The sequence below is a fragment of the Bos indicus x Bos taurus genome, chromosome 1, assembly GCF_003369695.1.
Source record: "Bos indicus x Bos taurus breed Angus x Brahman F1 hybrid chromosome 1, Bos_hybrid_MaternalHap_v2.0, whole genome shotgun sequence".
Lineage (NCBI taxonomy): Eukaryota > Metazoa > Chordata > Mammalia > Artiodactyla > Bovidae > Bos > Bos indicus x Bos taurus.
In genome coordinates, this window is record NC_040076.1 from 7,029,037 (window position 1) to 7,101,125 (window position 72,089).

General features: G+C 40.2%; 1 protein-coding gene across 3 annotated transcripts; it reads right to left on the reverse strand.

The window, feature by feature from the left end:
* Window positions 1-14,540: 14,540 nt before the first annotated feature.
* On the reverse strand, window positions 14,541-37,058 carry N6AMT1 (N-6 adenine-specific DNA methyltransferase 1). 3 transcript variants are annotated; one of them, XM_027542864.1, is made up of 6 exons: window positions 36,888-37,058; window positions 33,644-33,730; window positions 32,828-32,918; window positions 29,112-29,195; window positions 25,241-25,382; window positions 14,541-14,822 (listed from the first exon to the last, which is right to left on the reverse strand). In XM_027542864.1, the coding sequence occupies exons 1-6, from the start codon at window positions 37,019-37,021 to the stop codon at window positions 14,782-14,784; spliced, it is 579 nt and encodes a 192-aa protein (XP_027398665.1). In that variant the 5' UTR covers window positions 37,022-37,058; the 3' UTR covers window positions 14,541-14,781. The 3 variants fall into 3 exon arrangements, with proteins under 3 accessions (XP_027398665.1, XP_027398496.1, XP_027398580.1); XM_027542695.1 differs by lacking the exon at window positions 14,541-14,822 and adding an exon at window positions 23,258-24,156 and having other exon boundaries at window positions 36,888-37,057; XM_027542779.1 differs by lacking the exon at window positions 14,541-14,822 and adding an exon at window positions 24,192-24,625.
* Between the last annotated feature and the right edge of the window lie 35,031 nt (window positions 37,059-72,089).

A 72,089-nucleotide genomic window follows, 5' to 3' on the forward strand; every position in this document is an offset into this window, starting at 1 on the left:
CTGAAGATACTTCAACTAATTAATCTAGGCTGCAGTTTCTTGGTGCAAGAGAAAATAAGCTGGTGGCTCAAAGGATGGGCTGTAGGAGACAACAGATTTTTTATTTTTGTCATGCTCTTGAAAAACCATTAGAGCAGAAATTCTCAGCCTCACTACTGTTAGCATTTTGGGCTGCAGAATTCTTTGTTTTGGGGACTGTCCTGGGCATTGTAGGATGTTTATCTGCATCCCTGGCCGCTATATTTGTTCAATGCCAGAGCACCATCCTTGTGAGAACCAAAAATGTCCAGGCATTGCTAAATGCTTTCCAGGTGGGAAAATTGTCCCTCGGTGTCATTGCCTTACAACATGGACTAAGCAGGCATCATTCGATAGAAGTACAGTGTGAGCCACATATGCTATTTTCAGTTCTCTTGTAGCCTAAAATTTAAGAATAGGTGAAATTTTAAAAACACATTTTGTTTAACTTGCTATCTATAGTACTATTTCAATATTTAATCAATAAGAATTAGGTACTTTATATTCTTTTCTCACATTGTCTTTGAAATTCAATGTATTTTAAATTTATAGCACATTCCAATTTAGATAGGAAATTTTCATCAGAAATACTTTATTTGATTTCAGAAAATTTACTGTTAAAAAATAAATTCATGTGCCCAAGTTTTTCCCAAATGCACTTGAAGGTCTTCCAATAACTGGATCTGGTGTCCCTTTTGAAATTTTCGTTAATTAAATAAAAATTTGAAATTTTGTTTTTCAATCACATTTGCCACATTTCAAGAGATCACTAACCACATGTTGCTAGTGGCTATTGCATTGGACAGTACAGGCTTAAGCTTACATGTCTGCACAAAAAGAACAGCTTATGATACTCTAGAAAGAATCAGCCTAGACCCTTAAATTCACCTCCAAATACTTTACCTGTATCTTGAGAGCCTTTTGCCCATAAAATTTTGGGATTGTAGCTTATCCTTTGGTTAATTTTTGAATCATGCATAGTGTAGTTGTGTGTCAAAATCAGCTATACTTTGGTCATACGTAGCATTTTCCAGAATTTTGAAAATTCTGTGGTAAATTTTACGTGGCAGTTTCATTTATGAAATAAAACCTTACCTATTAAATTGTTGTATCATGAGGAAAGTACTAAATTCTGATAATGGTCCCAAAATAATCATTAAAGATTGTTGGGCATTTCCACTATTGAGTGGTTTTAGTACTCCGAGGGATCTGATGTTCTGTGGTTCTAGAATTATTAGTATGTAAAGTTACCCATATCTGTATATTGTTGTTGATCTATATTTAAAAGGCCAGGGCCCTGGAGAAGGGAATGGCAACCCACTCCAGTATTCTTGCCTGAAGAATTCCATGGACAGAGGAGCCTGGTGGGCTACAGTCCATGGGGTTGCAAAGAATCGGACACGACTGAGCGATTAACACTAACTAATGTTTCCTGGAGTAAGTTACTGGGGAGATTTTGGCTAGTTGTCCTGTTTTTTAGTCATTACAGGACGTGAATTCTTCCCCTGGCCTTCCTGCTTATGGTATTATTAACACAGCTGCCCATTTCTCATAGAACAGAGAACCTTTTGGTCTTATTTTTGTTTTGTATATCATCTGCTTTATCTTGAAGGGCAGAAGTTTGTTTTGATTTCTAGATTTTTGAAATGTTAGTGACATGTTGAAGATCATCTCAGTTGGTACTTCTGGAGTCCATTTTCAAAAAATTAGGCAAGCCCGTCTTCACGTTTGCTTTTGAGGATACTCTAGAATGTTGTTTGAAATTTTTTCTGGATTTGTTTTGGAATCTACTACTTACTCACCTCATCTTTTTATGTTTGTTTGTTTATAGTTTTGATTTTCATTAAGACTTTTCCTAAAGGAAAGGCATCTGAAATGCCTTAATCATACATTTCCTGTGTGCTTTCTCCTTCCAGGTCATTCCTTGAATTATGAAGAGCTGAATATTTAAGCCATCTCCTAGCTTTTTGTGTTGTTTTTGTTGTCATTGTTTTTGCTGGTTTTGACTCTTTTGCCCTCATCTTAGGGGCTGGCTGATAATTAAGTGAACTGGCTGGTACAAACTTAGTAGTCCAGGACAATAAAAATTGTACAAAATCTGAACTCTGGATAAACCTGTCTTCCTAAGCTTAAGAAAAATCCTTGATGAAAGCTCTCAACTTGATTCTAGATCAAGGTTCAAAGATCAGTTTCTTTAAATCTGTACTCTGGTGTATTAGTTTTGAAGGGATATGTATAATGTAAATGATCTGTGTTGAGAAAAACTTACAGGAAATGATTACTTGTTTGGGAGGTAAAAGAAAGTGCAGAAGGAGAGAAGGGATTTTAGCAGATGGTAGAGATACAGCTGGGTAGAGAGGTGCAAGCAGGGTGGGTTTCAGGTTAAAATAGGAATTAACTGGTATTTCTTTCAGAGAGGCTTTCTAAGAGTCTTTGTTTCATTTTGAGGCCTCAGCAGTTGACTGTTGAATGCTTTAGCCATTTTCCCCCTGATTTTTCTAGAGCTCCTTTGAAATATATAAACTTTGACCTATCAGAAGTTCCCTATAATGGTTATTGTAATTCTAAGACAGTTTTAGCAAAAATCTCCCTTTATCAAGGTAAGCACAAGGGCTTGGATTATTGTGAGAATTCTGCCAGGAGAACGTCATGCCTTTGACATAGACTAATCAGTGACAACAAGGAAGAGGCACTATGTAAGTCAAGTGTGTTTGTTAATGACAGCGAAGTGTGTTTGCCAATTAACAGTGCTGTTAATTCAATGAAGCAGAGGATAGGAAGGAGCCACATGATTAGGGACCCCAGCAATTGGTCCTGAAATACAGAGTAAACAAAATGAACTTCTTTCACAAATTGCCAGGCCTTGCAGAGTACTCTTAAGGGGATCTCATCAGGGACTCAAAGCAAAGTTTGACCCAGTCATTTTAGCAGCCTGTTTTCATCCAACTAATGAACCATTAGTCTTTACGGCCAACTTGTGTTGACTTGGAGACCTAGCTTACGCCTCCATCTGTTCCCTCTGAAGCACTTCCTTATATGTTCAACGGACACAAGACAGTAAGGGACAAAATAAGAATATATAAGATAAGAATGTATGTAAATAGATCAACAAGAAAGTGAAACCAAACCAAGCAGTGGGTCTGGTCATCAGGAATTCATATCTAAACGTACTCAGTAACCTTATATGAAGATCTGTTATTTGTTTAGAACTCTTAGATAAATTCAGCAATTGGATCTCGAAGAACCTCGTCAAAGTTCAGATTGTTTTTGAGGGACTCACCTGGCAACAGATGTGAGAACTATTGGAGTTTGGGACTCAAGAGGCCACTGGTCTTCCTTGTTGGTCCAAGGGTCCCCTGGGATACTGTCAGTGAGGTCTTATAAAAAAATCTTGATTTGAGGGTTGTCCAAGGGAGAGATCAAGATTACCACTTGATATCTGAAACAAAATCTGTATTATTTAAGGGAAAGTTATGCTGGTTAGGCCTGTCATTTTGAGTAAATCCAACTGCTAATTTTACATAAGGTTTTTGATTTGGGTATTGTTTTCGTGTTATGTTGGTTATAGAGGTGGAGTGGGTTGACGTCACCCTTACAAACATGGTTATTCTGGCAAGACACATTGGCCAGCTGGCTGTCAGAAGATTTAGTGAAAAGTCTGTCGACTGGTTGGCCTTCAAAAGTGTGAGACTCACTGAATGATTGGCTTCCAGAGGCAAGGTTACTTTGATCAAGTTATTGTTGATTAAATAGATTATGAGTTGGTTCTAATTCACTTTTTACTGGCTGTAGAACAATCAGTCTTTTATCAGGACTGTGGAGAGAGGCTTTTTTATTCTTACTGGATTTGTTAGTTAAATAGCTTTTGCTGAATTTACTTCTTTTTTTAATAAAGCAAAATGCATGTAACATAAAATTAACTATTTTAAATGAACAATTTAGTAGCATTTGGTACATTAAACAAGTACTCCCCAACCTCTCACGCTGCCCCTGGTGACTACCAACCTGCTTTCTGTCTCTATGGATTTACCTATTCTGGGCATTTCATGTAAATGGCATTGTACAACATGTGACCTTTTATGCCCGTCTTCTTTGACTTAGCATGCTTTTGAGGTTGTACCATGTATCAGTACTTCATTTTTTTTATGGCTGAATAGCATTCCATGGCATGTCTATACCACAACTTGATTATCAGTCTTCTTTGATGGACACTTGGGTTGTTTCTACTTTTTCACTGTTGTGAATAGTGCTTCTTCTATGGACACTTGTGCTCAATTATTTTTATGATTACCTGTTTTCAGTTCTTTGGGGTATGTACATAGGAGTAGGAAAGTGAGGTAAAGTGTTTGTTGCTCAGTCATGTCTGACTCCTAGTGACCCCACGAACTATAGCCCGCCAGGCTCCTCTGTCCATGGGATTTTCCAGGCAAGAATACTGGAGTGGGTTGCCATTTCCTTCTCTAGGGGATCTTCCTGACCCAGGGATCGAGCCCAGGTCTCCTGCATTGTGGTCAGATTCTTTACCTCTGAGCCACCAGGGAAGTCCATACATAGAAGTAGAATTGCTGGTAATTCTGTATTTAACTTTTTAAGGAAATACCAAACGGTTTTCCACAGCAGCTGCCAAATTTTACATTCCGCTTCAGCAAGGTCATTGAGGGATCCACTCTCTTCACAGTCTCTCCAATACTTGTTATTTTGCATTTTTTAAAAATTATAGCCGTCCTAGTGGGTAAATAGTATTATCTCATGGTTTTGAATAGAATTTCTCTCGTGACTAATGATATTGAGCATCTTTTCATATACTTGTTGATTGTGTATCTTCTTTGGAGAAATATCTTATTCATTTTTATTTCATTTAAACCCTTGTCTAGCCTTTTTTCAAATTTATTCATTTTTGCCTGTCCTCGGTTGTGTCTTCGTTGCTGCACGCGGGCTTTCTGTAGTTGTGCACAGGGACGACTCTAGTTGCAGTGTGAGGGCTGCTTTTTGCAGTGGCTTCTCGTTGCAAAGCATGGGCTCTAGGGCGCAGGCTCAGCAGTCGTGGCGTGTGCGCTCACTGGTTGCAGCTCGCGGACTCTACAGAGTGCAGGCTCAGCAGTCGTGGCACACGGGCTTAGCCCTGTGGCATGTGGGATCTTCCCGGACCAGGGATCGAACCAGTGTCCCCTGCATTTCAAGGCGGATTCTTAACCACTGGACCACCAGGGAAGCCCTGCTGATTTTTAAATTGGGATAAAACTTTGTTGTCTCTGTTAACATTTTTTTTTAAATTATTTTCTGGATACTAGACAAGATCTAGTCTAGTATTAGAAGGATATTAATATTCCTCAGTTTTAGGAGAAGTTCTCGTGAATTCAGTATTAATTAGGTTTGGTTCTGTGTGACAAAAAATCCAAAATAAATGTGGTTTACACAAGAAAGAAGTTTCTCTCTTTTGTAAATGAAGTCTAGATATAAGCAGTTTGGGTCCTTAGGTTTCTTGTGTATGAAGATGGACCTAGGTTTCCTATGTATGTGTATCAGATCAGATCAGATCAGATCAGTCGCTCAGTCGTGTCTGACTCTTTGCAACCCCATGAATCGCAGCACGCCAGGCCTCCCTGTCCATCACCAACTCCCGGAGTTCACTCAGACTCACGTCCATCGAGTCAGTGATGCCATCCAGCCATCTCATCCTCTGTCGTCCCCTTCTCCTCCTGCCCCCAATCCCTCCCAGCATCAGAGTCTTTTTCAATGAGTCAACTCTTCGCATGAGGTGGCCAAAGTACTGGAGTTTCAGCTTCAGCATCATTCCTTCCAAAGAAATCCCAGGGCTGATCTCCTTCAGAATGGACTGATTGGATCTCCTTGCAGTCCGAGGGACTCGCAAGAGACTTCTCCAACACCACAGTTCAAAAGCATCAATTCTTCAGCGCTCAGCCTTCTTCACAGTCCAACTCTCACATCCATACATGACCACAGGAAAAACCGTAGCCTTGACTAGACGAACCTTTGTTGGCAAAGTAATGTCTCTGCTTTTGAATATGCTATCTAGGTTGGTCATAACTTTCCTTCCAAGGAGTAAGCGTCTTTTAATTTCATGGCTGCAGTCACCATCTGCAGTGATTTTGGAGCCCAGAAAAATAAAGTCTGACACTGTTTCCACTGTTTCCCCATCTATTTCCCATGAAGTGATGGGACCGGATGCCATGATCTTCGTTTTCTGAATGTTGAGCTTTAAGCCAACTTTTTCAGTCTCCACTTTCACTTTCATCAAGAGGCTTTTGAGTTCCTCTTCACTTTCTGCCATAAGGGTGGTGTCATCTGCATATCTGAGGTTATTGACATTTCTCCTGGCAATCTTGATTCCAGTTTGTGTTTCTTCCAGTCCAACGTTTCTCATGATGTACTCTGCATAGAAGTTAAAGACCTAGGTTTCTTATGTCCTTGCTCCACTATCCTCAATGTGTGACTCCACTCCATAGTCCAAGGTGCCTGCTCAGGCTCCAGCCATTTTGGGTACTTTACACTCAGCACCAAGTCTCCTTGCTTTGTGAGGGCTTTCTCTAGTTGCGGTGAGCCAGGGACAGCTCTTCATTGCCGTGCACGGGCTTCTCACTGCGGCGGCTTCTCTTGCTGCAGACCATGGGCTCCAGCACATGGGCTCAGTAGTTGTGGCACACAGGCTTTGTTGCTCTGTGGCATGTGGAATGTTCCTGGACCAGAGATTGAACCCATGTCCCCTGCTTTGGCAGAAGGATTCTTATCCTCTGTGCCACCAGGGAAGTCCAGAAAGGATTTACTTTTTGACCCCAGCAGCAGGTAGTTTGCATAAAAACAGATCCCTGGGAGAATTAACTGGTTCATGACTGATCTTCAGTCCTTTTGAGGGTTGGTATAGTTACATTTCATCCAGCGTTCTTTCACCTCAGCTGATCTTGAACTTCAGTTTTGGTTTATCCCCACACCTATAAGACTGCGTTCAACTCTATTTACCTTATCAACCTCTGGACTACCATTTTCTGCTCAGCTTTTCCCACCTTTAGCTTTTCAGTCTTCAGTTCCATTCAATTCAGTTGCTCAGTCATATCAGACTGTTTGAGACCTCATGGACTGCAGCATGCCAGGCTTCCCTGTCCATCACCAACTCCTGGAGCTTGCTCAAACTCAATGTCCATTGAGTCAGTGATACCATCCAACTGTCTCATCCTCTGTCATCCCCTTCTCCTCCTGCCTTCAATCTTTCCCAGCATCAGGGTCTTTTCCAATGAGTCAGTTCTTCGCATCTGGTGGCCAAAGTATTGGAGCTTCGGCTTCAACATCAGTCCTTCCAATGAACACTCAGAACTGATCTCCTTTAGGATGGACTGGTTGGGTCTTCTTGCAGTCCAAGGGACTCTCAAGAGTCTTCTCCAACACCACAATTCAAAAGCATCAACTCTTTGGTGCTCAACTTTCTTTATGGTTCAACTCTCACATCCATACATGACTACTGAAAAAACGATAGCTTTGACTAGACAGACCTTTGTTGGCAAAGTAATGTCTCTGCTTTTGAATATGCTGTCTAGGTTGGTCATAGCTTTTCTTCCAAGGAGCAAGCATCTTTTAATTTCATGGCACTAGTCACCATCTTCAGTGATTTTGGAGCCCAAGAAAATAAAGTCTGTCACTATTTCCATCATTTCCCCATCTATTTGCCATGAAGTGATGGGACCCAGTACCAATGATCTTAGTTTTCCGAATGTTGAGTTTTAAGCCAACTTTTTCACTCTCTACTTTCACTTTCATCAAGAGGCTCTTTAGTCTTCACTTTCTGCCATAAGGGCGGTGTCATCTGCATATCTGAGGTTACTGATATGTCTCCCGGCAATCTTGATTCCAGCTTGTGGTTCATCCAGCCCAGCGTTTCTCATGATGTACTCTGCATATAAGTTAAATAAGCAGACTGGCAATATGCTGCATTGACATACTCCTTTCCCAATTTGAAACCAGTACGTTGTTCCATGTCCAGTTCTAACTGTTGCTTCTTGACCTGCATACAGATATCTCAGGAGGCAGGTAAGGTAGTCTGGTATTCTCATCTCTTTCAGAATTTTCCACAGTTTATTGTGATCCACAGAGTCAAAGGCTTTGGCATAATCAATAAAGCAGAAATAGATGTTTTTCTGGAACTCTTTTACTGTTTCTGTGATCCAACAGATGTTGGCAATTGGAAGTCTGGTTCCTCTGCCTTTTCTTAATCCAGCTTGAACATCTGGAAGTTCACAGTTCACGTACTGTTGAAGCCTGGCTTGGAGAATTTTGACCATTACTTTGCTAGCGTGTGAGATGAGTGCAATCATGTAGTAGTTGGAACATTCTTTGGCATTGCCTTTCTTTGGAATTGGAATGAAAACTGACCCTTTCCAGTCCTGTGGCCACTGCTGAGTTTTCCAAGTTTACAGACATATTGAGTACAGCACTTTCACAGCATCATCTTTTAGGATTTGAAATACCTCAGCTGGAATTCTGTCATCTCCACTAGCTTTGTTTGTAGTGATGCTTCTTAAAGCTCACTTGACTTCGCACTTCAGGATGTCTGACTCTAGGTGAGTGATCACACCATCGTGGTTATTTGGGTCATTAAGATCTTTTTTGTATAGTTCTGTGTATTCTTGCCACCTCTTCCTAATATCTTCTGCTTCTGTTAGGTCCATACCATTTCTACCCTTTATTGTGCCCATCTTTGTATGAAATGTTCCCTTGGTACCTCTTATTTTCTTGAAGAGATCTCTAGTCTTTCCCATTCTATTGTTTTTCCTCTGTTTCTTTGCATTGATCACTTAGGAAGGCTTTCTTATTTTTCCTTGCTATTCTTTGGAACTCTGTATTCAGATGGGTATATCTTTCCTTTTCTCCTTTGCGTGTTGCTTCTCTTTTCTGAGCTATTTGTGAGGCCTCCTTAGACAACCATTTTGCCATTTTGCATTTCTTCTTCTTGGGAACGGTTTTGATCACCGCCTCTTGTACAGTGTTATGAACCTCTGTCCATAGTTCATCAGGCACTCTGCCTATCAGATCTAATCCCTTGAGTCTATTTCTCACTGCCACTGTATAATCGTAAGAGATTTGATTTAGGTCATACCTGAATGATCTAGTGGTTTTCCTTTCTTCAATTTAAGTCTGACTTTTGCAATAAGGAATTCATGGTCTGAGCCACAGTCAGCTCACAGTCTTGTTTTTGCTCACTGTATAGAGCTTCTCCATCTTTGGCTGCAAAGAATATAATCAGTTTGATTTTGGTGTTGACCATCTGGTGATGTCCATGTGTAGAGTCGTTCTTTATGTTGTTAGAAAAGAGTGTTTGGTATGACCAGTGTGTTCCTTGGCAAAACTGTTAGCCTTTGCCCTGCTTAATTTTGTACTCCAAGGCCAAATTTTTCTGTTACAAGAGGTTCCTCTTGACTTCCTACTTTTGCATTCCAGTCCCCTATGATGAAAAGGACATCTTTTTTGGGTGTTAGTTCTAGAAGGTCTTGTAGGTCTTCGTAGAACCGTTCAACTTCAGCTTTGTGGTTGGGGCATAGTATGATATTGAATGGTTTGCCTTGGAAATGAACAGAGATCATTCTGTTGCTTTTGAGATTGCATCCAAGCACCGCATTTTGGACTCTTTTGTTGACTATGAGGGCTACTCAATTTCCTCTAAGGGATTCTTGCCCACAGTAGCAGAAGTAATGGTCATCTGAATTAAATTCACCCATTCTAGTCCATTTTAATTCACTGATTCCTAAAATGTCTATATTCCCTCTTGCCATTTCCTATTTGACCTTCCAATTTACCTTGATTTACCTAAATTTACTTCCAATTTACCTTGATTTATGGACCTAACGTTCCAGGTTCCTATGCAGTATTGCTCTTTACAGCATCAGACTTTACTTCCATCACCTGTCACATCCACAACTGGGCGTTCTTTTCACTTTGGCTCAGAGCCCCTTCATTCTTTCTGGAGCCATTTCTGCACTCTTCTCCAGTAGCATATTGGGACCTACTGACCTGGGGAGTTCATCTTTCAGTGTCATATCTTTTTGCCTTTTCATACTTTTCAGTCTTGGGCCACTGCTTATGAATTGGCAGTTACCATAAGGGGAAAACAAATGCTAAATAGCCTCATTTCTGTACTTCCCTTCTGGACATGGTCTTGAGCCTTCAGTCCTTACTGCTTCGGTGGCCCTGGTCTTTTCAAGTAGACTATAAAGATCTCTCCATCTTTATATTGGTATCTATGGTGCTGGTTTAGTTGCTAAGTCATGTCCGACTCTTGCGACTGCATGGATTGTAGCTCGCCAGCCTCCTTTGTCCTTGGGATTTCCCCAGCAAGAATTCTGGAGTGAGTTGCCATTTCCTTCTCCAGGGGATCTTGCGAACCCAAGGACTGAAGCTGGGTCTCCTGCATTGCAGGTGGATTTTGTATCTATAACTACATCTAATATTTGGCCAGGGCAGTTGGCCTGATAAAATGTTAGTCTACAATAGCCAAAATCAGATGTCCTCACAATCTGTTGCATGACCAAAGCTCCCACTAGAGGAAAGCAGTTACCTAGATTATTCCTAGAATATCAGTTCTGTTCATTTTCTCCTCTCTTCTTTTAGAAACTTTATAACTTTCAAAGCAATACTATATACACATGTAACATTTTGGTATCTCTGCTTGAGCACTTTTCAGGACGCTTTATTGCTCTGTCATGTCTCGGTCTATGTAGAGCTTTCACACGCTTTCACCATCTCATGCTTGGATGGAGAGAGGCTGTGTGGTAGAAGCACTGGTGAAGCCAGCTATAGATCATACTGTCCCTTTTTATTTGATCTCAAACTAGAATCTGATCTGTCTTGGTTCAGGAACTTTCACTGTGTGTTTTAGTTTGAATTTAAGTTCGTCTTTTCATCTGGATACTTTGTAGATTCTGTGTCTACAAAGTGACTCACATTAAGAGACTATATAATATTCAGACTTTTGCAGGGTAAGAACACACACATATACCAAGTCAATCCTTGAGTTAAACCTTGTTTATTTCTTTTCTTCTCACAAATGCTCACCAGTGTGAAGGCTTTCTGAATGATAGGTGACTTTCACTGTCCACACTCTCCAACTCTCTTTCAGATAAATTCATCAATATAACTTTGGACAGTATGCAGAAGTGGCTGCATTTTAATTCATAAGCAGAGCCCCTCATTGATACTATATTTACTCCTAAATGTGAGACAGTAAATACCCTTCAGTTCAGTTCAGTCACTCAGTCGTGTCCGACTCTGTGCGACCCCATGAATCGCAGCACGCCAGGCCTCCCTGTCCATCACCAACTCCTGGAGTTCACTCAGACTCACGTCCATTGAGTCAGTGATGCTATCCAGCCATCTCATCCTCTGTTGTCCCCTTCTCCTCCTGCCCCCAATCCCTCCCCCCATCAGAGTCTTTTCCAATGAGTCAACTCTTCGCATAAGGTGGCCAAAGTACTGGAGTTTCAGCTTCAGCATCATTCCCTCCAAAGAAATCCCAGGGCTGATCTCCTTCAGAATGGACTGATTGGATCTCCTTGCAGTCCAAGGAACTCTCAGGAATCTTCTCCAACACCACAGTTCAAAAGCATCAATTCTTCAGCACTCAGCCTTCTTCACAGTCCAACTCTCACATCCATACATGACCACAGGAAAAACCATAGCCTTGACTAGATGGACATTTGTTGGCAAAGTAATGTCTCTACTTTTGAATATGCTATCTAGGTTGGTCATAACTTTTCTTCCAAGGAGTAAGCGTCTTTTAATTTCATGGCTGCAGTCACCATCTGCAGTGATTTTGGAGCCCAGAAAAATGAAGTCTGACAGTGTTTCCACTGTTTCCCCATCTATTTCCCATGAAGTGATGGGACCGGATGCCATGATCTTTGTTTTCTGAATGTTGAGCTTTAAGCCAACTTTTTCACTCTCCACTTTCACTTTCATCAAGAGGCTTTTGAGTTCCTCTTCACTTTCTGCCATAAGGGTGGTGTCATCTGCATATCTGAGGTTATTGATATTTCTCCCGGCAATCTTGATTCCAGCTTGTGTTTCTTCCAGTCCAGCATTTCTCATGATGTACTCTGCATATAAGTTAAATAATCAGGGTGACAATATACAGCCTTGACGTACTCCTTTTCCTATTTGGAACCAGTCTGTTGTTCCATGTCCAGTTCTAACTGTTGCTTCCTGACCTGCATACAGATTTCTCAAGAGGCAGGTCAGGTGGTCTGGTATTCCCATCCCTTTCAGAATTTTCCACAGTTTATTGTGATCCACACAATCAAAGGCTTTGGCATAGTCAATAGAGCAGAAATAGGTGTTTTTCTGGAACTCTCTTGCTTTTTCCATGATCCAATACCCTTATTTTACCTAAATCAGAGTTCAGCAAATAGAACACAAGACTTTTCAAGCGATGCTTGTTGTGCATGGAGAATTTTAAGTGAATCTGTTATTTTCTCAACTCCCATGTACTCTCCAAAAATCAATCTTCCTGTTAATATACTCGCCTCAGATTGGTTCTCTTTCCTACCGTCTCTTGCACATTTGTCGCTTTGTGTACAGAATTAAGACACGATTCTGGCTCATGTAGCTCTAATTTTACAGTGGCCATGGTGAGGAAAACAAAAAAGAAACCCTGGGAATCTAGAGAGGTAATTTGAAATATATTGAGAAAGACGGTTGTAATAGCTAACAAATACTTGTTTGCAACTCAGTGGTTTTCAGTTGCTTAAAAGCTTAGCAGAGGGACTTCCCTGGCAGTCCAGTGGTTAAGACTCCACACTTCCACTGCAGGGGGCACGGGTTCAATCCCTGGCCAGGGAACTAAGATCTCACATGCCACATGGCCAAAAAAAGGAAAGTCCTAATAGAGCTCTCAGGCAATAAATCATTAGAAACTATTTTATGTTTAGCATATTACTCAGAAAAATTTAGTGAATGTAGTGACATCAAGTAATAAGATTGAGTTACTATAAAACTCCATTATCTACATATTTACATGAAAAGTTTTTTCAGTGATTTCATCTACAAACAGGAAAAGTAGTAGAATTTATGTCAACTGCTGTCTTATTTTAGTTATATATAAATGTTATAGAAATAGTAATATATATATATAGTTATAAGTAATATATATTTATGAAACTATGAACTAAAAAAAAACTACATACTACTCTCAACACTCTAACAGATGAATTTTCAGTATGATTTAAAATATTTTATTCTTAATTACCTATATTTTTAATGTTTCTATCTTTAACATTCTTGTTCTAATTTTTATTTAGTAACAATCTAGAAAAGTATTTTTAATACCTACAGCTTATTCACAGGAAATTAATTAAAAAATTTTAAAACTTATATTCATATTTTTATTATACAGCAGTATTATAGGGCTTCCCTGGTGGTTCAGTGGTAAAGAATCTGCCTGCAATGCAAGAGATGCAAGAGACATGGGTTCGATCATTGGTCAGGAAGATCCCCTGGATGAGGAAAATTCTGGAGACACAGGAGCCTGGTAGGCTGTAGTCCATGGGGTCACAAAGAGTTGGATACAACTGAGTGACTTGGTGTGTACACACACACACACACACACACACACACACGCACACACATACATTGTAGGGGGAATAAAATAAGTTATTTTCAGCACCCCAAATATACTATAATTCTGTAAGGGAAATGGAGAAAAATACAGATCCAGGGAATGATGTTAAGTGTCTGACTATTGAACTTTCTTGTATTTTATTGATAATGGTGGGAATCAAATTGCTATAGTATTTAGGTTCTATTAGATATGTTTAAAAGAATGATGTAGCAATTTCTGTTTATAAAAATGTATTCACAGTATGTCCCTGAAAATTATCTTATTTACACTTTTTTATTCAAATATGCAAAGCAGTACACACTTACCTAAAATGTGGGAAATTGTTTTCTGACAAATGGTAAGTGAAAGGTTGGCAGCAAGTTACCATACAAGTTTGACAGAACCACACAAACAGCTTTTTGTTGAAAGTTTTAGAGAGTTAAAGGTGTTTCTTAACTTTAGATTTGGTGTTCGAGCATCTGTTACAAATAGCAGGTCACTTTATCTTCCAGGTGAGCCAGTCAAGTCATGGTGCTAGGAATGTTGAAGAAACTGCTGTATTGCTTGGGCCAGGTCTTCCAAAGGCCCTGTTGCTAGGATCCTAGTCATTGCCAGAAAAGAGAGAAGTTAAACAGAACTGTTTGTAGTCAAAGCCTGTGTGTGCTGGGCTAAGTCACTTCAGTTGTGTCTGAATCTTTACGACCCCATGGACTGTAGCCCGCCAGGCTCCTCTGTCCATGGGATTCTCCAGGCAAGAATTACTGGAGTGGGTTGCCATGCCCTCCTCCAGGGAATCTTCCCAACCTAGGGATCAAATCCCATCTCCTGTGGTTCCTACATTTCAGGTGAATTCTTTAGTGTGGAGCCACCAAGGAAGCCCTAATTCTTCCCTATTAGAATTGACAGCTCTGACAAAGTGAAAAGATTGTATTTTCCTTAAAACATTAATTTATTTTAAATGACAGTAAGAAATCCATCACCTGTTCATACAGAACTGGCTTATTTTTTATCTCAAACATTTATATTTTCCAAAATGTTTAGGGGGAAAGCAACATAGTTGATAATTTTGTAGATTTCTTTAATGTCTGACTTGATGGAAGACAGCTGGATTCTCACGTCTGCTTCTGCTTTCAGTTGCCTGCCATCTGTTGACTGAAGTATATTTTTTAAAAACTAGGCCCGCACAGGTATGTAGAGGTTACATTTTCTGTCAACAAAAGAATATACATTTTGACATGTGTTACTAGAAATGAGTTTTCAGTTGTCACAAGATTACAATTAAGTAGTTAGATTTTTTTTTTTTTTGGATAGCACTTCTCTTAATTTAAAACCCTTACATGGCTAGTAACTCAAGTTTTATCATAATCTGCTTGACAGTAGTTCTGGGAAAAGTTCTATATAGAATCTCACATCTTGTTTTCTTAAGGCCTGAATGGATGGTGAGTTTAAACAAATGCTTTTTCTACATCTAATTAAATGGCAAGGTTTTCTTTTTTCCTTCCCATTATCCTTGTGGTGATTTCCTAAATAGATTTTCTAATGTTGAACTATCCTGGCATGCTTGGTATTAATCCTACTTGGTCATGATCAATACTATTATTAATAATAGATTTGTGGATTTTAAAGATATTTTTTCGAAGTTTGAATCTTTGTTCACAAACCACCCTATGATAATATTTCTTGTACTGTATAGTCACAAGTGAGATTAACCTAAAATTTTCTTATATTGTTTCTGTTTTGTTTTGGTATCACTGATATACTAGCATATCAATGATATACTAATTCATATAAAAAAAGTTAGTATTCTTGAATGTTTGGTAAAACTCATTTGTAGAATCACATGTGTATTTGTCAGTTCAGTCGTGTCCGACTCTTTGTGACCCTGTGGACTATATAGCCCACCAGGCTCCTCTGCCCGTGGGGATTCTCCAGGCAAGATTACTGGAGTGAGTAGCCATTCCCTTCTCCAGGGAATCTTCTCGACCCAGGGATCAAATGCAGGTATCCTGCATTTCAGGCAGCTTCCTTACCATCTGAGCCATCTGGGAAGCTTGCTTTTATTATGTAAAATAGAATGGACAGACTATACTAACTCACTTTCTTTAATGGTCATAGACTCTTTAAGATTTTTTTTTTCACATGTTAGTTTTATTTTCTTAAGAAATTATTCATCAGTTTTCAAATGGTTTGGTGTAAAGTTGTGATATTTTCTTATGAATTTTAGTATCTGTACACTATTTGTAAGTATGATCTTTTCATCCCTAATATTTATTTCTCCTTTTTCTCAATCAACCTAACTAAAGATTTGTCTAATTAATCTTTGCAGGTTTTATTTTGCTTAACCATTCAGATTTCTTTTGTTTCATTACTTTTTTTTCTATTATTTCTTTATACTTGTAATGGTTTATTTTTTTGTAATGTACATTTTTCATTGACTTCCTATATTTTTTTGTTTTCTAGTAGATGTATTTGAGAGGTGTAGTTCTCTCTATTAGTTGAACCATTTTCCACAAGTACTGATATGTGGTACTTTTTCATTTCATAGTTTTAAATATGACTGATAATTTGATTTTGTTTAAAAAATACAGGAAGCATTTTGGCCTTTTTATTTTATAGTGAAAATAAAATAAATTTCTTCATTGTGGTTATTATTTCTACTTTGTTGTGGTTACTGTTTTTCTCTTTGCATACTCTGATCCTCAGAGGTGAATCACTAAGTCCGAATTACACCCAAGAGGTTGAAAAGTAGGCTCCATGTTTTGAAGGGAGGAGTTTCAAAGAATTTGTGGATGTACTTTAAAATCTGCACAGTGGAGATTTGGGTGGAGTACAGTATTGTGTTAGAAAAAAGTGTTCTAATTTAAGAAAGCTATGAAGCAGAAGTGAATTTGAATTTAATTATTTCATGGTGATTGCTCAAAAATAAAGGCTTTATTATAAGCTACTGCAAAAAGTGCATTTACGTATCACTCTGTGAAGCATGACTTCATTTTAAATCAAGTGATTTTTCTCAATTTCATTATTTTCTATTCCAATTTTAACTGCACACATGAAAAGCAAAACTATCATAATTGATGTGTTTCATTAGCAGAATATGTGTTAAGTTGCTTCAGTTGTGTCCAACTCTTTGTGACCCTATGGACTACAGCCCGCCAGGTTCCTCTGTCCATGGGATTTTCCAGACAAGAACACTGGAGTGGGTTGCCATTTCCTTCTCCAGGGGATCTTCCCAACCCAGGGATCGAACCTGCGTCTTTCATTTTGGCAGGCGGGTTCTTACCACTAGTGCCACGTGGGAAGCCCGTTGGCAGAACTTTGTAGTTAAATGTCAGTTCTTATACCCGTGTCATTAGACACATCAAAACAAATCAGTTAAATCAGTGCCAAAATTGATTAAAAATCTTTAAAATTCAATTCATGACAGTGAATGAACCTCTTGAATATTCATTCCATTGAAGATACAACCAACATCTGACAACAAAGTGCATGTTACAAATTAAGAAGCTCTTGAGTAGAAAGCCATTTGATGGTTTCATTAATTATTACTATGTGGCAAATCATCCCAAGCCTTCCATTTTAAAAAACATTTATTTTCTGATACATTTTCTTTATGGGTCAGGAATTTGAGGCTGGTCTAACTGGGTGGTTCTATTTTGGGTCTGTCATGAAGTTGAGGTTGAGATGTTGGTTGTGGCTGTTGTCATCATCTGACGACTTGATTGAAGTTGGAGAATATTCTTCCAAATGATTCACTGACATGGCTGTGGGCAGGAGACTGTGGCCCCTCACCACATGGATGTCTTCAAGGGGTTGAGTTTTCCAGCAAACATAGCATCTGGATTCCCCCAGAGTGAGTGATCCAAGACAGTAAGATCCTCCAGAGGATCTTCCTGATCCAGGGATTGAACCCAGGTCTCCCACATTGCAGGTGGATTCCTTACCATCTGAGCCACCAGGGAAGCCCAAGGGCCAGGTAGTAAATATTTTATGTTTTATAGGCAGCTATTCAACTCTGCCGGTGTATCACAGAATCAAATGAATGAAGAGCTGTGGTCCAATAAAACTTTATTCACCAAAACATGTAGTGGGCCAGATGCGGCCTGTGGGCTATGCTTTGCCAGCCCTTGAACTAGATCAACACAACATGAATAGCACTCCAAAGCTGTAGCAGAAGCCTCTGGTGGTGCCACCAAACTTTGGGTATCTCACTCATGTATTCTGAATTCTGGCAATGATAAATGGTTACATTTCCCTAGTTGTCACCTATTTGAAATCAGTTGGTTAGCATAGCCCAAGTTGTGGCAACTTGAATAGGATTGGGCCTGGAGGACCAAACCTTTCACCAGAATCTCTACCATCACCCTACTGAGGCAGTCATGCAGGGAAACCACCTCTCAGATGACCCAGGCTCTGAGACTCTTATCACATTACAGCTGTTACAGTCACTGCAGTGTCTCCGCAGAAGGCCCTGTGGACACGCAGTCACTGTTCCTAGTCCCTTGTCTCCCCTACTTGATTGAAGATTTGTGTTGGAAGATAATTCTTCAAGGGTCTCTTGGCTTTCTTCATGTCTTGAAATCAAGGCACTAACTTTCCTCTGCTCTGGATTACCTCTTCAAGAATACTTGTATAGTGACCGTCCTGTGGTCACTATACAAAGAGGGATAGTGTCTCTCAAAGCAGAGAGAAGACATTTTCCAACTAAAGAACAGGTACTCTTATCCTCCAGTCTGATAAACAGTGTGTCTCCACAGCAAAAGGAAGGCATGCTTGATGCCCGCAGAGAAGAATTGAGCTTTCCCAAGTCCAGGCTTTCTCTCCTATAATGCAACCCACTGTGTATGTAGGTACGCATCTGGGCCCCTCCATGGTGCTCCCATGGGGCTCAGGGGCACGAGGAAGCTGATGAAAATATGCTGACATTCATATTAATTGCTGTGCTGAGTAATGAAGTTCTTTGTCTCTGATCCAGGAAGCCTGCCTTCATCTGCCAACAGTGAAACTGTGTCAGGTTAACCTGTTAGGTTTCAAGTAGGGTAAACGTTCCAATCCTTCTACACTTCTGGGCAGTGCTGAGTCCTGCAATATTCCCTGCAGAACCTCCATTAGTGCTGGCTTACTGGAGCCAATGGGTCTTCAGCGATAGTCCACACCCCAAACGCTGTAGGGCCCATGTGCAAAAGTGTTTCTGTAGGACCCACCGCCAGGGGCTACAGGATGAAGCAAGTCTCCCTGGTGACCCACACTTCACACTGCTTTCCCACTCTTCCCTTAAATCGTGAGGTCCTTCCTGCCAATTCTATTGCCTATGCCGATGAGTTAAGCCAATGTATTTGGAGTTTAAAGATCTGTGAGAATGACAGTGAGACTCAGCCTCAATTGTTTTCATTTTGCTGTCTTAAGCAAAAATCAAATTCAGGGCCTACAGATGAAGTTAAAAGTATTACTAAAGGTAAACCTTCACTAAGAGCTCAGAAAGACCAAAAGGTGATGTCTTAGAGCATTAATTGAGGCTTTTGCTTTATAATTTGCTGTTTTCCTCTCCTGTTTCTACTATTTGGGTAGTTACCCTTGAACTTTGACCATGTTTTAGTCTCCCATGGCTGCTGGAACAAATTACCACAACCTTAGTGGCTTAGAACAGCAGGAATTTATTCTCTTGCAGCTCTGGTGGCCACAAGTCTGAAATGTGGTTTTCTGGACCAAAATCAAGCTGACAGCAGGGCTTCAAGCCCTTCAAAGGCTCTAGGAGAGAATCATTTGCTTTCCTTTTCTAGATTCCAGGGCTCGTCGCTTGTACTCCTTGGCTGACAGTCCCTTGTTCCATCTTCAAAGACAGCAGTGTCATCATAATACCATCTCTTTTGTAGTAAAATCTCCCTCTGCCTCTGTCTCATAATACACTTGTGATTACACTGAGAGGCAACCTGGAAAATCCAGGATCATCTTCCGATCTCAAAATTCTTAGTCGCTTCTGCCAAGTCCCTTTTGCCATATAAAGTAATATTTACAGAGTTCTAGGGATTAGACGGAGAAGGCAGTGGCACCCCACTCCAGTACTCTTGCCTGGAAAATCCCATGGGCGGAGGAGCCTGGTGGGCTGCAGTCCATGGGGTCGCTAAGAGTCGGACACAACTGAGCGACTTCACTTTCACTTTTCACTTTCATGCATTGGAGAAGGAAATGGCAACCCACTCCACTGTTCTTGCCTGGAGAATCCCAGGGACAGAGGAGCCTGGTGGGCTGCCGTCTCTGAGGTCACACAGAGTCGGACACGACTAAAGTGATGCAGCAGCAGCAGCAGGGATTAGAACATGGATATCTTTGGGGGCTATTATTCAGCTTACCACACAGACGTATTAAGTACTGTCTTTACCAATAACCTCAGATATGCAGATGACACCACCCTTATGGCAGAAAGTGAAGAAGAACTAAAGAGCCTCTTGTTGAAAGTGAAAAAGTTGGCTTAAAGCTCAACATTCAGAAAACTAAGATCATGGCATCCGGTCCCATCACTTCATGGCAAATAGATGGGGAAACAGTGGAAACAGTGGCTGACTTTATTTTTCTGGGCTAAAGATCACTGAAGATGGTGATCGCAGCCATGAAATTAAAAGACGCTTACTCCTTGGAAAGAAAGTTATGACCAACCTAAACAGCATATTAAAAAGCAGAGACATTACTTCGCCAACAAAGGTCCATCTAGTCAAGGCTATGGTTTTTCCAGTAGCTATGTATGGATGTTGAGAGTTGGACTATAAAGAAAGCTGAGTGCCAAAGACTTGATGCTTTTGAACTGTGGTGTTGGAGAAGACTCTTGAGAGTCCCTTGGACTGCAAGGAGATCAACCAGTCCATCCTAAAGCAGATCAGTCCTGGGTGCTCATTGGAAGGACTGATGTTGAAGCTGAAACTCCAATACTTTGGCCACCTGATGCAAACAGCTGACTCATTTGAAAAGACCCTAATGCTGGCAAAGATTGAGGGCAGGAGAAGAGGACGACAGGATGAGATAGTTGGATGGCATCACCAACTCAATGGACATGGGTTTGGGTAAACCCCGGGAGTTGGCGATGGACAGGGAAGCCTGGCGTACTGCGGTTCATGGGGTTGCAAAGAGTTCGACACGACTGAGCAACTTAACTAAACTGAAACGTCCTCGGGTGATTCTAAACGTAACCAAACTAAAAATAAATTCTAGATTCCTCTCACTCTGGTCCTACAGTCCTGCTAATTGACTTTCTTTCTTTTTTTTTTTTTTATCACAGCTGTATAAATTTATTTTTTCTATAAAGCAGGTACACATTGAGCCGTATTTCCTAGGGTGCAAATTCCTGAAACAGTGATTTTCCACTCTTCTCTGGTTGCAGGAAACCGAGCAACTTCCAAGTTTGCCTAACTCCAGTGAAACAATTTTGGAAATGAAAGAATCTTGCTTAACTTTTACTTTTGGACGAAAATTTTCAAATGCAGCAAAACTTGCCTCTACAACATAGACATATGCCTACTTATAGCACTGTCTGCGTGCCCTTATATAATATTTAAGGAATCATTTAAGAAAATAATAAAGGCCATGGGAGTCTATACTTATATTTCCATCAGAATGGCAGACTAGATACTCTGAAATGCCCTTTTGGCATAAAAATATGCAGATGTTGGATAAATTATAGCCATAAGTTTTTGAATGCATTACTGAGTTTACAAGAAGGGGGCGGAAATCCCCAAGGGCCTCCGTACCCTGCTTCTCCCGCAAAACTTTAAGCTGATATCAGAGTGGTAAATAAATGTGAAAACCGGGGCTCCCCTGAATACAAGGAACTTTGGCAGGAATAAAGAGCTTTAATGGAAATTGGACACTAGAACTTAGATCTGGCAGAGGAAAACCTAAATCTGAGGAAGCTATACAAATAGAGGATAATTCAAGTATAAGTTTTAAGCTGTGAACTGTCCTTTGGAAGTAAATAAAAACAATTCAGTAAACAGCTTATTTTTATAGGCTTCAGGTGAGAAAAAAAAAATGGTACTAATTTTTCTCTGAGAATTGCTAAACTTTTCTCAGGAGGGTCTGTGGTTTGAATTTACATTACTTGCACAATCAAGGAAATCTCAACTATAAAAATTAACCTAAAATTCTGGCAAATAGGTACACCTCCTGTCAAGAGTAAAGGAATATCTCTTTAATGAACATCATCCTCAGGCCAGGCCTTCAAAGTTCATAAGAATTAGGTTTGAACAAATAAAATTTGCCAGTTAAAATATAACAAATATACAAGTAATCAGAACCTATTAGATTTATATCACCAAGGACTTTATAGATTGAAATATTGAATGTCAATAAAAATCATTGACATTTATAACTCAATGGAAAAATTAAGTAGTAATTTAGATATACTTGAAAAGAGAATAAGAAAAGTTTTGAGAAAATTATATATGTATATATTTCCACTAAATAATTGATAAATATACCTTAAAGTACACATAAAACATTAAAACACTTGGCCAGACATTTTTTGAGTTCAAGTATAATAAGCAGCAAAGATTTTAAGGGTGCAGATGTTATCATTACTACTACTACTAAGTCACTTCAGTCGTGTCTGACTCTGTGCGACCCCATAGACTGCAGCTCACCAGGCTCCCCCGTCCCTGGGATTCTCCAGGCAAGAACACTGGAGGGGGTTGCCATTTCCTTCTCCAATGCATGAAAGTGAAAAGTGAAAGTGAAGTCTCTCAGTAATGTCCAACTCTTAGCGACCCCATGGACTGCAGCCCACCAGGCTCCTCCATCCATGGGATTTTCCAGGCAAGAGTACTGGAGTGGGGTGCCATTGCCTTCTCCGCTAATTGACTTTCATAAATACAGTTGACCCTTGAACAACACGGGTGTTAGGGCACTGATCCCTTCTGCACACCAATAATTCACATGTAACTTTATAGCCAGACCCTCCATGGCCTCCACGGATTCAACCAACCACAGATTGTGAAGTGCTGCAGTGTCTTTACTGAAACAAATCTGTGCACAAGCAAGTGGACCTGTACAGCTCAAACATGTTGTTCAAGGGTCAACTGCATATTTTAAATGGGGGTTTGGGGGGCAACTACAGAAGAGGTTCCTAAACTTAGTTAAGGTAATTTGACATTTCTTGAAAAATACATGAGGACTCTTTAAAAGAAAAAAACCTTTTAATCTATTAATTATTTACATGTTGGCGGCACTGGGTCTCTGGCGCAGTTCGTGGGCTTCTCCTGCTGCGGCAGGCACACTGGCAGCTTCTTGCGGCACACGGGCTTCTCGAGTTGTGGCCTGCAGGCTTCTTTTGCTGCAGTGCGTAGGCTTGGTTGCCCCATGACATGTGGGACCTTAACTCCCTGACCAGAGATCGAACCTGTGTCCCCTGCGCTGGAAGGCAGATTCTGGTCCACTAAGGAAGTCCCTAGGCTCTTAAATATGTGAATAATCTGAGTGTTGAGTTTATTTACAAACAACTCTCCCTGATCTAAGAAAAAAATTAGATCAGTTTGCAATATATAAGAAGAAAATAGAAATATATGATAGAGGATAAAAAGTGGGAGAAATGTGACTAGAGAGAAGAATGGAAGCAGAAGCCACTCTAAATAATAGAAGAGAATGGAGACAATAAGCATGTAAACTTGAAAATTTTTTATATAAAAAACTTCCATTATAGAATAGATTATCACTGTACAAATGCCAACACAAAAGGATGAAGGTTCCTCTCTTCCCACCTGTCATGCATTGGAGAAGGAAACGGCAACCCACTCCAGTGTTCTTGCCTGGAGAATCCCATGGACGGGGGAGCCTGGTGGGCTGCTGTCTATGGGGTTGCACAAGAGTCGCACACGACTGAAGCAACTTAGCAACAGCAGCAGCATGTACCTTTTGAGAATTTCTTATATACACATACACACAAACCTTCTTGGTTAGTTTTTAAAAAATATACATATAGGCTAACATTATTTTACAACTTGCTTTTTTTCACTGATCAGTAGTACATAACGAACCCCTTCTGGTTCAGTATATACAGACGTGACTCATGTTTAATGGCTGGAGATGTTTAGTAACATGAATATACTGTACTTTATCTTACCAATCCCTTTGCTGATGGACAGTTAACTTCATTGTTCTGCCGTTACAAGTAATGCTGAAATGAACATCCTCTTCATGTATAATTAAGTGTAACTTTTTCATTATATATTCTCCACATATAATACATATAAAAATGTGAAATTCAATATATATATATTTACTTGCATTTGTGCAAATATTCCTGTAGGTGACTGCTGGGTAAAAGGAAATGCCCTACCTGCCTGCCTTTTTCTAGATAACAAATTTCAGACAATTTTACTTGTTAACAGAGAAAAAACTTTCAGTTTCAAAATATGCCAAAAGCATTCAGCTTTAAGTAGCACACACTGTGGATCAGGACTTGGTGAACTTGAGGACTGAAAGCATTTCTTGGCCTGCTTGCCTGGAAAGGACAGTTGTCCCTTGTAGACCTTTTGTCTTCATTATTTTCAAAATTTCTTCTAAAATGAAAATTAAAAGATAAAATCCAATTAAATCATTTGGTGAAGTGTGTACAATCAGTACACAGTTTATTTAGTAACAGATTATTTACAAGCTCCAATCATCTGAGAGAACAGTGAACACCATGCAATTTCTATTAAAGTGAACTTGGACTTCAGATAGATGAGCGCACTCTGTATTTTCAGGGTGTTGCTGAGAACTTCTAGTCAAGACTGAATGACTACTGTGCGGTGGTAGCCTGCTCTGGACTCAACAGAAACAGGAGTTATACTTGCTATTACAATAAATGATTCATTTTTGAGTTGCCTGGCTCTAATCTCTGCCCTACGTTCCTCCTTCTGGATGAAAAACGCCAACAAGGGTATGGGCAAATCATACGGTGAAGTCGAAAAGTGGCAGTAAACGAAGTAGCTTCTTTTTTTCAGGAGTACTGAAAAAGTAAAACCTTCCCTTTGCTAATATTTAACACTACAAAGACAAAACAGGGAAACTGAAGTTACCAAAAACAAACAAACAAAAAAAAAACCACACACACACAACTCACCTCCCCCTCAAACCTACAACACTAGTAATTATGATGTGATCTGAGGGACTGAGAATATAACATACCACATAAAAACCAAACCTGAGATGTACAGAAAAGAGAAGAAAGATTACAGTCAATTTAGTTACCAACTAATCTGAAAGCCAGGATATAAAAATCAGTATCAGGAGATAGCTTTCATGATAAAACTTTAGATGAACTAAAGAATATACAGCAGAACTGCCAATGACATAAAGACTAGAAAATTCACAGTATTGAAGGTCAGGTGTTAGAAGAAGAAATTACAGACTCTGTATTTGGGTACTGGTTTATAAATTAGGGGAAAACCCCTCAAAAACACAATACTCTTTAAAATCAGAAAAATCTACCTCTTAAAAATCTCTCTCCTCTTTCAACATGAATGCTAATGCTGTGTCTGTATTAGCAGTTGTCAGCAACTACATTCATTAACATTCTGGGTTACTTAATTACAGTCTTTGACACAATTAACCTTGATTTCAGCTAAGGAAATGGTTAAAAGATAAAATGATCTGTATTACCTGGATTGTTTTCTTTAATGGTGACTAAATAGAACAATCCTCTTGGTGAAAGGAGATCTGGAGCCAGTGGTAAGAATCTGTCTATGACTTCACGACCGTTTCTGCCACCAGCCCAAGCTGCCTGTATCCCGCGACTCCCGACCTGTTAGAAAGACTGTTCTAAGTTACACACACAAAAACACAATCTTTTTGACAAGCTACGATGACCAAACAGGTATGTATTTTGTATTTTACGGCTGATGAGGAGGTGGCGGTAAAGTTGAATCTGTGACCCACTATTTCCTAGCATGTGTAACCTTATATATAAGTCTCTAATCTTGATGAACTAGTTTCCTTTCTCATCTGTAACATTAGGAAAGTAACACTTTTATCTGTACAGTTAGGAAAATGATCAAAAAACAATCTTTTTATCTATTAGGAACAAATGAGGAAGTATATTTAAAGTTTGAGAACAATGCCCTGCACTTAATGTGGCTTAGTAATAGCTGTTACCATCAACATGTTTAAATTCCTCTATTTAAAACAGAACAATCAGAAAGAAACTAGATGGGAGAACTGGTATTATGAGAGATCTACTTCACAGCAACAAAGCTTGACAACATCCCACAGCAGCCGGCTCTCTTAGATACTCAGAGTATCACAGCCCTTTCTTAGGAACCCATTTATTACATAAAGGTACAAGGAAGCACTTTTTCCTATAACAATCTTATTATAGAAACAAAACCTTGAGAGTTTATATAGCATTAAAAATCTTTAGAGCCTTACCACTGTATATTGTTTCTAAAACTAAGGAATATATTGAAGAAATCACTCAGAAACTACTTAAACTCTAATATAATTATTTTCTTTCTAATCCCTTTAATGGTTTTTGTTCATATTTCAGTTTAAATTATCTATATACAGCTGTACACTCTACTTTTATTCATTTGTCAAGGCATAAAAGTAGTTTCTTTATACTTATAACCATGTTCATGTATAATTAAAAGAAGTATGTTCATAAACCTTAAAAAAAAACAAAAAAACTGTACTTTTCCCCTTTTACTCTTTTGTTCATCTGCTCCCCTCCCATCTTCTATACACACACACACACACACACACACACACACACACACACACACACGTTTTTCTTTTTTGTCCATGTTCTACAAAGATAAGATTGTATCTACATTCTTACTTGTATCTTACTTTTCTCACTCAACAATACCTTATAGAAATCTCTTTGTGTGATCAGGTATAGTTCAATTTCCTTTGTAATGGCTACATAATATTTTATGGTATAAAAGTATCATCTCTTATTTAGCTGTTGCTGGACATTCAGCATGTCCATTTGCTTAATTTTTTTGTATTTATTCTCATATGTGTCATAAGCTTCTCCATATACTTTCCCACAAAGTTAATCACAGAAGGGCCTTTATCAGTTCCTCTGTTTTAATCAAGACTTTCCTCCTGGAGACTTCCTTTCCTAGCATTCCCAGCACTCCCTTTTTCTGGGGCTCATGTCTTCCTCCTCCTTGGCTTCCTCCCTTGTTTCGGAGGAGCCCACTCTCTGAATGTTTCACAGGGTACAGTGCTCTGTGGAAAGCGTGCATGGTGATGGCCCTGTTTAGCATGGACTAGGAGCCCTCGGTGCTGAACCCTCTCTACTTGCCTTCTGGGGATGCTCGGCCAGCTCTGTCTGCTTGCACTGGAGACAGCCCTTCAGGAGGATGGCCTGGCACCAACCACAATCTCACAGGCCACAGAGGGGTCATCTTCGGAAGGAGGGTCACCTTTGGTGGCCTGCTGACTGCCTGCTCCTAATCCTTGACAGGTCACAGGTTCAAACCACAATATCTAACCTCACATTTTTAGATGGAATAGTAAGTATAGACACAACTTTTTATATGCGCAAACTCCTGGTATTTGTATGTTACATCTCCTGGATCTAACCTCTAAGTTTCCTTACTTTTACCTTCATGATTTCATTCTTTTTATCTTCATAAGCCAAAATATTTTATTTGGTTTCCAGACCACTGATTCAGGTCATGACAGAGACTACAGTCTCTCAATTTGTTTCCTAATGTTTTACATTGTAAAACATGTTTTTAAGCTCCAGGAAATCTTTGTTATGCTGCCTTTTAACCCTGCTAACTGCTCTGCTAACGGAAGACACTAGCTTTCTCTGTTGGAACAGTGACAAAGCCCAAGACATTGCCCACACTCAATTATCTGTACAATTACACGCATAGCTTAGCAGTAGGAATGTGGCAGAAAGGAAGCCCAATCGTATTAGCATGTTCCCAGAATCTCCTCTTCATTCACTAGGCTTGCCAGTAGTTTGTGGGCCTGATAAACCATGATTTACTTGTTTCTTTCTGTTACATACTTAGGTTCATATTATTTGCCATCATATATAAAGCTGCAATAAACATATTTTTGTAAATTACAACTTTTATTCTGTTGTTAATGATTTTCCTAAATTACATCCAAAAGACTGAGATTACTGGACTAAACCATTTTTGTTACTCTCTTGATATTTATTTCCATAGTGCTTTCCTGAGCTGCATGTATTTTATTTAGCTGCATTTCCCTCAACTGCTGCTCACCTTATAACAATGACTTTCCTTCTCAAATGATTTCATATGTCAGGGGAGCAACAGCTTCTCAGCAGGAGCGGCAGCAGCAATGCAGACCTCTCCCTTCTTGGTGGAGATGAATGCAATATTTATCAACCTTGCTGATAATCAAAGACTAAAATAGGTATAATAATTCAAAGGAAAGCAAGCCTTAGTCCACTATTACACTTCTGTCTGCTTTGTCCATTACTTCTTTAAATTGGGAAGTGGTTAACATGGTTGGTTTCCTTGGTGGCACAGAGGGTAAAGAATCCAGGAAGCACAGGAGACGGGGGTTTGATCCCTGGATCAGGAAGATCCCCTGGAGAAGAAAATGGCAACCCACTCCAGTATTCTTGCCTGGGAAATTCCATGGACAGAGGAGCCTGGCAGGCTACAGTCCGTGGGGTCACAAAGAGTCAGACATGACTGAGTGCCTAACACTTCTTTTTTTTTTCTTTTTCTTTCTAACACTTCTAATATGGTTTACCTCTTCATGACTGAAAACTTTATAATTATGTATTTCAAGGTTATACCTTTTCCTATCTGAAGTGAGAATTGGTTCTCCTCCTCCCCCACTTCCAAATCCTTGTGAAAGGAGGAAACCTGAGCCTTTCAGAGATAATTCCTATGTGAATTTAAGGCTGATTAAAATATTTTGTTTTGCAGATTTGTTATTCATGACAAAGGTACACACACACATACGATTTAAATACCATGGCCTGATATGGATGGGATTTTAAAGACTAGATATGGATCACAGTTTTAATTTCCATTAATTTCAGGCTCCTTTCCTATGTCTACCAATAGTATTCAATAATTGACAATTATGAGTAAAATCAGGCTTCCCTGATAGCTCAGTTGGTAAAGAATCTGCATGCAATGCAGGAGATCCTGGTTCAATTCCTGGGTTGGGAAGATCTGCTGGAGAAGGGACAGGCTACCCACTCCAATATTCTTAGGCTTCCCTTGTGGCTCAGCTGGTAAAGAATCTGCCTGCAGTGTGGGAGACCTGGGTTTGATCCCTGGGTTGGGAAGATCCCCTGGAGAAGGGAAAGGCTACCCACTCCAGTATTCTGGCCTAGAGAATTCCACAGACTGTATAGTCTATGTAGTCACAAAGAGTCAGACACGACTGAGCGACTTTCACTTCCACACGAGTAAAATCATAGCAGTCTGCTATTAGCAGCTGACTGATGTCATATGATGAAGTACATTTGATCTGAGACAGAAAACAGCTGAAAATATTAGTAATTAAATTTTGCTGTACGTCTTACCTCTTCAGGTGGAGTCACAACATAAGGAGGATTAAACACAAGAAGATCAACACTTTCCTTCAATCTTGGTAGCAAGCCTTTGACCTAAAAAATGTTCAAGAGAGTCAGAATTTTAAGCTGGACCCAGAAATAAATAAATAAGTAGATGGTTGAATAGATGGATCAATCAATCAATTTTAAAATATATTCTCCCACGTTTTTAGACAAAAGTGTGTTAGAGGCCATATTTAAGACAGAAATGGAGATAAATATTTTTGTATTTTGATTCAGATTAAAAAAAAACATGTTTCCACCTATAAACAAGGAAAATAAGCTATTTATCAGAATGAACACTCCGCTCTTCAGTAGCTTCAACAGCTACACTCTGGGCTCACTTTTAGAAGATAAAATAAGAAGAAGGCAAGCTCTCATATATTCTACATAGATTTATACACAACTTTAAATTTATAGCTGCTAACTTAAATATTTATTTTCTACAACTAAGGGAAATGTTTTATAAGATGACAGAAAACATATATTAATGACAAAAATACCAGATGATAGGGCTGTACTTTTCTTTGTACTTCTTTAGTAACTTGTAAATGGACTGGCTGAAACAATTATATATCAAAGAAAAAAAGAACTAAGAATAGTGGGAAGAGACACTAAAAACATAAGTTGTTTGGCATCTTATAAATCTTTGAACTGATATAACTTTCTATAGAATTATTCAGAACTGTTAAACTCTTAGTTTAAATACAATTTGAACTAAATTAATTGCTTGATATTCTAGCACAAGGGCTTCCCTGGTGGCTCAGCAGTAAAAGAATCCACCTGCAACGTAGGAGACATGGGTTCAAGCCTTGGGTCAGGAAGATCCCCTGGAGGAGGGCATGGCAACCCAATCCAGTATTCTTGTCTGGAGAATCCCATGGAGAGCGGAGCCTGGCAGGCTACAGTCCACAGGGTCGCAGGGTTGGACATGACTGAACTGACTTAGCACACATCCATGCATTTCTAGCACAAAGCATATGAAAAGAGAGAGGAAGTGCTATCTATGGGGAGCAGTAAAATATAACAACATAAAGCAAGTGAAAGACAAAGAGGAGAGAAAATAAAACGTCAGAATCACTGCAGAAAATAAAAACTTAGACTCTAATAAGCCTTGTCATCATCACATACAGTACAGAATGATGACTGATATTCATATTAATGACCTTGAATCACTAAAAGGTAAAATTATGTTCAGTTTAAGAATGTAAGGAAGTACATAAGACACATTTGAAGAAGACTTCCTTCTAAAACTAAAAACGAAATACAAACTTTGTAAACAAACTCAATTATCCAAAACAATAGTTTTTGATAGTTCTGATAATCTATGTCTAGTGTTCTGAATACAAGCAAACGTAAAGTTTTGCAAAGTGGGCTTCCCTTGTGACTCAGCTGGTAAAGAATCCGCCTACAAAGCGGGAGACCTGGGTTCGATCCCTGGGTTGGGAAGATCCCCTGGAGAAGAGAATGGCTACCCACTCCAGTATTCTGGCCCACTCCAGTATTCTGGCCTAGAGAATTCCATGGACTGTATAGTCCATGGGGTCACAAAGAGTCGGACATGACAGCAACTTTCACTTCACTTCATACCTACATCTTTCTATTTTCTTTGCCACAAGTCAGCACTGAGTATCATGGTCAACTTTCACTATTGACAAAATGGATTCTGACAGCTTTAGAACTGACTTCCACCTTTAAAAAGCTGTGAGACTTCTAGATTCTGATTCAGAAAATCTGGGCATAAACTCTGGATTTATCACTGTATTAATTTAATGACTTTCAAAAATATCCCTTACCTGTTAACAAAAATAGATATTCCAAATTTCTTCTATCTCTAAAGTTTTATTATTATACCAAGAAAACATATATTTAATACTAATTATGGACATATTAAAAAATTTCAAGAGCAAAATCACCATACTGATTTCATGTAAATCAACTGAGTACCTTTCTTGATAGTCTAATTTTTAATAATAGCACTAACAACTTCTAGTGATACAAAATTTCTTAGATCTTTGGCTTGATTCCTTAAATCATTTGTGAGTTTAAAAAAGAAGAAAAACCTCAAAACCTTATCAGTATAAGAGTAATATAGGCCAAACAGCATGAAAGCATATTATATGTCTTAGGCCCACCTTGTACATGCTATCATGATTTTTGCTTATAAAAAGTCATTAACATTTATAAGTAAAAAAAGGTTCAAAATTATCCAAATCTTACTCGTATAATCGAAAATATTCTGAAAACTGGAATTGAGAAATGTATGATTGTAACTTAAAATAATGGTTCTAGAGTTGTCATCTGTTCTTTTTACCTGCCTTGGACCCGTTCTGCCTTTCTTCTGATGATGTGTCCTTGACTTTCACTGAGGAAACTCTACCTCCACTCCTTCTCAATAGGAGTGGTATGGGTAGGGTTTATTTCAACCCAGCTGCGGGAGTGGGACTACCACTCAGGCTCAAGTCAATCCTGTGCATATCCAATCCCCCTGGATCACAGTAACAGACTGAGAGATGGGCATATGACCAAAGTTGATACAAATGGTACTCAGTCTGGGGTTTCTGCTAGAGTAACTGAAAATAGAAAGTGTTTCTTTCCCTGTGGGGTTGCTGAGAAATAAGATATGGACATGCAAGCATCTTGCTACCACGCAGCCAAAGACTGCAGAGGAACAGAGCTACTAGAAAGAAGTTTAGAGCTAAGAAAAAGATGCCTGTAACATCATTTGAGTTCCTGAAGCCAGCCGTGCCTGAAGCCATCCACTCTTTTTATTTAAGCCCGTTTGATGGATTCTCTTCACTTCTGACCGAAAGATACCTGATCTGTACAAGCCAACAGAAATTTCCTTTGGATTGTGGGAAAGGTGGATTGTATTAGCTTAAGAGCCGAAAATCACTGCAGATGGTGACTGCAGCCATAAAATAAAAAGACGCTTACTCCTTGGAAGAAAAGTTATGACCAGTCTGTCTAGTTAAGGCTATGGTTTTTCCAGTAGTCACGTATGGATGTGAGAGTGGACTATAAAGAAAGCTGAGCGCCGAAGAATTGATGCTTTTGAACTGTGTTGTTGGAGAAGATGCTTGAGAGTCCCTTGGACTGCAAGGAGATCCAACCAGTCCATCCTAAGGGGAATCAGTCCTGAATATTCATTGGAAGGACTGATGTTGAAGCTGAAACTCCAATACTTTGGCCACCTGATGCGAAGAGCTGACTCACTGGAAAAGACACTGATGCTGGGAAAGATTGAAGGCAGGAGGAGAAGGGGACAACAGAGAATGAGATGGTTGGATGGCATCACCGACTCAATGGACATGAGTTTGAGTAAACTCCGGGAGTTGGTGATGGACAGGGAAACCTGCCGTGCTGCAGTTCATGATCGCAAAGAGTCAAACATGACTGAGCAACAGAACTGAACTGAACTGATCAGTTAAGAAGAATGGCAAAACCAATACAATATTGTAAAGTAATTAGACTCTAATTAAAATAAATAAATTAAAAAAAAAAGAATTTACTTTGTCTAGTGGGTTAAAAGAGTCGGACACGACTGAATGAACTGCACTGTACTGTACCGGGTTAAAAGTTACTTAATTAATCACTCAAGTTTCTTTGATGTAAATCATCTTGACCTTAACTTAACTGAAAAGAAAATTAATTATTACACTACTGAGCAGAGAGTAACAGCTTACCAAATCTGTAATTATTGGTTGAATGTGGACTTTGTTACAGCGTGCAGTCTCCAGGGTACACGCTGCTGCCTCAGGGTTGACATCGGTGCACCTATAAACAGAAAAGAAAAAACTATATCCTATGTCTATGGATAAAAATGCAAAGAATGTTCCACTCCTTTTATATAAAGTAGATTTAGAAAAAAATTGAAATACTTTAATAATGGTGAATAAAAAAGCAATTCAGATTTGTCATACTGATGAAAAAAATTGTTATATTGATGTAAAGACCAAGAGTAGAATATAGCTACATGCAAACATATCTGAAGGAATTTATTAAATTATGAATCCAATGGAGAAATACTATGCAGCTACCAAAAATGAAATATAAAAGGAAAATGCTCATCATACAGTATTAAATGAAAAACACAGGAAGTGAAAAAAGAAATAGAGGAAAACAATTGGGCCACGTGTGGTAAAATTTATGGGTGATATTATTTTCTTGTTTATATTTTATATATTCTCAAATCTTCTATAAAGAAATTTTATTATGTTCCAATTTTTTCTGATAAATTATTTATCTAAAAATGATTCAAATTTAGAGATGACTTAAAATTATTATCTGGCTTCTATAATTACGTAGTATAATGGGACAATTTTGAACACGCATTTGTCACTTTTAAGGAGGCATAATTTGTAATCAGAGTCCTAAGCACACTTAAAATAGACACTATCAGATACATATTATCCACTTACAAAAATGTTTCATTCAAGCAGTCATAGTCACCATGAATCTCTTAGACCAAGGTGTGGATGAATGTGTACACTTATACTTACATATACAAAGCCTGAGGACCAATCACAGAGGCTAGGAATGCAGATACCACTCCAGACCCTGAGCCAACCTCGAGGCATATTTCCACTCTAAAAAAACAAAATAAAATAAATATTAGCATAGTGGTATTAAAATACACATCATTGAATATAACTCATGCTACTATAATGTCTATTTCCCAGAATCATCCCTCACCTGAAAATACATGGAAATATAAAAGAAATTTATAAATAAGCTGCTGCTGCTGCTGCTGCTAAGTTGCTTCAGTCGTGTCCGACTCTGTGCGACCCCATAGACGGCAGCCCACCAGGCTCCCCGTCCCTGGGATTCTCCAGGAAAGAACACTGGAGTGGGTTGCCATTTCCTTCTCCAATGCATGAAAGTGAAAAGTGAAAGTGAAGTTGCTCAGTCCTGACAAGACTCTTTGAGACCCCATGGAGTGCAGCCTACCAAGCTCCTCCATCCATGGGATTTTCCAGGCAAGAGTACTGGAGTGGGGTGCCATTGCCTTCTCCGATAAATAAGCTAATTCCCAACAATCACTTAGTGCTCATTTACTGTTCAAAACTGTTGAAATTTTGGGTGTGTGATTGAAGTCTGCAAAATAATAGTTTTTGATTTTCACAGAACATTACATAAACAATGGAATGTTAATTTAGAGTTAGAAATATTAATATGGAAGACATCAGCTTTTCCCAGAAGGAGCTCCTAGTTTGGTGTTTCCTAAAAATGAAAAGGTATTATTACAACATTTATTTATAAAAGATGTTTTTTGTATAATATCATATATGAAACAAATCGCCAGCTCAGGTTTGATGCATGATACAGGATGCTTGGGGCTGGTGCACTGGGATGACGTAGAGGGATGGTATGGGGAGAGAGGTGGGAGGGGGGTTCAGGATGGGGAACACGTGTACAACCGTGGCAGATTCATGTTGATGTATGGCAAAACCAATACAATATTGTAAAGCAATTAGCCTCCAATTAAAATAGATAAATTTATATTAAAAAAATAAAAAATAAAAGATGTTTTCTCTCATTTTGAAGTAACTCATGAGTTCATCAGCATATCCCAGGGGAAGACAAGAACCACCCCCCACTTCTACTAATAATAGATTTAGAGCAGCAGAGAAATCCTGTATTTATACATCTCTACACTGAATTGGGAAAACAGCCAAGTAATCTGACCTTAGAATATTAATAATACTCTTAAGAATGCAATTAAATACACAAATTCTTGATTCTACCATACTTATCCTTCCCTATAATCTGGTATATGGACGTTCCTGGTGACCCAGTGGTAAAGAATCCACCTGCCAATGCAGGAGATAAGGGTTTGATCCCTGGGTTGGGAAGATCCCCTAGAGAAGAAAATGGCAATCCACGCCAGTATTCTTGCCTGGGAAATCCCATGGACAAAGGAGTCTGGCGGGCTACAGTCCAGGGGGATTGCAAAGAGTTGGACATGACTTGGTGACTAAACAACAACAACATAATCTTGTATATACGGTAAAAGTGCAAATCATCCCCATTCCAGAAACAGGTTTGATGGTATTTAAGGGGCACTCTAGCACCTAAGGAGATGAGGGTTTGATCCCTGGGTTGGGAAGATCCCCTAGAGAAGAAAATGGCAATCCACTCCAGTATTCTTGCCTGGAAAATCCCACGGATAGAGGAGCCTGGTGGGCTATACTCCACGGGGTAGCAAAAAGTTGGACACAACTGAGCAACTTCACTAGCACCTAACTTGCCAAATGAACTATTCAAAAACAACAGACTCTAGGGGTTTCTAACTTCTGGAACCACTCTGTACATCTGACAAGCTTTTACTGTGCTGTAGGAAGGTCTGTTGAATCTTAACAGGAGGCTTCTATTTGAAAATAACTATCGTGGCCTCATAAATAATTAGAATTCCATGACCAGAAATACCCAAGACTTTAAAATAAAAACAGTTCCTTTTACAGCAAGGCAATTTGTGCTTTAAAATCTTTCTGGGATATCTTGATAATAAAAGATATGTTATAAAACAGTACCGTTCTATTCTGTATTCCAGTAGATCCAAAAGTTTCAATACTTACAATGAAAAATTGGTTTATTAAGAGTTGGAGCAATTTATACACAGAAAAATCTGACCAAGAGAGAGAAACAAATACAATTTGGACCTTCTAAGCCTGACAGCTGTTTGTTTCACCCTGAAAAACCCCATTTCAACTTTTGATCTTTAACTAAATCTGTGTGTGCTGTGTGCTTAGTCGCGTGGACTTTTTGGGACCCCATGGACTGTAGCCCCATGGCAATCCTCCAGGCTAGCTTTGCAGGGGGATTCTTTACCATCTGAACCACCAGGGAAGCCCAAGAATACTGCAGTGGGTAACCAATCCCTTCTCCAGGGGAACTTCCCAACCCAGTAATTGAGGCAGGGGGTATCTTGCACTGCAGGCGGATTCTTTACCAGCTGAGCTACCCGGGAAGCCCAAATTAATTAAATCTAACTACCCAAATTGCTTTCATCTAAAAAATGACACTGTAAGTATTCGCTTTTTATAATATTGAATTAAAATCTATACAAGCGCTTCAACAGATCAATTTTAAAACTTATTATAAGCTAGGGTATATTCTGTAGGCAGCTAGCTGCATGTAACTTTAAATTTTTTACAATAAATTAAAAATTCAGTGCTAGTCACATTTCAAGTGCTCAGTAACCACACGTGGTCAGGTTTTTGCTGGGTAGCTGAGTATGCTATCCAGTGGGTTTAAACACACTGCCCTACTCCAATATTTTACAACCTCATTTCTTTTTGGTGCCCTTCCATTGCTGGAGAATGCTTTTATGTACTGCGTAGATTCAATAATGCTATGGGGCACTGATATTTACTAAAAACGGTAATATTGAGAGGCAGCGTTCTCAGGACGTTTTGTTTTTGAACGTGTTATAATATCGCTACTCTTTAGGCTCTTCAGATTAACAGCTGATAGGAAACGATACATCCTGAAGTGGTGACGAAGCACGGAGCCCCTGAAACCAAAACACCACCTTGGGAAGAAAGCGGACAGCTCCCTGCCGCAAGGATTGTGTGCATCCACGGGAAAACCTTCAGTTACAGAGTTCTGGTGTCAGCTGTTCCCAAGCGGGCCGACACTGCCTCCTCGCGGGGAGGGCGGCGACAGTCCTTGCCTTGGTCCTGCGCGGCCGCCTCTCCAGGACTCCCGAACCCTCTCCCGCGGGAACCCTCGCCCTCCTCGCACCCCGTGAGTTCGGCCGCCGCCGCTTCGAGTGCGTCCAGCAGCAGAAAAGTGTCCTCTGCGGGCTCGTACACATCGCTGAAGTCGCCGCGGCCCACATGCCCATGCAGCGGCGTTGGGAAGCTGGGCGCCGCCATCTTTTCCCTCCTCGGGCCGGCGCGCGTGCGCGAAAGTTGCGCATGCGTACGTGCAAGGGCGCGGGCTTGGCCGTCGGGGTGGGGCACCAGGGGCGGCGAGAAGCCGCCCATAGGGCTGGTCTGCGGGTGTTTTTCCATTGCTAATTGGACAGCTGTATAATCTGCAACTACTCACGTTTGTTTCCTTCTTTCGAATATTAAATTTTATTTTAGTTTATGGACTAGCGCTGGGTAGAGGCAGCCTTTGTTGTTTTTGACTAAGGAGAATGTTTTCTCTTTTTATATTTAGAAGTTTTCTTCTATTTCTAGTTTGCAAGGATTCGAAAAAATCCATAATAGAATGGTTACCAAATTTAACGATTTTTTTTTCTTTCCATCAGTTGAACGTTCAGGCTTGAGGCTTTAAATTAAGATTTTTTCCCCTTATTTCGTTTTTTAGTAATATTGGAAAAATTGCCTTCTTGATGCTATATCATGAATGCTCTCTTTTTATAAACCTCATGCAAGAGGATGCATATTTTTCTTTTTTTTTGCTATTATTTTTTTTAAATTTAAATTTATTTATTTTAATTGGAGGCTAATTACTTTACAATATTGTATTGGTTTCGGAGAAGGCAATGGCAACCCACTCCAGTACTCATGCCTGGAAAATCCCATGACGGAGGAGCGTGGTAGGCTGTAGTCCATGGGATTGCTAAGAATCAGACATGATTGAGCGACTTCACTTTCACTTTTCACTTTCATGCATTGGAGGAGGAAATGGCAACCCACTCCAGTGTTCTTGCCTGGAGAATCCCAGGGACGGTGGGGCCTGGTGGGCTGCCGTCTACGGGGTCGCGCAGAGACGGACACGACAAGCGACTTAGCAGCAGCAGCATTGTATTGGTTTTGCCATACATCAACATGAATCTGGCCCCGGTGTACACGTGTTCCCCATCCTGAACCCCCCCCCTCCCACCTCCCTCCCCATACCATCCCTCTGGGTCATCCCAGTGCACCAGCCCCAAACATCCTGTATCATGCATCGAACCTGGGCTGGTGATTACTTTCTTATATGATATTATACATGTTTCAATGCCATTCTCTCAAATCATCCCACCCTCTCCCTCTCCCACAGAGTCCAAAAGACTGTCCTATGCATCTGTGTCTCTTTTGCTCTCTCGCATACAGGGTTATTGTTACCGTCTTTCTAAATTCCATATATATGCGTTAGTATACCGTATTGGTGTTTTTCCTTCTGGTTTACTTCACTCTGTATAATAGGCTCCAGTTTCATCCACTTCATTAGAACTGATTCAAATGTATTCTTTTTAATGACTGAGTAATACTCCATTGTGTATATGTATCACAGCTTTCTTATCCATTCATCTGCTGATGGACATCTAGGTTGCTTCCATGTCCTGGCTATTATAATAAACAGTGCTGCGATGAACATTGGGGTACACATGTCTCTTTCAATTCTGGTTTCCTCGGTGTGTATGCCCAGCAGTGGGATTGCTGGATCATAAGGCAGTTCTGTTTCCAGTTTTTAAAGGAATCTCCACACTGTTCTCCATAGTGGCTGTACTAGTTTGCATTCCTACCAACAGTGTAAGAGGGTTCCCTTTTCTCCAAACCCTCTCCAGCATTTATTGATTGTAGACTTTTGGATTGCAGCCATTCTGACTGGCGTGAAATGGTACCTTGTTGTTTTGATTTGCATTTCTCTGATAATAACTCCAGAAAGAATGAAGGGATGGAGCCAAAGCAAAAACAATACCCAGCTGTGGATGTGACTGGTGATAGAAGCAAGGTCCAATGCTGTAAAGAGCAATATTGCATAGGAACCTAGAATGTCAGGTCCATGAATCAAGGCAAATTGGAAGTGGTCAAACAAGAGATGGCAGGAGTGAATGTCAACATTCTAGGAATCAGCAAACTAAAATGGACTGGAATGGGTGAATTTAACTCAGATGACCATTATATCTACTACTGTGGGCAGGAATCCCTCAGAAGAAATGGAGTGGCCATCATGGTCAACAAAAGAGTCCAAAATGCAGTACTTGGATGCAATCTCAAAAACGACAGGATGATCTCTGTTCGTTTCCAAGGCAAACCATTCAGTATCGCAGTAATCCAAGTCTATGCCCCAACCAGTAACATTGAAGAAGCTGAAGTTGAATGGTTCTATGAAGACCTACAAGACCTTTTAGAACTAACACCCAAAGAAGATGTCCTTTTCATTATAGGGGACTGGAATGCAAAAGTAGGAAGTCAAGAAACACCTGGAGTAACAGGCATATTTGGCCTTGGAATATGGAATGAAGCAGGGCAAAGACTAATAGAGTTTTGCCAAGAAAATGCACTGGTCATAACAAACACCCTCTTCCAACAACACAAGAGAAGACTCTATACATGGACATCATCAGATGGTCAACACTGAAATAAGACTGACCATATTCTTTGCAGCCAAAGATGGAGACGGTCTATATAGTCAGCAAAAACAAGACCAGGAGCTGACTGTGGCTCAGACCATGAACTCCTTATTGCCAAATTCAGACTTAAATTGAAGAAAGTAGGGAAAACCACTAGACCATTCAGGTATGACCTAAATCAAATCCCTTATGATTATACAGTGGAAGTGAGAAATAGATTTAAGGGCCTAGATCTGATAGATAGAGTGCCTGATGAACTATGGAATGAGGTCCGTGACATAGTACAGGAGACAGGGATTAAGATCATCCCCATGGAAAAGAAATGCAAAAAAGCAAAATGGCTGTCTGGGGAGGCCTTACAAATAGCTGTGAAAAGAAGAGAAGCGAAAAGCAAAGGAGAAAAGGAACAACATAAACATCTGAATGCAGAGTTCCAAAGAATAGCAAGGAGAGATAAGAAAGCCTTCTTCAGCGATCAATGCAAAGAAACAGAGGAAAACAACAGAATGGGAAAGACTAGGGATCTCTTCAAGAAAATCAGAGATACCAAAGGAACATTTCATGCAAAAATGAGCTCGATAAAGGACAGAAATGGTATGGACCTAACAGAAGCAGAAGATATTAAGAAGAGATGGCAAGAATACACAGAAGAACTGTACAAAAAAGATCTTCACGACCCAGATAATCACGATGGTGTGATCACTGACCTAGAGCCAGACATCCTGGAATGTGAAGTCAAGTGGGCCTTAGAAAGCATGACTACGAACAAAGCTAGTGGAGGTGATGGAATTCCAGTTGAGCTATTCCAAATCCTGAAAGATGATGCTGTGAAAGTGTTGCACTCAATATGCCAGCAAATTTGGAAAACTCAGCAGTGGCCACAGGACTGGAAAAGGTCAGTTTTCATTCCAATCCAAAGAAAGGCAATGCCAAAGAATGCTCAAACTACCACACAATTGCACTCATCTCACACGCTAGTAAAGCAGTGCTCAAAATTCTCCAAGCCAGGCTTCAGCAATATGTGAACCGTGAACTTCCTGATGTTCAAGGTGGTTTTAGAAAAGGCAGAGGAACCAGAGATCAAATTGCCAACATCCACTGGATCATGGAAAAAGCAAGAGAGTTCCAGAAAAACATCTATTTCTGCTTTATTGACTATGCCAAAGCCTTTGACTGTGTGGATCACAATAAACTGTGGAAAATTCTGAAAGGGATGGGAATACCAGACCACCTGATCTGCCTCTTGAGAAATTTGTATGCAGGTCAGGAAGTAACAGTTAGAACTGGACATGGAACAACAGACTGGTTCCAAATAGGAAAAGGAGTTCGTCAAGGCTGTATATTGTCACCCTGCTTATTTAACTTATATGCAGAGTACATCATGAGAAACGCTGGACTGGAAGAAACACAAGCTAGAATCGAGATAGCCGGGAGAAATATCAATAACCTCAGATATGCAGATGACACCACCCTTATGGCAGAAAGTGAAGAGGAACTCAAAAGCCTCTTGATGAAAGTGAAAGTGGAGAGTGAAAAAGTTGGCTTAAAGCTCAACATTCAGAAAACGAAGATCATGGCATCCAGTCCCACCACTTCATGGGAAATAGATGGGGAAACAGTGTCAGACTTTATTTTTCTGGGCTCCAAAATCACTGCAGATGGTGACTGCAGCCATGAAATTAAAAGACGCTTACTCCCTGGAAGGAAAGTTATGACCAACCTAGATAGCATATTCAAAAGCAGAGACATTACTTTGCCAACAAAGGTCTGTCTAGTCAAGGCTATGGTTTTTCCTGTGGTCATGTATGGATGTGAGAGTTGGATTGTGAAGAAGGCTGAGAGCCAAAGAATTGATGCTTTTGAACTGTGGTGATGGAGAAGACTCTTGAGAGTCCCTTGGACTGCAAGGAGATCAGCCCTGGGATTTCTTTGGAAGGAAGGATGCTAAAGCTGAAACTCCAGTACTTTGGCCAGCTCATGTGAAGAGTTGACTTATTGGAAAAGACTCTGATGCTGGGAGGGATTGGGGGCAGGAGGAGAAGGGGACGACAGAGGATGAGATGGCTGGATGGCATCACTGACTCGATGGACGTGAGTCTGAGTGAACTCCGGGAGTTGGTGATGGACAGGGAGGCCTGGCGTGCTGCAGTTCATTGGGGTCACAAAGAGTCGGACACGACTGAGTGACTGATCTGATCTGATCTGATAATGAATGATGTTGAGCATCTTTTAATGTGTTTGTTAGCCATCTGTATGTCTTCTTTGGAGAAATATCTATTTAGTTCTTTGGCCCATTTTTTGATTGGGTCGTTTATTTTTCTGGAATTGAGCTGCAAGAGTTGCTTGTATATTTTTGAGATTAGTTGTTTTTCAGTTGCTTCATTTGCTATTATTTTCTCCCATTCTGAAGGCTGTCTTTTCACCTTGCTTATAGTTTCCTTTGTTGTGCAGAAGCTTTTAATTTTAATTAGGTCCCATTTGTTTATTTTTGATTTTATTTCCAGTGTTCTGGGAGGTGAGTCATAGAGGATCCTGCTGTGATGTATGTCGGAGAGTGTTTTGCCTATGTTCTCCTCTAGGAGTTTTATAGTTTCTGGTCTTACGTTTAGACCTTTAATCCATTTTGAGTTTATTTTTGTGTATGGTGTTAGAAAGTGTTCTACTTTCGTTCTTTTACAGGTGGTTGACCAGTTTTCCCAGCACCACTTGTTAAACAGATTGTCTTTAATCTATTGTATATTCTTGCCTCCTTTGTCAAAGATAAAGTGTCCATAGGTGCGTGGATTTATCTCTGGGTTTTCTATTTTGTTCCATTGATCTATATTTCTGTCTTTGTGCCAGTACCATACTGTCTTGATGACTGTGGCGTTGTAGTAGAGCCTGAAGTCAGGCAGGTTGATTCCTCCAGTTCCATTCTTCTTTCTCAAGATTGCTTTGGCTATTCAAGGTTTTTTGTATTTCCATATACATTGTGAAAGTTGTGAAAAATACCGTTGGTAGCTTGATATGGATTGCAATGAATCTATAGATTGCTTTGGGTAGTATACTCATTTTCACTATATTGATTCTTCCAATCCATGAACATGGTATATTTCTCCATTTATTAGTGTCCTCTTTGATTTCTTTCACCAGTGTTTTATAGTTTTCTATATATAGGTCTTTAGTTTCTTTAGGTAGGTATATTCCTAAGTATTTTATTCTTTTCGTTGCAATGGTGAATGGAATTGTTTCCTTAATTTCTCTTTCTATTTTCTCATTATTAGTGTATAGGAATGCAAGGGATTTCTGTCTGTTGAGTTTATATCCTGCAACTTTACTATATTCATTGATTAGCTCTAGCAATTTTCTGGTGGAGTCTTTAGGGTTTTCTATGTAGAGGATCATGTCATCTGCAAACAGTGAGAGTTTTACTTCTTCTTTTCCAGTTTGGATTCATTTTATTTCTTTTTCTGCTCTGATTGCTGTGGCCAAAACTTCCAAAACTATGTTGAATAGTAGCAGTGAAAGTGAGCACCCTTGTCTTGTTCCTGACTTTAGGGGAAATGCTTTCAATTTTTCACCATTGAGGATAATGTTTGCTGTGGGTTTGTCATATATAGCCTTTATTATGTTGAGATATGTTCCTTCTATTCCTGCTTTCTGGAGAGTTTTTATCATAAATGGATGTTGAATTTTGTCAACGGCTTTCTCGGCATCTATTGAAATAATCATATGGCTTTTATTTTTCAATTTGTTAATGTGGTGTATCAAATTGATTGATTTGCAGATATTGATGAATCCTTACAGCCCTGGGATAAAGCCCACTTGGTCATAGTGTATGATCTTTTTAATGTGTTATTGGATTGTGATTGCTAGAATTTTGTTAAGAATTTTTGCATCTATGTTCATCAGTGATATTGGCCTGTAGTTTTCTTTTTTGTGTGTGTGGCATCTTTGTCAGGTTTTGGTATTAGGGTGATGGTGGCCTCATAGAATGAGTTTGGAAGTTTACCTTCCTCTGCAATTTTCTGGAAGAGTTTGAGTAGGATAGGTGTTAGCTCTTCTCTAAATTTGTGGTAGAATTCAGCTGCGAAGTCGTCTGGACCTGGGCTTTTGTTTGCTGGAACACTTCTGATTACAGTTTCAATTTCCGTGCTTGTGATGGGTCTGTTAAGATTTTCTATTTCTTCCTGGTCCAGTTTTGGAAAGTTGTACTTTTCTAAGAATTTGTCCATTTCTTCCACGTTGTCCATTTTATTGGCATATAATTGTTGATAGTAGTCTCTTATGATCCTTTGTATTTCTGTGTTGTCTGTTGTGATCTCTCCATTTTCATTTCTTATTTTATTGATTTGATTTTTCTCTCTTTGTTTCTTGATGAGTCTGGCTAATGGTTTGTCAATTTTATTTATCCTTTCAAAGAACCAGCTTTTGGCTTTGTTGATTTTTGCTATGGTCTCTTTTGTTTCTTTTTCATTTATTTCTGCCCTAATTTTTAAGATTTCTTTCCTTCTACTAACCCTGGGGTTCTTCATTTCTTCCTTTTCTAGTTGCTTTAGGTGTAGAGTTAGGTTATTCATTTGACTTTTTTCTTGTTTCTTGTGGTATGCCTGTATTGCTATGAACTTTCCCCTTAGCACTGCTTTTACAGTGTCCCACAGGTTTTAGGTTGTTGTGTTTTCTTTTTCATTCATTTCTATGCATATTTTGATTTCTTTTTTTATTTCTTCTGTGATTTGTTGGTTATTCAGCAGCGTGTTGTTCAGCCTCCATATGTTGGAATTTTTAATAGTTTTTCTCCTGTAATTGAGATCTAATCTTACTGCATTGTGGTCAGAAAAGATGCTTGGAATGATTTCAAATTTTTTTGCATTTACCAAGGCTAGATTTATGGCCCAGGATGTGATCTATTCGGTAGAAGGTTCTATGGGAATCCCCTTGTGTGTATTTGTTGTTTTTCCCTTGCTGCTTTTAATATTTATTCTTTGTGTTTGATCTTTGTTAATTTGATTAATATGTGTCTTGCGGTGTTTCATCTTGGGTTTATCCTGTTTGGGACTCTCTGGGTTTCTTGGACTTGGGTGATTATTTCCTTCCCCATTTTAGGTAAGTTTTCAACTATTATCTCCTCAAGTATTTTCTCATGGTCTTTCTTTTTGTCTTTTTCTGAGACTCCTATGATTTGAATGTTGGAGCATTTAATATTGTCCTGGAGGTCTCTGAGATTGTCCTCATTTATTTTAATTAGTTTTTCTTTTTTCCTCTCTTATTCATTTATTTCTACCATTCTACCTTCTACTTCACTAATCCTATCTTCTGCCTCCATTAGTCTACTATTCGTTGCCTCAGAGTGTTTTTTATCTCATTTATTGCATTATTCATTATATATTAACTCTTTTCTATTTCTTCTAGGTCCTTGTTAAACCTTTCTTGCATCTTCTCAGTCCTTGTCTCCAGGTTATTTATCTGTGATTCCATGTTGATTTCAAGATTTTGGATAATTTTCATTATCATTATTTGGAATTCTTTATCAGGTAGATTCCCTATCTCTTCCTCTTTTGTTTGGTTTGGTGGGCATTCATCCTGTCCCTTTATCTGCTGGATATTCCTCTGTCTATTCATCTTGTTTATGTTGCTGAGTTTGGGGTGGCCTTTCTGTATTCTGGCAGTTTGTGGAGTTCTCTTTATTGTGGAGTTTCCTCACTGTGGGTGGGGTTGTATGGGTGACTTGTCAAGGTTTCTTGGTTAGGGAAGCTTGTGTTGGTGTTCTGGTGGGTGGAGCTGGATTTCTTCTCTCTGGAGTGCAATGAAGTGCCCTCCTTTTGAAGACAATGGGCTGCTTTTCTGGGTGCCTGATGTCCTCTGCCAGCATTCAAAGGTTGTTTTGTGAAATTTACTCAGCGTTTAAATGTTCTTCTGATGAATTTGTGCTGGAGTCCTATTCCTCCGCCATCTTTATTCCTCCGCCATCTTAGGACCGCCCCTTGCATTTTTCTTTCATTTAATACACTGCTGAGACTTCCTTGTATTGAATCCCTGCTCTGGGACAATTCCACGTGTGTGACGACTACAACCCACCCTCCCCACCAAGCACCACAATTGCTGAGCCTGAGCTCTAGAGTGGTTGATCTGCAACAAGAGAAGCCAGGGAAATGAGAAGCCCCTTGCACCACAGCTAGAAAGTAGCCACTGCTTGCAACTACACAGAAAGCGAAGACACTGCAATGAAGACCTAGTGCAGTCAAAAGTAAATAAATAAATAAAAGTATTTTTTAAATGCACAGCTGAATTGGAGTGCTAATGAACTAGTTCTGTTTTGTATCAGGGTTAGGTTTCCATAGGACATTATTTCTGAAGTATATAAAACTTACCTATAGGACTGAGGTTAAAGGGTACTCAGATTGGGACTGCAATGGATGTTTTTCTTTGGTAACGCCAGCTCTTAGTAGATCAGAGGAGGCTGTTATACTGGTGTGGTGATGCTTGGAAAGAACACCTCAGTTTTATGTTCGTGTCAGTCTTATTGTAGTCAGGAAATACTCAGGGTCGTGCACAGGCACTCAGGTGACGAATGTTTCCCCCAGTAGTCTTAGCTTGGGAGGCATTCCGGAAGGTTACTCTGTTCACCCCGGGTGACATCAGAGGCAAGCAAGGTTAAAGGTGAAGAGCTGAACGTCAAGTAGGGATGCTATCAGGTCTACCCCTGGTACATCCTCACCCCATCTCGGTGGTAGAACTGGGAGGGACGTGGACTGCACCTGTGTTGGTAAGGGACAGACTAAGTCTGACCAGGAAGGAAAAGCTTTTGGTGTAACGTCTGTCTACACCCCCATCTAGAGCAGGGAGGGACGCCTCTGGTAGAAAAATGGTCTTGGTGGCTTTTTTTCTCTCTTACAGATGGGAGCTAACAATTCCAGCCTCACTCCTTTGAACTGTATCCTGAAAAACTGGGATAGATTTGATCCCCAGGGCTTAAAGAAGACACACCTGGTCTTCCTATGTGATACTGCATGGCCATGGTATCCATTGGAGGACAGCGAACGGTGGCCAGTTGGAGGGTCTCTTAAGTATAATACTGTTCTACAATTAGACTGGTTCTGTAAGGAACAAGAAAAATGGGTAGAAGTAGCATATGTGTTTGGAGAAGGAAATGGCAACCCACTCCAGTGTTCTTGCCTGGAGAATCTCAGGGACGGGGAAGACTGGTGGGCTGCTGTCTCTGGGGTCACACAGAGTTGGACACGACTGAAGTGATGCAGCAGCAGCATAGGACCAGTTGGGCTTGGTGCCTTTTTCAGTGGGTATTCTCTGGTGTTTTGGGGGAATCTTCTATAGATTTTAAACTATTCAGGTATTTGCAGTCTTTTTGAGTCAACTTTTGGAAATTTCTTTCTCAATAAAACATTGACATCTAATGTTTTAAACTTGAGAAATAAAAATACGAAGTACCTGGATAATGTTTTTAAAAAAACCTTGAATATCCACCACCCAGAATTGACAAATAATAGTATTTGCACATGTTTCCTTAAAATAGTTTTAAAATATGACAATTAAAATATTACAAGTGAATTGGGTGTTCTTTCTGTATCTTCAGTTCCATTTTGTAATCCTCAACCCAAAGTAACTTCTTTTCATGGATTCAGTATTCATCTAACCCGTTTTTTAAGCTTTTATTCATGCATTCATAGACAACATCTAGTTTATGTTTTTTTGTATTTGTATAACTGGTAACAGGTTGAACATATTTTTCTTCAAATTTCTTTCTCACTCAACATTAACTAAGATTTTAATTTAGATATATAAATTTAGTTTATTCCTCTTAATTGCCATATAGTTTTTTTTTTATTCTTTGAAAATATAAAACAATTTCTATTTGGAATGGATAAATATCAATTGGTAAACATTTAGTTTTCTCCAGGTTTTCACTATTATGAACACCACTGTAATTAATTTTCTTACACATAGCTTTTTCTGATCTTTTACAGAAAGTTCCTGGGATTCAACCCAGACTGAATCAGCAGGGTTGTAATGTATACACATACATTTGGTTTTTGTTCAGTAGCTCAGTCGTGTCCAACTCTTTGGGACCCCACTGACTGCAGGATGCCAGGCTCCCCTGTCCTTCACCATCTCCCAGAGCTTGCTCAAACTCATGTCCGTTGAGTTGGTGATGCCATCCAACTATCTCATCCTCTGTCATCCCCTTCTCCTCTTGCCTTCAGTCTTTCCCAGCATCAGGGTCTTTTCCAACAAGTCAGTTCTTGGCATCAGGTGGCCAAAGTATTGGAGCTTCAGCTTCAGTTTCATACATTACATATATTTAAACTGTGTACTTTCTATTCAATTTTCTCTGAATCTAAAACCGCTTTAAAAAAAAAGCAAAATGTGAAACTATATATATATATATATATATAGTGTGTGTGTGTGTGTATGTATTTGGTTTAAAAGTGTAATTTTAAATATTTTTATGAAAATGACAGTTAAATGTAGAATCAGAAGATAAGCATGTTAATGAAATGCCTTCTGTTATATTACTATTATCATAATTATTATTGATTTAATAATCCTCAGTATACCTTGTAAATTTAGGAATTGGCAACCCACTCCAGTATTCTTGCCTGGAAAATCCCATGGACAAAGGAGCCTGGTGAGCTACAGTCCATGGGGTCACAAAGACTCAGACATGACTGAGCATGTGTATGCTTGACAAAACTGGTTTTTGTCCTTCTGACATTGCTGTTGTTAATATTCTCATGCTATAATAATCTTGGTTAAAAATGTTTTAAAAAAATTTCAATACTGCACAGCCAGCGCAGTAAGCAGTGGGTTACCTGCCAATACAGTTCTCTTTGCGTTAGCCAGTTGAATTGTCAAGATGGTTACTCATCTACTGGATGATTTCACAACTCTCTTCTTAAATTTGGTTGCTTTGGACACATTCTATCCTGGAAACAAAATCTAGGCTCCATAATAAATTCAAAAATAGTAGATTCATGTCTTTTTTTCCAGCTGCTTCGGGTAGGGTTTACACGTTTACTTCTGTACCATAGGAACGGCTGCTAGCAAAGTTGAAGCATGCATTCAGTTCCATTACTTTGGCACAATACAGAGTCACATAAAAGAGGGAGACCATCAGCCTGTCCATGGTTGGAAAATTAATTCTTTTAAGTGCTTTTAAAAAGAATCTCTACAGGTGCTCAGATCTTATGAACTTAGGACAAGCAATGACCTCATCACCTTCAGCTGGTCTAAAAGTTATCTTTGGCTGCTGCGTACTTTATGAAATCTTGTTAATTATGATTGTTTTTCCTAGTTGTAAGTCCTTCTGGATAAGTTTTTATAAAACATTTATTTTTATCGCTTACATAACTACATAAAATATTTTCATTGGTGTCAAAATGTCATGTTAGTGCCAAACAGATTCCATTTCAATTTCTAGAAATTATTGGAAAGTTAATATTCACATTTTAATGGCACCCTTCTGTAGTCTTAAATCATGTTTTACTGAAATTCACAACAGAAAGCGTAATCACATTGTGTTTATGCAGAATAAAGCACAGAAATAAACCTTTCCAGTTAATCTCTGTGGTTAATAACTACTTTTTTTTTTTTTAAAGACTAATCCTGAATAAAATTAAGTATCTTCTTGAAACTAAGTTTTCATAAAAATGATCATCGTGGATATTCATCATTGACTTTTTCTTTTCTGCACAGTGATATTTTAGTTCAGGTATCATAAACTGCATCCTTTTCCTGGCTTATGAAACTTTATCCTATCCTTTTCCATTTCAAGAAAAATAAGAATATTTTAAAAAGTGAGGTTTGGTAAGAAAGTCATATTCCTACCTAGCTTTTGGCTTCTCTGTACAGATATCAATTCAAGAAAGCTCAATCTCTACAGACATTTTCAACCAAGTCCCAAGCTCACACAGGGCTTCCCAGGTGGCTCTAGTGGTAAAGAACCCACCTGCCAGTGCAGGAGACCTAATAGACAAGGGTTCTATCCCTGGATCGGGAAGATCCCCTGGAAGAGGGTATGGCAATCCACTCCAGTATTCTTGCCTGGAGAATCCTATGGACAGTTTAGCACATAGCAAGCTTGTATCAGTTCAATTCAGTCTCTCAGTCGTGTCCGACTCTTTGTGATCCCATGAACCGCAGCACACCAAGCCTCCCTGTCCATCACCAGCTCCCGGAGTTTACCCAAATCCATGTCTATTGAGTCAGTGATGCCATCCAACCATCTCATCTTCTCTCATCCCCTTCTCCTCCTGCCCTCAATCTTTCCCAGCATCAGGGTCTTTTCAAATGAGTCAGCTCTTTGCATCAGGTGGCCAAAGTATTGGAGTTTCAGCTTCAGCATCAGTCCTTCCAATGAACACCCAGGACTGATCTCCTTTAGGATGGACTGGTTGGATCTCCTTGCAGTCCAAGGGACTCTCAAGAGTCTTCTCCAACACCACAGTTCAAAAGCATCAATTCTTTGGCACTCAACTTTCTTTATAGTCCAACTTTCACATTCATATAAGACTACTGGAAAAACCATAGGCTTGACTAGATGGACCTTTGTTGGCAAAGTAATGTCTCTGCTTTTTAATATGCTGTCTGGGTTGGTCATAACGTTCCTTCCAAGGAGTAAGCGTCTTTTAATTTCATGGCTGCAATCACCATCTGCAGTGATTTTAGAGCCCCCCAAAATAAAGTCAGCCACTGTTTCCACTGTTTCCCCATCTATTTGCCATGAAGTGATGGGACCGGATGCCATGATCTTAGTTTTCTGAATGTTGAGCTTTAAGCCAACTCTTTCACCCTCCTCTTTCTCTTTCATCAAGAGGCTCTTTAGTTCTTCTTCACTTTCTGCCACTTCTTCACTTTCTTCTGGTGTCATCTGTGTATCTGAGGTTGTTTATATTTCTCCCGGCAATCTTGCTTCCAGCTTGTGCTTCCTCCAGCCCAGCATTTCTCATGATGTACTCTGCATATAAGTTAAATAAGCAGGGTGACCATATACAGTCTTGACGTACTCCTTTTCCTATTTGGAACTAGTCTGTTGTTCCATGTCTAGTTCTAACTGTTGCTTCCTGACCTGCATTCAGATTTCTCAAGAAGCATGTCAGGTGGTCTGGTATTCCCATCTCCTTCACTTCCTGCAAAACAAGCCAAAAAAATCTAAAGACAAGTTCAAGGAATAGCAACTTTCCTCAGAAAGCCATCCATCTGAGAAGGTGGTGGACTAGAACCCAAGAACCATCTTATCTGAATTAGAATTCAGGCCTCTTTTATAAAGTTGCAAACTCTTAGGTGCTAGAATTCTTTGCTTTTGCAGCTGTCCACAGGAAGGTCTGGTCACAATGTTCCTATAAACAAGACAAATGTTATTTTCTGTTCTGCAGCATTTTATCTCTATATGAATGGGAAAGTGTTACACCTTTAAAGGTTAGAGCCTTGAGAATGGACTGTTCTGTATAATTCAGGATATGGGAGCCTGTATGCTAAGTTGCTTCATTTGTGACTGACTTTTTGCAACTCTATGGACTGTACCCCACCAGGCTCCTCTGTCCATGGACTTCTCCAGGCAAGAATACTGGAGTGGGTTGCCTTTTCCTCCTGCAGGGGATGTTCCTGACCCAGGGATCAAACCTGCATCTCTTAAGTCTCCTGCATTGGCAGGCAGGTTCTTAACCACTAGCGCCAGCTGGGCAGCACATTTCAGGCTATAGGCAACTTTTTTTTTTCTTTTTGCTAAAGGTGCAGAACCAGCAGGACTAAGCACGGGCAACAGAGCACAAAGATTGGAGCTAAAGGAATAGACGTAATATGGAGTCAGGTTTGTTCTTCTCTGTTACATCATTTCAAGATGTAATTGTTTAACTACAAAGCTGTCCTTTTGGGTAGAAAACACCCTTTGGAGGTAGCACATTGAAACCATGTTTAGAGATCTAGACATACGAGCTTTCAGCAGTAATCACTTTTACTTCATCCCGGTCTGGAAGACGTCGAGGACGACTAAAGGGCTGACTTTGGTGTTGCCGAAACATACACTGCCACTCCAATACTCTTCTTTGCCTGCATCTTGTGTATGCCCGCCTGTGGACCAAAGTGTGGCGTCCTCACCTCCCCACAGTTCTCACGAAGAAACCATAACCCTCGATGTGATGGTATTTGGAAGTGAGGCCTTTGGGAGGTAATTAGGTTCAGAGGAGGTCTTGAGAGGGCAGGCCTTCATGATAGGATTAACGTCCTTATAAGAAGAGACATCAGCTTCCTAGGTGGTTCAGTGGTAAAGAACCCGCCTGCCAATGCAGGTGACATAAGAGACGTGGGTTCGATCCCTGGGTAAGGAAGATTCCCTGGAAAAGGAAATGGCAACCCACTCCAGTATTCTTGCCTGGAAAATCCCATGGACAGAGGAGCCTGGTGGGCTAAAGTCCATGGGGTCATAAAAGAATCAGACACAACTTAGCAACTAAACACAACAAGAAGAGACATCAGAGAGTTTGCTGTCTTCCACTCTCCCCCTGTCATGTGAGTATATCCTGAGAAGATGTGTGTGCATGCCAAGTCACTTCTGTCATGTCCAACTCTTTGCGACCCTATGGACCATAGCCCACCAAGCTCCTACGTCCATGGGATTCTCCAGGCAAGAACACTGGAGTGGGTTGCCATGCCCTCCTCCAGAAAGGGGAGCATAAGCAAGCTGTAAAGTCATAGTTTCGAAATAGCCCTATTTTGATTTGTTTTTAGTTATGCGTGCTAAGTCACTTCAGTCGTGTCCGACTCTGTGCAACCCTATGGACTGTAGCCCTGCCAGGCTCCTCTGTCCATGGGATTCTCCAGGCAAGAATACTGGAGTGGGTTGCCATGCCCTCCTCCAGGGGATCTTCCCAATCCGGGGACTGAGCCACATCTCTTGCCATCTCCTGCATTGGCAGGCAGGTTGTTTATCACTAGCGCCACCTGGAAGCCTCCTGAGAAGCCAGCCATCCATAAGTCAGGAAGAAAGCTCTCACCAGAACTTAACCAGGCTGGCACCCTGATCTCAGGCTTTCATTCTCTGGAACTATGAGAAATAAATGTTTAAGCCATTCAGTCACTGGTATTTTGTTATGGTAGCCTTAGCTTACCAATATATCCCCCAAGGACTAGATTGTTCAGATGGTGTTCCAGGCCATTCAGGAGCACATGTTTTACAATTTCAATTACTGCCTCTTTTAATGTATTAATAGAATCTCAGAAGATGGTTAAGCTGAAAAGACAGCCTTCAAAGAACTGCATTCCAGCAGGATCAATGAACAGTTTGTAAGTAAAATCATTTGCCTGTATAATTGCTAATGAAATTCTTCAAGTAGCTGTTATTCTTAAGAAAGTTGAAATTATAGTTTAAGTTATGAAGTATTCTCAGCTGGACTCTATGCCTTCCTCATATTATTCTCAACTATTTGTTGATTTGATTTTAAATGTTTTTTCTCCTTTGTGGCATAAATTTATCAAAGAACAGGATGCCAATCAGAAACTTTATTACATTCTTGTGAGCAAATATACTTTTATGGCTCACTTATGCTAGAAGTGGCACTAATTAATTGAGAGTGTGAGTGAAGATTTGCCCTGGCAAATTTGGAAAAGCAGCTTAAAAATAGGTAATACAGATGTGCAGGATTTTTCTCTCTAGCCTTGATTCAGGTACCTATTATCTTGACTTTCCTTGTGTTGCTGCTGCTGCTGCTGGTGCTGCATCGCTTCAGTCGTGTCTGACTCTGTGCAACCCCATAGACGGCAGCCCACCAGGCTCCCCCGTCCCTGGGATTCTCCAGGCAATAACACTGGAGTGGGTTGCCATTTCTTTCTCCAATGCATGAAAGTGAAAAGTGAAAGTGAAGTCACTCAGTCATGTCTGACTTTTAGCGAACCCATGGACTGCAGCCTACCAGGCTCCTCTGTCCATGGGATTTTCCAGGCAAGAGTACTGGAGTGGGGTGCCATTGCTTTCTCCTTGTATTACAGGAGCATAAATATAAGTTATTTCTTTTTTCCCAGTTTTGTTGAGACATAATTGCCATATAACATTGTATAAGTTTAAGATGAATGACTTAATGATTTGATATATGTGTGTATTGGGAAATTATCACCACCATCAGTCTAGTTAACGTCGATCACTTCACAGTCTCTACACACTTTTTTTCTTGTATTGAGAACTTTTAAGATCTACTCTCTTAGTGACTTTCAAATATTCACTATGGTGTGATTGTCTATAGTCATCGTGTTGTACATTACATCCAGAACCTAAATGCCTGGCATTTATTTTTATCTCTTTATTTTTAATTATTTTATTTTGTCACATTTTTGGGCATATTTTGCCAGGCACTCTTCTAAGCACTTTACCTGTGTGAACTTGTTTAACTGAACAGTCTTCTAAGGCGTGTACCACTCTCCCCAGTTTACACAGAAGGAAACTGAGGCACCAAGAGGTTATGTGTCTTGTCCACAGTCACGCACTTAGTAAAGGGAAAATTCAGGATTTGGATTCAGGCCCTTCAGACTCCAAAGCACAAGTGCTCTTTTCCATACCCAGCAGCTGGCAGGCCTGTTCCCCCCTGGGGCCCGGGGTAGAACTCTGAACTCCCCATGGGCTGACTGGAACCTCTTCCCGATTACCCACAGAGGGGCAGGGTCAGCACAGGGAGCACTGGTGGTCTTGAAGCCTGGCATGGAGAGCCTGTGCCTCTGAGTCCACTGGGGTTTCTGGGACAGGGGAGAGAGCTGGCAGGGCAGGAGTTTCCTGTTGATGCCATCACAGATTGCTGCGAGCTTAGTGGCTTTAAAAGGCACAAATTATTATGCTACAGTTCTGCAGGTCGGCAGTCTGACATGGGTCTCTAAAATCAAGGTGTCATCAAGGCTGTGTTCCTCCTTGGCATTCTGGGGAAGAATTCACTTCCTCACCTTTCCTGGTTCCTAAAGGCCTCCTGTATTTCTTGGCTGGTGGCCTCTTCATCTTCAAAGACAACTGCAGCCCCTGACCTTCTGGTGTTGCTCCATTCTGACTCTGCTTCCTTCATCCTTTCTCTTCCTCTGACCCTCTGTGACTTCCTGGGTTGCTTCAGACACCTGCACCAGGAAGGAGTCAGAGAGGTGCCTCCTTGTCCTTCTTTGGTCTATAAGGTTCCAGCCCCACCATGACTTGGCGTTGCAGTTTCTGGAGGACACAGCAGAACTTGCCTTGGCCCTCCAATTAGTTCACATTCTTTGTCTGCTGCACAGTGGACATCCGACCTGGCTTTTCTTGGTCTCCTTGAAGGCATCCTGCCCCCAGAGGACCTATTTAGACACTCAGAATATATACATTCTGAAGGCTCTGATGTATTCTATCAGGTTGTCCTCCAGAAGTGAAAGTCTCTCAGTGTGTCCGACTCTGCAACCCCATGGACCATACAATCCATGGAATTCTCTAGGCCAGAATACTTGAGTTGGTAGCCTTTCCCTTCTCCAGGGGATCTTCCCAACCCAGGGGTTGAACCCAGGTTTCCCACATTGCAGGTGGATTCTTTACCAGATGCGCCACAAGGGAAGCCCTTGTCTCCCAGAAGGAACATGTAATTCATATTCCCATCAGCATGAAGATTGGTATGTCTGATAGACAGAAGGAGGTGACTAGGGCAAAACACTTGTTGAAAAGAAAATCCTCATTTGTCTCCTGAATATTTATTGAGTGTCTATTATGTGCACAACACTGTGATAGGTCTGGGGATATACTGGTGACCAAGGACTCCTAAAACTCGTTCTCTGTATTCTTCCTTCTCCCATGATGGCAAGTTTGGGAGGATGTCTAGCTTTGTGGATGAATTAACCAACATCGCACATCATGGTGGTACATGAACAACATCAGAGAATACTCAGGAGAGGGGGTGTTGCATCTCGGCCCAGAGGGGGACATCACGGCATGGAATGTTGTTCACCCACACCTCCTTTTCTATGCTCCCCCCTGTACAGAAGAGGCTAGAAGCCTGGGGACTTGATTTTCCTTGCCAGCAGGGTTCTGCTAAGGGGCCACCCATGGGAGGCACTTGTGGGAGGCAAGGCAGTAGGAGCGAGGCAGAAGCTGTTGTGTTCTAAGCAGACACATGTGCACAGGCTCCTGCAGGAGCAGACAGCCCAGAGTCTGCCAAGTCAGCACCAGGGCGTGTGCATCTGAGCCACTGCGGGGGGCTGTAATGCTTCCCCTCAGTTCCCCATCGCTGGGCAGTTCAGCCTCTCCCATTTGCCCCTTCATCCTATGAACAATTTCATAACCTAAATCCCCATTTTAAATCCTCTGAAATATCTAGAGTGGTTTGCTTTCCCAATTGATGGACTAGCCCAATGTTAAAATTACCTTTCAGATTCCATCAGCCATGGGTTGTGACCGAGACCCAGACATCATCTGTCAGTAAGTCTAACAGAGGCAGTTTTTCCAGAAGCAGTGAAAGAGACTGGAGGGTTGGTTTGTTTTTTTCCAGTTAAACACCAGATGAATTCTGTGACTGGCTTTGAAAGGGCCACTTGTATGGATAACACTTATCTTCAGATGCTAGAATCACATGCAGGAAGATGAGATGCGCACACCATGATGGGCACACGGGAACTGAAAAGAGGATGCAGAAACACAAACTTTCCTGTACCACTTACCTAATACACACAGAACGTATGCCTAAACAACTGAAAAACAGAAAGCAAGATGGTATGCACTATTAAAATTGTTAGCGTTCTTTTTTTTGCTGAGTGTCCATATAATTGAATCCACACCATGAAAATGCTCACTGGAGGAATTCTGTGGCGGTCCAGTGGCTGGGATTCTGTGCTTTCATTGCCTAGGGTCTGGGTTCAGTACCTGGTCAGGAAACTAAGACTCTAAAAGCTGCATGGTGCAGCCAAAAAAAAAAACAAAAAACCAAAAGAAAGAGAGAAAATGTTTTTTGGACGTGACTACCTTGTCACTAGAAGGATCTGGGACCCCGCTGTTTTGTGAAAATCATTCAAAAGTCAAAGTGTTAGTTGCTTGGTCGTGTCAGACTCTTTGCGATCCCATAGACTGTAGCGCAGCAGGCTCCTCTGTCCATGGGATTGCTTAGGCAAGAATACTGGCGTGGGTTGCTGTTAATTTATTTTTTAATTGAAGGGTAATTGCTTTACAGAATTTTGTTGTTTTCTGTCAAACCTCAACATGAGTCAGCCATAAGTATACAGATAGCCCCTCCCTTTTGAACCTCCCTCCCATCTCCCTCCCCACCCAGTTCCTCTAGGTTGTAACAGAGCCCCTATTCCTTGAATCACACAGCAAATTCCCCTGGCTATCTATTTTACATACGGTAATGTAAGTTTCCATGTTACTCTCTGCATGCATCTCACCCTCTCCTCCCCTCTCCCCATGTCCATGTCTGTTCTCTATGTCTGTTTCTCCACTGCTGCCCTGCAAATAAACGCATTGGTACCATCTTTCTAGATTCCATGTATATGTGTTCATATACGATACGTATCTTTCTCTTTCTGACTTACTTCACTCTGTATAATGTTTTTAATAAGTAGGATTTGGCAGGTTTTAGAGGTAATTTAAAGTGGAAGTTTGCACCTTTTGACCTTTTGTACCTTTTAAATTGGGTGAAGGTGATCAAAAAGTACAAGCTTCCAGCTTATATTACTTCTAGACTGCCAAATCCTTATTAAAAACAAATGCTGAGCTCATGTCTAACATTTATTGTACTATGTATTTATGCTTTTGAAATATTGCTTGAAACAGTAAGGATTCATCTAGGACCTAGTTTTTGTCACATATAGATCTATGAGTCGCTTCTGTCATGCCCAAATCTTTGAGACTCTGCGGACTATATGTGGTGGGCTCACCACAAGGCTCCTCAGTCCATGGGATTCTCCAGGCAAGAATACTCGAGTGGGTTGCTTTTTCCTCCTCCAGGGGATCTTCCTGACCCAGGGACTGAACCCTTGTTTCCTGTATCTCTTGCATTCCATGAAGATTCTTTACTGCTGAGCCACCCAGGAAGCCCATGTAGATGGATGTCATAACTAAATGTGTTGTGATAGAATTTTACCTGTAGACCTAAGTTGCACATATTTAATCATGGTGGACAGGATAACGGTTCCCCAAAGATGTCCACATTCTGTGGTTGGTGATTTAGTCTCTAAGTCATGTCTGACTCTTACAACCTCTTGGACTGTAGCCCGCCAGGCTCCTCTGCCCATGGGATTTTCCAGGCAAGAATACTGGAGTGGGTTGCCATTTCCTGCTCCAGGGGATCCTCCCAACCCACAAATCAAACCCGGGTCTTGTGCATTGAAGGCAGATTCCTGCATTACAGGCAGATTCTTTACCAACTGAGCTACAAGGGAAGCCCTTTCACATTCTACTTTCCAGAATCTGTGAAAAAGGGGACTTACCTGGCAAAAGGGGACTTTCAGTTCAATTCAGTCATGTCTGACTCTTTGTGACCCCATGGACTGCAAAATGCCGGGCTTCCCAGTCCCTCACCAACTTCCGGAGCCTACTCAAACTCATGTCCATTGTGTCTGTGATGCCATCCAACCATCTCTTCCTGCCTTCAATCTTTCCCAGCATCAGGGTCTTTTCCAATGAGTCAGTTCTTTGCATCAGGTGGCCAAAGTATTGGAGATTCAGCTTCAGCATCAGTCCTTCCAATGAATATTTAGGACTGATTTCCTTTAGGATGGACAGGTTGGATCTCCTTGCATTCCAAGGGACTCTCAGGAATCTTCTTCAACACCACAGTTCAAAAGCATCAATTCTTTACATAGGTGATTAAATTAGTGTTTTTCCTACTAGGAGATTATCTTACATTATCCAAGTGCGTTCAAAATAGTCAAAAAGTTCTTTATAAGAGGGAGGGGTCAGAGTCAGAGTAGGCAAAGGAAATGTCGTGATGGATGCAGTAGATTGAGAGAAAGATTTGAAGATGCTGGTTTTGAAAATGGAGGACAGGGACTTCCCTGGTAGCCCAGTGGTTAAGACTCCATGCTTCCAATGCAGGAAGGGCAGGTTCAATCCTTGGTTGGGGAACTAAGATTCTACATGCCCAGCAGTGGGGCAAAAAAAAAAAAAAAAATTTAAATGGAGGATGTCAGCAAGTCAAGGAACACAGGTGAGCCCTAGAAGCTGGAAATGCAAATGGATTCTCCCCTGGAGATTCCAGAAGGAATGCAGCCCTGCCAACCCATTTTAGAATTCTGATCTCCTGAATTGTAAGAGAGTAGATTTATGTTGTTTTAAGCCACTAAGTTTGTGGTAATTTGTTAAAGTAGCAATAGGGGAATAATACATTAATCATCACTGAGTTTATTTTCTTAACGTGGTACAACTAATACCAATGAAAAGCGATTTAAACTTTGGATGCTAATTTCAAATCTCTTAAAGGCACAGCACGGCGGATGTAAAAGGTGGGCTAATTTGAAGTGCTAACTTGTACTGGCCCCCAGTGGGAAGCTGAGGGAGCTGGTAGTGGGCATACAGGGCTTGTGCAGCTCTTTTAAAATCCAGCATCCTTTAGACCTGCACCATCCACCCACCTGGGGCTCCTGAGGCCTGAAAATTCAGTATCTATGAAATGAGATATGCCGCAAGTGTAAAATATACTGTGAATTGTAAAGAAGACCATAAAATATCTCATTAATAATTTTAAAATATTGATCACATGTTGAAATGTTACTGTTTTGGACATACTGGGTAAAACAAAATAGTATTAAATTTCTATTTATTTTCACTTTTTGAATGTGAAATGAAAACATTTAACTTACAGATGTCAGTAGGTCACATTATGTTCGTATTGGATAGTGCTGCTCTAAATAGATAATGCTATTAATGATGCAATTAACAAAATATAGATTATTTACATGCCAGTTAATATACTAGTGAGTAATGAATATGCAAATGCAGTCAAGAAAAGTTAGCAGTTTTATCTATATACATTTAATATTTTTTAAAATTAATATCTCCATTTTTTATAGTCACATCCTCCTAGAGCCTGATCTCCATAATGTCAAGTTCAACTGTGGTAAGAGTTTGAAAGAAGATCTGGAGGAAAAGCCAAAGGGATTGTGGGGAATACTGTTGGCAGCTTAACGGTGGCATTTTTGCAGGGAGAAAGGTGGTGCTTTCTGCAGTGGGTGAACATGCTCTTTACATGTGTTTTGTTGCTTTATTTCCAAGAAAGGAAAGGTGGTCTATAACTACTAAGACACTGTTACTATGAAAATCTTAACTTTAAGTAATTTTTAGGGTAAGATTAAAAAAACATATTTTTTTCCCCTGGTATCAGAATACTCACAGTAAAGCCTTAGAATTAAAAAGAAGAGGAGCACATGTATACCTGTGATGGATTCATTTTGATATTTGGCAAAACTAATACAATTATGTAAAGTTTAAAAATAAAATAAAATTTAAAAAAAATTAACTGGAAAAAAAATAAAATAAAAAGAAGAGGCAGCATGCCTGGACGAAATCATTCAATCGAAGCCATTAGAAAAAATCTAAAACTTCTGGATTCACTAACACAAACGTATCTGGATGACAACAGAACATGTAATCAGATGAATGACTGAGCTCCCTAGACCTCAGTGAATTTCTATGTGGTTTAGGAACATGGAAATGACAGCTTTGATATTTTGGAGAGATATGCCATTTTACCTGCAGGCAGTTAAGGATAGTTGTGAATCACTTGGATCTTTTTACCTTCTCACAAAGACCTCATGGACATCACATCCTTCTTTTTCTGAAGAAACAGAATTTCTTTTGAAATTCCGTCAATGTTTCATGGAGGCATCTAAGCAGTATAATTTCCTGGACCAGATTCATATTTGTAGGATCAAGAAATCTTAGGAAACTAAACAGAATCTGTGAGCAATTATATTTTGGATGGTGATTACCTTAGAGTTCAGTGAAGAAAAAATTGTATTAGGAAAAAAATACATATGTATATATAGTATATCAGTAATAAATATTATGTGTATGTGTACATAATTATGCATATATAACAAATGTCATATATTCATATATTATGTATATATCATACATATAAAACATAAAAATATATTTGTAATATATACATATACTATGCATATATATACATTATATATACACACACAAATATATTCCTATTACATGCATATAGAGTTATACAAATGCAAAAGCAAAATGATGAATGTTTGATAAAAGACAAGACTTTCCCTTCTGGGCATTTCATGACATTTCAGGGATGAACATCTAGGACAGGATGTTCATGGTTTGACCCTCAACCTGAGCAAATCTGCCTATTAAGGAAATTTATACAAGCATTAAAATTTCAGTAAAAGTGAGTGACTGTTATAAATTATCCTTAGTGGGTGAATTTCTCCTTCTATTATTTGGATCATGTTTCCCCACCTCCAGTTCTCCACTTTATTTTGGAGGAGTTACCATAGCCAGCATCTCCTGCTGGGTGTAAGTATTGACCATCTAAAGGGGTATATAATGAAATGGTAACCTTTGAAAAGATTTCCCCACTTTCTGATAATAGTCCTGTGTATACTGATCACATGTTCAGGGAGTAGGGAAAGCTTTTAAATTAATTTTTATATTTGGCTGTGCTGGGTCTTTGTTGCTGTGCAGGCTTTTCTCTAGTTGTGGTGAGTGGGGGCTGCTCTTTGGGTGTGAGGGCTTCTTATTGCAATGGCTTATCTTCTTGCAGAGCACGCTCTCTAGGGTGCAAAGGCTTTAGTAGTCGTGGCACGTGGGCTCTGTACTTGCAGCTGTAGAGCACAGGCTCAGTAGTTGTGGCCATGGGCTCAGTTGCTCTGTGACATGTGGGATCTTCCTGGCCCAGGGACCAAACCCATGTCTTCTGCATTGGCAGCCAGATTCTTTACCACTCTGAGCCACCAGAGAAGCCCATAGGGAAAGTCTCTTAAGGAACACTTAGACTGAATGGAAGACAGCTACCAGAAGCTAATATCCAGTTGAACATCTATAAGCAAAAAGTCCTGTTTCTTTCCCAGTGGGAGGTGGCATGTATATTTCTGGGTTTGCCAAGGGTATTAAAAACATCCCATTCATTAAAATAGCTTAGCTTTCATGTTTCAAATACAGAATTCTCCTGCTTTCTTAGATAAGATAACAATTAGATATAAATGCACTCATGTAGGGCCTGGCGCAAGCGGTTATTTGAAATAGCGCTTGAGTCTAAGTGCCATCGGTTAACATTGGCAAGCCATGAGGCTGAGTGAGGACACACCAGGTTTACCTGCCTGGGGGCGTTACTGAGATCGGCCAGCTTATGCAGAGTCGTAAAATTTTTTATTACCTTTCTGCATATATTATGCCATGGAACCGTGGGGCGTTCTGGGACTTCTGCTGCTTGTAAAAAGGCCCAACATTTTTGTTGGCTGTAGTGCAGGGTGAGAATTGCTCATCATCCTTGTAAAGCAACTGGAGACCTCTTACGGGGTTTAACCTGCACTGGGGGATGGCAGTTAAGGAGCCAATGAGCAACATGTTAACATTAAATTAAAACATGTGAAGATGGTTCCGATGAGCGTCAGAAAAACTAGATGCAGTAGGGGCGTGGAGAGTCAGAATACAAGGAAAGAACCTAGTGTTTTGTTCTTTCCTAAGGTATGCAGAACTCATTGTTGTTGATGGAAATGAAATTTACAGGGCTGAATGCCTTGCAGAGGTTGGAAACCCTTAGACTCAACTGTATTGGCCAAAAAATTTCTCTAAAGAGAAGCTTGCTTGACCTACTGTGAGAATATTTATTACTTTCATAAATAGTCAGTAGACATATTTTTATATATAGTTTCACTGCAATTGAAAAAAATCCAGGTTCTTATTAGTATAGAAGGTATAGACAGATTGAAACCAAATGCCCAAAATTTGCTCCCAGAGAATATGGAATTGGCTTTAGAAAAAGGTGATCTTTAGGCTGATAGATAAAACATGGTACTTGATGTTTCTTCCTGGTATGTCCTACTGAATTCTTAAGAATCTCAATGATTATCATTGAGCCAGTCTGATTAGCCAAAAGAATGACAGGCAGTATAATGCAGCAATTACAAATCAGGCCTTGAGAGTAGAAGACCAGGTGCCAAATCCATATTAATTTCAGTCTTATTTGACATAGCAGAATTTAGTAGCATATAGTATAACGAAATAGCTTGCTCATCTACCCAATAGACTTTATTTATTGCACTAAATAGAATTTAGTAGTATGCTTTTGAACTGTGGTGTTGGAGAAGACTCTTGAGAGTCCCTTGGACTGCAAGGAGATCCAACCAGTCCATCCTAAAGGAGATCAGCCCTGGGTGTTCTTTGGAAGGAATGATGCTAAAGCTGAAAACGCCAGTACTTTGGCCACCTCATGTGAAGAGTTGACTCACTGGAAAAGACTCTGATGCTGGGAGGGATTGGGGGCAGGAGGAGAAGGGGACGACAGAGGATAAGATGGCTGGATGGCATCACTGACTCGATGGACATGAGTTTGAGTGAACTCCGGGAGATGGTGATGGACAGGGAGGCCTGGCGTGCTGCGATTCATGGGGTCGCAAAGAGTCAGACACGACTGAGCAACTGAACTGAACTGAATATAATAAAATAATTGTGTAGTTTTATTCGGCTCTTTTGGTTGTAAAGACTAGAGCATCATTTATTCCAATAATTTTAAAAGTTTCAATGTAAAGTTTCAAACAATACCTATATTGTTTGGAAAAACAGTGTCTCAGAAACTCAAGAACCGGGGTCATAGTAGAAGTGCTTTAGAAAATGGAACAGGAACTGGGAAATGACTTGGAGTCTAGCACAAGTCTGGGATCCTCAAGTCTGGGATCCACAAAACAGGGATCTGTTAATTTTGCTTTGGGTGCCCAACTTTAATATGAAGTGTGTGTGTGTGTGTGTGTTTCTCAGTCACTCAGTCGTGTCCGACTCTGCAACCCATGGACTGTAGCTGGCCAGTCTCCTCTGACCATGGGATTCTCCAGGCAAGAAGACTGGAGTAGGTTGCCATTTTCTCCTCCAGGGGATCTTCCCATCCCAGGGATCCAACTGGTGCCTCCTGCATGTCTCCTGTATTGAAAGGTGAATTCTTTACCACTGAGTCACCTTCTTTTATATGAAGACACCATATGAAGTCCATATGAAGATACTGTACACATCCAGTATCTTCTCTGGCTACCAAATGACCTGCTTTTTCTGTATTTCATTATTCAGATTCCTAGAACTGGCATTCTGGTCTGTTTGGGTAAACATTTATTATGGCCAGGCCATATGGTAGTCCAATGACAAGGACGGGCCATAAGACAGATCTTCGCCCTTAAACCAAACTTTAGTGGTAATTAAGGGACTATTCCTTTCACAGGTCAAATGGATGGATATCTTGCTTTTGCTGGGGCTGTAGGTATAGCTGGCAATGACTGATATGTCTAATGGTTCCTGGGAGATTGTTCTGGTTGGATTTGATCTGCATGTTCTCTTGTTTCCTGATTACATGTCTCTACCATCACTTGGGCACAAGCAGAAAGAAGGGAAAGACTATTTCAGAGCACACCTCCTGAATGTCTGAGTTAATGAAACTCAGAGATTGTTTCTAGGTCAGACTCAAATTTTTAACCTATTCATTTCACAAATGTAAAACCTAGAGCATTTCCTACTGGGAAGTGACAGAGCAGAACTAATATTGGGCAAAAGGGTCAAGCAGGCAAGAGGTTTTGTTATCAGGGCCTTTCTTCCTTCCTCCCTCTCCTCCCTTTCTCCCTCTGTCCATCTCTCTCTCTCTGTCTCTCTTTTGGCAGGGAAAGTGCAGAGTCCTAGCCACTGGACTGCCAGGGAATTTCCAGGGCCATTCTTTCTTCTCTAACCCAGAGCCATTTTACATGCTAGTAAATTAAAGGCAGCTATAGGTTGGTAAGAAGAGGGTGTGACTTAGAAGATACCTGTAAATCACATCTTTGACCTGAATCCTTTGCCTTGGATAAATAAACAAGCTTCTGTAAGCCTTCTCATCACAAAGTGCAACTATCATACAAGGTTGTTTTTACTACTGTGTGAAAGAAATAGGTACATGGTAGATGATTATTTAATAAGTAATTTAAAAAATCAGAGGTAGAAGGGGCACCTAAGAGCTCTTATTTTATAGATGTGGGAACTGTGGTCCACTTTTCCATGCTTAAGTTTAACCAGATACTTAATGTGCAACCAAAATTAGAACCCAGGGCACTCGATTTACCAGCCCGTCTAAGTTTCTCCAAAATTCTCAAAACTTGCTCTTTACCATTGGGTTTCTTTCTTTTTTTTTTTTTTTCTGCTGTGCCATCTGGCATGTGGGATCTTAGTTCCCCAATCAGGGATTGAACCCACACCCCTGCATTAGAAGTGTGGATCCTTAACCATTGACCCACCAGGGAGAAGGAAATGGCAACCCACTCCTGTATTCTTGCCTAGAGAATCCTGTGTTTAGAGGAGCCTGGTGGGCTGCTGTCCATGGGGCTGCACAGAGTCTGACACTACTGAAGTGGCTTAGCATGCATGCATGGAGAAGGAAATGGCAACCCACTCCAGTGTTCTTGCCTGGAAAATCCCAGGGACGGTGGAGCCTGGTGGGCTGCCGTCTAGGGGTCGCACAGAGTCGGACACGACTGAAGCTACTTAGCAGCAGCAGCAGCATCAGGGAAGTCCCCAAACTTGCTCTTTAGAAACTCTGTGTAGGTGTGCAACATTGTAGTTTTCAATTTCTTTCATTGAACAAAGCATATTTTTATAATTAGAGTAAAAACCCCCAAAGTTCTTTTTTTTTAAAGAAAAGAAAATATCTGATTTTTATTTAGTATGTAGAGTGATGGAATCATGATTGCCAGGAGAAATATTAATAACCTCAGATATGCAGATGACACCACCCTTTTGGCAGAAAGGGAGGAGGAACTCAAGAGCCTCTTGAAAGTGAAAGAGGAGAGTGAAAAAGCTGGCTTAAAACTCAACATTCAAAAAACGAAGATCATGGCATCCAATCCCATCACTTCATAGCTAATAGATGGGGAAACGATGGAAACAGTGACGCACTTTATTTTCTTGGGCTCCAAAATCACTGCAGATGGTGACTGCAGCCATGAAATTAAAAGATGCTTGCCCTTGGAAGAAAAACTATGACAAACCTAGACAGCATATTAAAAAGTAGAGACATTACTTTGCCGACAAAGGTCTGTCTAGTCAAAGATATGATTTTTCCAGTAGTCATGTATGGATGTGAGAGTTGGACTATAAAGAGAGTTGAGCTCAGGAGAATTGATGCTTTTGAACTGTGGTGTTGGATAAGACTCTTGAGAGTCCCTTAGACTGCAAGGAGATCCAACCAGTCCATCTTAAAGGAAACCAGTCCTGAATATTCACTGGAAGGACTGATGCTGAAGCTGAAGCTCCAATAGTTTGGTCACCTGATATGAAGACTCATTAGAAAAGACCCTGATGCTGGGAAAGATTGAAGGCGAGAGGAGAAGAGGGTGACAGAGGATGAGATGGTTGGATGGCATCACCAACTCAATGGACATGAGTTTGAGTAAACTCCAGGAGTTGCTGATGGACAGGGAGGCCTGGTGCCCTGCAGTCCATGGGGGTACTGCCGTCCATGGGGTTGCAAAGAGTTGGACACAACTGAGCCACTCAACTGAGCTGAACTTATGTAGAGTGAATAAAAATTAAATAAATTACTGTCTTGGATGGGCATGTGTTCTATTAGTAACTCCAGCCTTAGAGAAGCAAAACTCCTTGGCTAAGCATTCCTGGGGCTCACTGGCCTCTGCAGTCACTTTGGCCATGTGATTTTCTCCTGTGGCTCTAAGGCTGAGAGCGGAGCCAAGCCTGCTAATTGAAGGTGCTCCAGAGTGAACAACCATAAAACCCAAGGTGATCTGGGCTCACCTGGCTGAAGTGTGCTCAATGCCATGCTTCTCTCTGTATCATGAGCAAACATGGCATGGTGCAGTGGAAACTTCATATAATCCTTTACATTTTCAATTACCAAGAAGTCCTTTTAAGAAATGTAAAGTGACTAGATTCCAGATTTTCTTAGAAGAATAGAATTGATGTGTCTACATAATTGGTATTTTCTTTGCCCAAGAGTGCAAGATTTTTGAATTATGTCTGTTTTTCTTCCACTTATAATTTCCTCCCAAACACCTATCATCTGTCTTGTGCAAAGCACCATAGGAGATACAAAATGGTATTAGATACTCTCTTTCCTAAAGGAGCCCATTACTCTGTTGAGGTGAGAGTAGAAACTCTATGGGACCTTGTCTGTCTTATTTGCTGTCGAGGTTCAGTGCCTAGATCAGCATCTGGTGCAGAATAGACAATTCAGAAATGTTTGTGGAATGCATGAATGAATATACCTATATCAAAAGTTAATCGGAGCAAACACTTATGTAGCTAACATTTACTTCCACTAGCTTTCTAAGTATTTCTTACAATTGCTGCATCATATGATTTTCACAACTCTTTGAGATAGGAACTATTAATATACTCATTTTGTTTTATCATTTTTTTTGGCTGCGCTGTGTTTTCGTTGCTACACTAAGTCTTTCTCTAGTTGCGGCAAGTGGGGGCTACTCTCTGGAGCCGATGCGAGGGCTTCTCCTTCAGGTGACTTCTCCTGTTGTGGAGCATGGGCCCTAGGGAGCGCGGGTGCAGTATTCGTGATGCATGGGTTTAGTTGTCTCTCGGCATGTGGAATCTTCCTGGACCAAGGATCAAACCCATGAACCCTCCATTGGCAGGTGGATTCTCAACCACTAAGCCACGAAGGAAGTCCAATATACCCATTTTTAAGATGGGGAAACTGAGTCTTGGAGAGATTAACTACTGTACCAAAGTTGCCCACTAGTGACCCTGAGATTTATACCAAAATCATCCACCTCTGAAGTCTGTGTTCTTAGCCACCATGCTCTGTTGCCCCTGCATGTTATGCTTCCTTAGGGCTAAAGACTCTCCTTCTGTGATTTTTTAGAACCAAAATCAAGGAGTGTTGATTTTGAGGAGGGGAGAGCTATAAATCAGGACTAGGGATTAGCATACACACACTACAATATATAAGATAGATAACCAACAAGGATCTACTGTATGGCACAGGGAACTCTACTCAGTATTCTGTGATAACCTATATGAGAAAAGAATCTGAAAAAGAATGAATATATATGTATAGCTGAATCACTTTGCTGTACATCGGAAATTAACACAACATTGCAAATCAACTATACTCCAATAAAATTAGAAAAAACAAAGGGTATTTATAATGGAATCCTGTATGAAGTATTAGCAACAAGCAAGGTGAAAAGTTTTGTGGAATATGAAACAGACATGGGACCAAAGCTTAAGGGTTAAGAAGGATTAAACAGACCAGAAGTAGAGTTCATCTCTCTTGATTTGTGGGAGATGACCTTGAAAATTCTCATTGTAATATGATTATGTCATAGTCTTATAAAATATTATAATATTATTTTAAAATTTTAACCAATTTCATCATCTTAACTACTTTGCACGGGTGAGAATCCAGTCTTGTCCATCTTCCCATACATCCTTAGTGCTCGGATGGGCCCCTTCCCACTGATTTGAAGGGAACTGAATTATCACTAGATGGTAAGTTTGGTGGACTGGGAAAGTCTGACTACACTAAAATAGCCTTGCCAAATCTGATTTCTGATAAACTTACCTCTTTCATGCTTTTATCCAACTCTTCTTCTTTTTTTTTTTTTTTTAAAGAATCTTCAGGAAAAAAAAGACCAAACACCATATTCACATGAAATCACTTTTGACGTCTTCAGAGATTTCTCTAGGTTCTGGACCAAGCCTGACTGTTGTTCTCTCTTACCTACATTTTTCCTACACTTGAGGGATTTCAAAAAATGTGCTTAATAATTGGAACTTGTTTTAATTTTCTCTAACTTATTTATTTTCTCTTGAGGTTAAGAACATTTTATAAATTTGCAAATACCAAAAGTATTTTGCACACACGAAATAGGTTTAAGAAAATAATCAGATCAGATTCAGAATATCTCCCCAAGGAAAGGAAGTGCACAAAATAGTCAAATGATTAACTGGAAAACAAAGCAAGGCGACTAAAATATCTCCCTGAACTAGTTCCTAAGGTATGCTTTTCTTTTTCCATTATGAAACACAGCCTAGTCTGCACTGCTTGTTTTTTGAAGTGAAATTTTGATGGGAAAAATAATTACTGAACCCACTGTGTATTTCACACTGACATTGGCATTCTTTTTCTTGCCAAGCATTGTGCTATGAGCTTAGGCATTTATCCTCAATATATTTTCCAGCCTCTTCAGGTGTTCATTTTTCTTGTCCCCAATAAGTATTCTACTAAATTTTCAAGTCATATTTCCTGAGACGTAGAACAGGTTACCATAGCTATGTAGAGGTTGATAATAAAAGCAAATTTTCTTTTGTTCATTCTTAATGAGTAAAATAAACTCTTGGTTTGAATTTTACTCCAGTAAATAGGGTCTCCTTAGTCTGAAGTTCTGATGTTGATAAGCAAGTCAGTTTTGGAAATGCTTGGAATCTAAACAGTGGCAAACTATGTATGATCTAGTTGATGGGCTGATAAAATGATTGAAATTGCTAACCTGACAAAAATGACCAAAGTTGATAAATTGATAAACATTTCTTGAGCACTGACTATCTGCAAAGCCAACTGCAAATTGAGATTTGCTATTCATTAAACAGGGCTTCCCTGGTGGCTCAGTGGTAAAGAATCTGCCTGTCAATGCAGGAGACTCGGGTTCGATCCCTGATTGGGGAAGATCCCCTGAAGGAGGAAATGGCAACCCAATCCAGTATTATTGCCTGGGAAAGCCCATGGACAAGGAGCTTGGAGGGCGACAGTCCATGGAGTCAAAAGAGTCAGACGTGACCTAGCAACTAAAACAGCAACAACAACAACATTCATTAAACAGAGGTGAGGATGCAAGGGTTTGATGTACAGACCTATGTAATGCTGTGCTTCCTGACTCCCTGACAGCAAGTCTCAAGCAAGGATGAGCTCTTCTCAGCTTATTTTTCTAACTTACTCCAACTGGGCAAGAATTTGACTTCCACACCCAAATCAGTCAGTCTTTCTAACTCACACTTTCTGGTGCACCCTACTTCATAGTCGTGCCACACTATAATATTACTTCTGGCTTACTTCAGAGTTCACACAAACTTTTCTTTGTCTGGATCTCATCTTACAAAGAAATACTCCTCATGTCTGCAAGAGCTAATTGTGTGAAGAAGGCTGGGCACCGAAGAACTGATGCTTTTGACTGTGTGTTGGAGAAGACACCTGAGAGCCCCTTGGACGGCAAGGAGATCCAGCCAGTCCATTCTGAAGGAGATCAGCCCCGGGATTTCTTTGGAAGGAATGATGCTGAAGCTGAAACTCCAGTACTTTGGCCACCTCATGCAAAGAGTTGACTCATTGGAAAAGACTCTGATGCTGGGAGGGATTGGGGGCAGGAGGAGAAGGGGACGACAGAGGATGAGATGACTGGATGGCATCACTGACTCGATGGACGTGAGTCTGAGTGAACTTGGGGAGTTGGTGATGGACAGGGAGGCCTGGCTTGCTGCGATTCATGGGGTCACAAAGAGTCGGACACAACTGAGCAACTGAACTGAACTGAACTGAAGTCAAACAAAAAAATTATTGATAGGTTTATCATGAGTTTGATCGTTCTGTCAGGGGTTCAGGAAACTATGGCTTTCCTGGTGGCTCATCTGGTAAAGGATCTGTCTGAAGGGCAGGAGACCCAGGTTCAATCCCTGGATCAGGAAGATCCCCTGGAGAAGGAAATTGCTACCCACTCCAGTATTCTTGCCTGGAGAATTCCACAGAGGAGCCTGGTGGGCTACAGTCCATGGGGTCACAAAGAGTCAGACACAACTGAAAGACTAACACTTTCAGGAGACTATAAAGAGACGTGAGCAATGGGAGCAGAAACAGGAGTAAAAATAGCAATAAACATTAGTAAGAATGGTAACAGTCTTAGTGTTTACTGAGTGCCTTTTACTCTGACATTGTGCTAAGTTCTTTATGTACAATAATAACCTCCTTTTACAGCAGAAGAAATTAAAACTTGGAGAGACAATATAACCTCCCCCAAAGCTCACAGAGTCCCAGTGGTGGAGCCGGAAAATATGGTGTTTTTTTTTTTTTTTTCCACTGTATGATATCACTTACACGTGGAATCTAAAAATACAGAAAACTAGTGACTATGATGAAAAAGAAGCTAACTCAAAGATACAAAGAACATATTAGTGTTAACCAATAGGAAGAGGGTGGGGAGAGGCAGTGTAGGGGATTAAGAAGTACAAAATATTTGGTATAACATAAACTACAAGGATATATTGTACAGCTCAGTGAATATAGCCAGTATTTTAAGACTATAAATGTATTATAACCTTTAAAACTATGAATCACTATATTGGGCATGTGTGCTTAGTCACTTCAGTTGTGCCCGACTCTCTGCGACCCCATGGACCATGGCCCGCCAGGCTCCTCTGTCCATGGGATTCTCCAGGCAAGAATACTGGAGTGGGTTGTCATTTCCTTCTACTACACCTGTAACATATAATATTGTACATCAACTATATGTGAATAAAATAAAAAATAAAATTAAAAAAATCAAATTGCCACATATATCACAAAATCCAGACTATATATATCTTTATACTGGGAAATGCATTTTTATTTAAATTGTATTAGAACTCACCATCTGGGTGTGTTTATAAGAGGGGAATTTGTGACTATAATTTCAATTTCTCACTTTCCATTGAATAGATTGAGTTTTCTTCTCTGTGCTTAAAACTATACATTCTCTTTTCATTCTTACAGTGGTTGGTCCTTATTTAATCTTATTGTTATATCTACTTATTTTTACTTTTATGAACACACCACGTGACTTGCAGGATATTCCTCACCAGGGGTTGAACCCAGGCCATGGCAGTTAAAGTCTGGAATCCTAACTACTGGGCCACCAGGGAACTCCCTGTCATATTTATTTATTTTCTATTGAGTCCTAAAACTTTTCAATGTCCATATTTCCCCTGAATCAGACAAGTAACGCCCTCAGGTCAATTTGCTCTCTTTCCCCCATCACTACCCAAATCTTATGCTGATATTTTCTAGAATAACTGTGGGTTACTAAGGGCATATATTATCTTCTTCTTTGCTTTAATCCTAGTCTTTTTTTTTTTTTTCACTACGCTGCACCACTCGTGTGATCTAGTTCACTGCATGCATGCATAGTCTGTCACTTAAGTCGTGTCTGACTCTTTGCGACCCCATGGACCATAGCCTGCCAGGCTCCTCTGTCCACGAGATTTTCCTGACAAGAAATATGGGGTGGGTGGTCATATGTCCTCCTCCAGGGGATCTTCCTGACACATAGATTGAACCCGTGTCTCCTATGTCTCCTGCATTGCAGGCAGATTCTTTATTGCTGATCCACCAGAGAAGCCCCACTTAGTTCCTTGAGCAGGGATCAAACCTGGGCCCTGGTAGTGAAGAGTCCTAACCACTGGACCACCAGGGAATTTCTGGTCCAAGATTTTTTGATGCAAAGTCAAGTGGGCCTTAGGAAGCATCACTGAGAACAAAGCTAGT

Excerpts from the sequence above, each read along its gene's own strand:
- N6AMT1 (XM_027542695.1), bottom strand. The coding sequence starts at position 37,021 with ATGGCGGCGCCCAGCTTCCCAACGCCGCTGCATGGGCATGTGGGCCGC. Across the intron at positions 33,731-36,887 it reads GCGGCGGCCGAACTCACGGG|AGTGGAAATATGCCTCGAGG; the intron begins GTGCGAGGAGGG and ends TTGTTTTTTTAG. Across the intron at positions 24,157-25,240 it reads CATTAAAGAAAACAATCCAG|AAGAAATTTTGAAAATAATG; the intron begins GTAATACAGATC and ends TTTTCATTTTAG.